This window comes from Amblyomma maculatum, chromosome 4, assembly GCF_055883805.1.
Source record: "Amblyomma maculatum isolate TAMU_Amacu chromosome 4, ASM5588380v1, whole genome shotgun sequence".
In the NCBI taxonomy this organism is placed as follows: Eukaryota; Metazoa; Arthropoda; class Arachnida; order Ixodida; family Ixodidae; genus Amblyomma; species Amblyomma maculatum.
In genome coordinates, this window is record NC_139347.1 from 60,997,587 (window position 1) to 61,058,615 (window position 61,029).

At 44.4% G+C, this 61,029-nt stretch overlaps 1 protein-coding gene across 1 annotated transcript; it reads left to right on the top strand.

The window, feature by feature from the left end:
* The first annotated feature begins 42,618 nt into the window (after positions 1-42,618).
* LOC146191203 (uncharacterized) lies at positions 42,619-44,960 on the top strand. Its single transcript, XM_084599893.1, has 4 exons — positions 42,619-43,565; positions 43,640-43,775; positions 43,838-44,080; positions 44,280-44,960. Exons 1-4 carry the CDS (start codon positions 42,619-42,621, stop codon positions 44,688-44,690), a joined length of 1,737 nt encoding a protein of 578 aa, XP_084456019.1. The 3' UTR covers positions 44,691-44,960.
* The last annotated feature ends 16,069 nt before the right edge of the window (positions 44,961-61,029 follow it).

Consider the following 61,029-nt stretch of genomic DNA (forward strand, 5'->3'; position numbering starts at 1 on the left):
TGGGCTCGTGTACTGTGTCCGCGTGGGATACGAAGCGTATACAGCTTTCTTTTCTTTTTTCAGTTATTCTTGCCCTCGGTGTGCTGGATCCTCTGGGTGCTGAAGTAGGCTTTAATTCTGTCTAAGATTAGGCGATTTACGAGCAACCGCGTAACTGCTTCCGGTTACACGAGCTGAGGAAGGATTTCAGCCTCCCTTGCAATGAGCTTGCGTGTAGTGTACTTGCGTAAGGCCGCATCAAGATTGGGAGCCGTAAAAGGAAACGTAGTACTAGCGTTGCAGTTCCAGTGGCAATAATGTACGGTTCTTCTTAAGACACTAACAACTTCCTCCCAAATGAAACGGTTGGAATTTACAGAGGAAAAATAAAATGCTTCACGACTCTTTTTTACACTGTTGCAATGTTTTTTACAAGCCTTGCTTACGAAAGACCTAATTGTGATAATGAATGCTTATACTACTACTGGAGCATTGCAAAATATGTAACCAATCCCGCTAGAATGTCGCTAGAAAGCGTCTGCTTCGTACTCGAGACGCTCTCAAGTTCTCTTTATGTCTTCCAGGAACACCAATTAAGCCTTTCTAGCAGAAAGGCGGGAGTAGAGTCCGACTACATCTAAATTCGCGTCATCCAGAAGCAAGTTCTCGCCGCTGTTAAGAAAAAACTAGCAACTAATAATATAACAGCAATCAATGCAATTATTTCGCCAAAACGTGTTTTAGGAGCCAGAGAAGGAATGCATATTAAAAGTTAGCGCTTGCTCCCATCATTGATGTTTCCACCAGCCGCGTTCATCATTTCAATAAAGACGAAAGTTGTCAGCCATGGTGGCTTGGCGGCTTAGGCGTTGTGTCACACAGCACAAGGCCGTGTAGATCGAAGCTCTTTCACGGTAGTCGCTTCGCGGTGACAGCAAAATGGAAAAAAAAATCTATTATCTTGTGCGATGTCTGTGCTCATAAGTTACTTCGGAGCCGTCAGCTACGAATATTTTTATATAGACCACGTGCAACGCTTTAAACTTGGAACTCCACATAACGTCAACAAACATAAGTAGAGATGTACGATAGAATCTTTGTCGCCGAGAGAAATGAAAGAAGACTAAAGCGGCATCACCCGATGAACAACGAAGAGCCTCACTGCCTTAACATTTTAAGGTCGCGTCGGTAGGTCGGTCGGGTCGAGTCGAGTAGGGTTGGGTCAAGTCGGGTTGGTCGATGGGTTGCTTTCTATCGCTGTCCCTTGTCTGTTACACTCTAGTCTGTTACATGATGCGGTCACTTAATCCAGCCTGGATTTCCGTGCCCTGTGGGCTGCTGCGGGTCATCGGCAAGTTGAGTGGTGCCAGTTCAAGGAGGACCGCAAGGCGAAGACTCCTAAGTTGCTCCAGTTCTAGCTGCACTGAGCATCTGGAGTGCCTGGAATCGTCACCCAGCATCTCCACCACAATTTCATGCCCGTAACGTGACCATGGAGAAGTTCTGGCAGGTTTAGTGACACAGACATCGCAAGACAAGGTCCATTGCCGGCAGAACCCGAAAGGCTTATTCCACCTGTAGTCAGCGACCTCAACCTCAAGATCCAACAGAGCACGCACACTTTGAACTCCTTTTCCTAGTTATGTTTTCCTGGCACTATTTGTCAATTCGTCCCCTTCGTAACGTATATAACGCCTTCGTCGGAATGTCTGGACATTCTGACAAAGGCTGTTCCAACGCCATAAATTGTTTCAAACTTTCGTCTTCCTTTATATATGTATATATATATATATATATATATATATATATATATATATATATATATATATATATATATATATATATATATATATATACAATACAATCCCCAATGCTTTCCTTGGCCTCGCCGACTGTCGGCTTCTTTCCTTCATATATATATATATATATATATATATATATATATATATATATACAGATAAATGAAGGGGAAATGAGGGTGCTCGTTATAATACATGAAGGAAAGAAGCCAACAGTCAGCGAGGCCACCTTGGCCTCGCCGACTGTTGGCTTCTTTCCTTCACATATATATATATATATATATATATATATATATATATATATATGAAGGAAAGAAGCCGACAGTCGGCGAGGCCAAGGAAAGCATTGGGGATTGTACTTTGTCTTTTTTTTTAATTTTTACTTTATAATCACGTAAATTAGTAATGTAATGTCTTTAGGGCAAAGATAAATAAACACAAAGTAGAAAGAAAAACAACGTGCCGACGGTGGGAACCGAATCCACGACCTCCGAATAACGCGTCCGGTGCTCTTCCAACTGAGCTACATCGGCCGCTGTCTCCCCTGCTACTTTCTTGGGTATTAATGTTGTCTGTATAGGAACCTTGAGAGTGTTCACCGGCGCCACCCTCAACTATAGCGGTGGACGTGGAACGTCCTGTGTTACCGCCAGCGTCACGTAGAACGTGATCAAGAGTGAGGGCTAAAGCTGTGCTAGAACCCTCTTACGCTACCTATGGCTTCAAGACTGCCAGAACCGAGACCCCCGTAAGCTACAAGCAGATAAATGAAGGGGAAATGAGGGTACTCGTTATAATACATGAAGGAAAGAAGCCGACAGTCGGCGAGGCCAAGAAAAACATTGGGGATTGTACTTTGTCTTTTTTTTTTAATTTTTACTTCATAATCACGTAAATTAGTAATGTATTGTGTTTAGGGGAAAGATAAATAAACACAAAGTAGAAAGAAAAACAACGTGCCAATGGTGGGAACCGAACCCACGACCTCCGAATAACGCGTCCGGTGCTCTTCCAACTGAGTTACATCGGCCGCTGTCCCCCCTGCTACTTTCCTGGGTATTAATGTTGTCTGTATACGAACCTTGAGAGTGTTCACCAGCGCCACCCTCAACTATAGCGGTGGACGTGGAACGTCCTGTGTTACCGCCAGCGTCACGTAGAACGTGATCAAGAGTGAGGGCTAAAGCTGTGCTAGAACCCTCTTACGCTACCTATGGCTTCAAGACTGCCAGAACCGAGACCCCCGTAACCTACAAGCAGATAAATGAAGGGGAAATGAGGGTACTCGTTATAATACATGAAGGAAAGAAGCCGACAGTCGGCGAGGCCAAGGAAAGCATTGAGGATTGTACTTTGTCTTTTTTTTTAATTTTTACTTCATAATCACGTAAATTAGTTATGTAATGTGTTTAGGGAAAAGATAAATAAACACAAAGTACAAAGAAAAACAACGTTCCGATGGTGGGAACCGAACCCACGACACGGGAACCGAACCCACCAGCGCCACCACGAGGGTGGCGCTGGTGAACACTCTCAAGGTTCGTATACAGACAACATTAATGCCCAAGAAAGTAGCAGGGGGGACAGCGGCCGATGTAGCTCAGTTGGAAGAGCACCGGACGCGTTATTCGGAGGTCGTGGGTTCGGTTCCCACCATCGGCACGTTGTTTTTCTTTCCACTTTGTGTTTATTTATCTTTCCCCTAAACACATTACATTACTAATTTACGTGATTATGAAGTAAAAATTAAAAAAAAAGACAAAGTACAATCCCCAATGCTTTCCTTGGCCTCGCCGACTGTAGGCTTCTTTCCTTCATGTATTATAACGAGTACCCTCATTTCCCCTTCATTTATATATATATATATATATATATATATATATATATATATATATATATATATATATATGTTGGTTCAGCTTAATATTCCTCACATATACTAACCGCTGTTACCTTTATAACTGCATGCGATGCTCAGGGGCCACATAGAGCGCTGTATTTGAGGTGAAGGAGGACAAACAAATTTCAAGCCATCCTGGTGTCTCCACGGTGTCATTCCGTTTGTTCACTGATGCCTATTCTGGAAATCTCCCAAGGCGCCTCTCCGTCTGGTTTTATCCGTAAACCACGAAATTGTTCAGTTGAATTGATCACACGGCTTTCCGGCGAAGCATGCACTGGTCGAGGTAGACTGAAGATAAACAGTCTTTCCAGTCTGTGTTTGCTTCACATTTGTGAATAACGGAGCGGCGGGTGACCCTACGAGGTGTCCATCGACGAGAAACGCGTCCATAAAACCCATTTTGGAGACGTGCTTCCAGCATATATTGTTTTCGGCTGGGCAGGCGGCACAGACTTGACGAAAGCCGAATACTTTGTCTCCAGGGTGCAAATGGGTTTCGATTTCCATCGTGTCGCGAATGGAGGCGTCCGAAGTTTATGCCTCGTCCGAGGGCAGTATAGGCGTCAACGTCCATCTGTATCGGTCCCGTGGCCGCCGTCAAGTGTCGGAGGTCCTGCATTCTTGATGTATAACTGTGACGAAAACCCGCGGGTGGCTACGTGGGGCTTGGCGTTATGGTTCAGTTCCATTGCTTTTCCTTCTGAAATCCAAGAAAAAAAAAGTAAACGTTTCAAAGTCATCATCTAAGTAGTTCTGAGTTGACACTTAAATCTGTTCATAAAGTCTGTTCATAATTATTCGCTGCAAGACAGTTTGGTGTTTAAACGTAACAAGAAGGCCAGGGACAAAATTTTTAAAGCAAAAATGAGGGTGAGAGTGGCGCCTGTCAGGCCTTGCTCTGTATCTCTCCAAGTCTCATTGAAAACCTCCCACGCCAGATTTTTTTCAAGATGGGCGTAGATAACTAGAAAATGGAATGAACTACGCATGACTGGCTCTATGAACAAAATGAGAAATGCGGAAAAGCTGCCAAATTGTTTGTTTCTTTTTTTTTATATCAGGTCGTCAGGAGGTTGCACCAGAATAGAACTTCCAGGAAAGTGGCAGATATCCGCGCCATGTGACGTTAACAAATAATTAACAAACAATATCAATAACCGTCTGAATAACATTGCGAAGAACAAAATTTACGTTATACAAAGACCAACAAAATAATACACGCTCAATAAGCAGCTGAATGAAAATGAGTTGATAATTGTTATTGTAAATATGTTTCACAACAGCACACTTCGAGCATTATTCTTACTGTAAATACCACATTTTTAATTTTATTTTTAAACTTTTGATTGATAATTCAGTCCTGTGCAAATAGAAGCAAGATGCCTGATACGGAAGCGATAATTTACTTCGTTATTATCATTATCGTCGGCTGTACTACTTTTCCTACAGGATAAATGAATTTCTTATCTTTTTCTAGCGAAAGTAAATTTCCGCTGTCACAGATCTCAGCCTCCGGACACCTTTTTCACATTCTTCCTTGGATTGGGAGCTTAGACGCAAGCAGTAAAAGGCATGTATAGGTGCAAAGCTTAAAGTTTGAACTTGTTCTGGAAATGCTCAATTTCAATACAGAGCAAGCTTGCTATTGGCGCTTACGTTCATCTTGTTCCCACAAATTTAGGTGCAGTCGAAACACTGACGGTATCCATGCGGGCTCCACAGATTCATCACAAAAATTTTCGAAAGTCAGCTGTGTCAGAATAAACACCCGGCAAGACAATCCGCGGGTGTGAAATATCAACCTTGTTCTACTATCATTTTTCAATAATCTGCATGTGTGAAATTTTTGTTTTTTTATCTGGCATCTTTGTGCTTGAAAACATGGCCTGCTCATTCCTTTATACGGATCGCTAAGGCACTCTGCCTGTAACATCTGGACTTCCACAGAGCTTTATGCTCGGCCCACTTTTGTTCCTAATATATAACTATAACTTGGCGCTGCAAGTACCAGGTAAAACTAGCATTTTCGCCGTTGAATGTGAAATTTATCGTACTATTACTAACACTGCTGATGAAATGGCCCTTCAGAACGACCTTAACCGTCCCAATGAACGCTGCAACATCTGCCTAATGATGCTAAACGCTAACAAATGCAAACTCGTCTCATTCCAGCGTCATTAAAACTTCCTTATTTTTTCCTATGCAGTTCGTAACTCACGCATAGGAAGCGTGCAATCGTTTAAGTACCTCGGTATAACCCTGTGCAACGATCTTTCTTGGCGAATACAGATTACCACAACCATATCATCTGCTAACAGATCTCTAGGTTTCTTAAAACGTCATCTTTCAAGAGCACCAAGGAAATAATATGCATAAAATGTTCCTGGTGTGTAGTGATCGAATCATAATACGGCAAGGAAGAAGATGCAAGTGAAGTGTACTTTGCGATGCCAGTTTAGATAAAAAACCTCAAATGGTCGGAATTTGCGGAGCCCCTATTAAAGCGTCCCTCCTATGCCGAGTAATTTTCTGACGTTAAGGCCTATGAGCCGAGCCAAACAAACAACCTAATGCCAGGCCATGAGTAAAGGGCTGAACTCACGACAAATGTGTCCCACACGTCTATAAACTTACTCTTGCTATGATGTTCTCGAAGATGCAATGCTGGACGCTTTGTCAATTCTGGAAGAGGTAAATAAGCAGGCTCTGGCCTAGCCGCACAGCAGCTGAGATTTACCTCGAGGGATACTTTACTCTTCGAACTTTCTGGCGTACTAGAGTGCAAAGTGCAAAGTTACTAAATAAAGTCGCTTCTCGGTTTACTTTTGGCAGCCCTAGAGATGTACTGCGCGGGAGGGAAGGTGTCGCATGTTTTACGACACTCGCATTGCTCTTTATGATCAGTTGGTAACTGTGGCGAGAATATATCAAGGAAGTGCTGATGAAATGCGTGCGAAACATGTCGAATCATCTAAGCGAAGGCAAAGGCTACAGCTACCTGTTTAAAGCCTTGTTAAGATAATCAGGACAGCAGCTATAGTGTCATTAGTGTTGCCGACTAGTGAACGACAACACGATAGATGTGTAGTGTCAACCACATGAGGAAGCAATTTTACATGCACAGTATCCTTGATTGTCCATGGCATTCTGAAAAGCATATAAGTGCTAGTTTAATTTTAAGCGATTCTGATTTTTTTAAAGCACAGGGGAAGATAAGCTACTATAGGTATAACAGGCTTAATCCTACGCTTGGCTTCGATGTCAGCGTTTTAAAAAGTATCGCACAGCGCTTGTGGTACAACCAACATAAAACAATCATCATCCCTTTTGTGACGAGAGGCAATATTTTGGAAACAATTCAAACGCTTGACAATCCAGCCGAATTATCAGTAGTAGAGACACAAGTCTATTTTGCGGCAAATATGGGGAAAATGGGTCAGAAACAGGAAGAAAGCAGTAATCTAAATGCTGAAAACGCTGAAAAAGCAATGCCGGTAAAACGTTTCATAAAGTCCAGCGGCTCATGATCCTCCGATTTTGGATTAGTGCCAATATCGAAGACAAGCCCAAGCGCAGCCAGCCGCTATTTCGAAGCTCCAGGGACTTAACGAGCTCCCGGAAGTGACATACTTTGCGCAGCTTGAAAACAAACTCTCTTTATCCGTCCACCACGTGTGCGTCTCATCTCAAGTGCTATGTTTACGCCGGTTTCGTCTCTTATTGCTCTTTTTTTTATTGTTTGCAATCTGGCCAAGCGAAAGCTCATTGAGTGAAGGTCCTACTATAAAAAGAAAAAGAGTGCGGTACATTTTTAAACTGATGCTTTTCCAGAGCTTAAAAGCAAAACATATCCTCCGTTCGCAGAGAACGAACTGTGGATTCAGATGCAATTTATTTCAAATGGGGACGCAGGGGTATAATTGCAGCATTATTGTGTGAAGAACAGCATGAATCGCTAAAGTATAATTTTTGCTTGTATAGCTAGGGTGATGTGTACGACACAAGAACTCAGTAAAAAGCAAAGCGACGCTAGGCTCGTTCCCCGTGATTAAAAACTGCTTCTCGTTCCATAAAAAAGACAATAAAAAAAACCATAGTAAGCCTTCAGCTCAGATTTCCAGGGCGCAGGTGAGAAGAATACAAAATAATGTTCTCTGTCGTGAATACAATTTCTTCTGGAGATTCCAGGCGGAGATAATGCATTATAACACTGAAGTGTTCCTCATGCACGTCGTTGTAAAGAGTGTAAATACTTTCGCACCTAGCCCCCTCCCCCCCCCCCCCCCTTTCCGGAAAAAAAATACATTGTCTATAATATTGGATACCGTCGCCAATATCGGAGGCTCTTGCGAAACCGAATCGTTACAGAAACAGAACTATCGCCAGAATAATAAGTAGGGCTTTATTGTTTGTTTCTTGCATATTTTGGGTAGTACCTGCGGTTACTGATGTTAACAAGAAAGCAACGTAGCGAATTTCTTATTTGAGTTCATTATCAGTGTTTTGAGACCTCGATTAACATAACCGAAAAAGAAAACGGGACCATCAATACGTAAAAGTAAAGGAAATGCATTTAAACAGAATTTCTGCTTAAGCACAGCAAACATGATGCTAGTTCCAGGCTTTTCATCGCTTTTAGGCGCACTCTTTTGAGCTCCACATTGATTGTTTGCATATTCCTTGTTTGCATCGAAATAAGCTTAGACTCACGAAAATAAGCCAGAGATGGCAAAATATTCTAGTGCTTTCAAAGCTACTACATCTTGCAAGCAAAACCGAATGGAATCGCTGTTGAATACTCTTCGGGGCCAGGAAAGCCCAGGCGAGCGAAGCAGTGTCGAATGCGAAAGAATCGGTTCGGTGCGCGATTTGCATTTTAAAAGTGCGGAGCTGAGCTGAAAGAAAGCCAGCAAACAGCCCTGTGTCTGTACTCGATCGCGCTTTTATATTTCTCGCGGAACGGGACACTTCAAAAGGCAGCGGGAACCATCGTTGCCTTTTCGCCGGCCATCAAACGGTATCGCGAAGCTGTTGCAAAAGGTAACGGCCCTCATTTCTTGAACATTTGGAAAACCACCAGTGCCGTACACGCAAATTTTACGCAGGAGGTATCTCACTTTGGCTTCTAGTACGAGCACAACAAGGTTTTCAATACTTTTGTGTGTAATGTTTTTCTCTGCGACCAGGTGATGTATGTATGTATGTATGTATGTATGTATGTATGTATGTATGTATGTATGTATGTATGTATGTATGTATGTATGTATGTATGTATGTATGTATGTATGTATGTATGTATGTATGTATGTATGTATGTATGTATGTATGTATGTATGTATGTATGTATGTATGTATGTATGTATGTATGTATGTATGTATGTATGTATGTATGTATGTATGTATGTATGTATGTATGTATGTATGTATGTATGTATGTATGTATGTATGTATGTATGTATGTATGTATGTATGTATGTATGTATGTATGTATGTATGTATGTATGTATGTATGTATGTATGTATGTATGTATGTATGTATGTATGTATGTATGTATGTATGTATGTATGTATGTATGTATTGTGAGCCTTCTGTGGACCTTCTTTCATTTGTACATGCCATCATCATCTTCTTTCATTTGCACATACCATCATCATCGTCCCGCGGCGCCGGCTCTGGCGCGTGCTTGGGTTGGTGACCGGATTAAAAACGCTGGACAAGGCTTCGCTGTCCTTGCCGCCACGACCTCGCCGTCTTGACCTAGCCTTCTTCCACAAGTGGTGGAGGTGAGAATTGATCCCCTTGCTGTTTTGTGTCCTGCCTCTCGCTGGAGCTACGTTCCGGTCGCTGTTTACCGCCTGCCACCATCGTTATGTCTACCGAGAGCACCCACGAATCGGCAGGACCCTCTACCTCGGCTGCACCACCCCCTCCGACTATGCCAGCACGACAACGCGACCCGCCGCTGTTCGCTGGTCGTCGCGACGAAGACGTCGATGACTGGCTGAACACCTATGAACGCTGCAGTAACTACAACCGGTGGGACGACGCTCTAAAATTTCTGAACGTTTCTTTCTACCTCATTGAGGTCGCCAGAACATGGTTTATTAACCGCGAACCCCACACCACTAACTGGACAACATTCAAGCAGCAGTTCCGCCAATATTTCGCCGACCCAGCAGTTCGCACTGAGGTCGCGAAGAATAAGCTCGCCTCTCGCCTCCAAGGTCCCGATGAGTCGTACGCGTCTTACATAGAGGCCATACTTGCACTCTGCCGGCGGGTTAGTCCCACCATGCCGGAACCTGAACGCGTACACCACATCTTAAAAGGAATTAATTCTGTGGCTTATAATACCCTGATTGCCCAGAATCCTTCTACCGTGGACGCCATTATTGCGACCTGCCAGCGCATCGACCAGCTGCAGTCCTCCCGATTGCAGCCCAGCATTGCTACTGGCCCGACCTATGCTGACCTGGATCTACGGGCACTGATTCGAGCCATCATCCGGGAGGAGCTCCAAGCCCTCAAGCCTGTCTGTCGACACGGGTGCGATCATTCTTCCGTACCTTCTAATGACGCCGGTCTACGCAACATCATTAAAGATGAGCTGGCAACAATCACGCGACCTATGCCGTCCGACCCTCCTGCACCCCGCCAAGCATCGACTTACGCGCACGTCGCAGCATCACCCCCTCCTTTTGTTCCGCCGCCCCAACTGGCATCGCCCTACAACCACATCAACGCCGTGACGACGGCTCAGCCTACGCCACCCTATTACGCACCCTGGCGCCCCTCTCGCCCAGTGTGCTACTACTGTGGAATACGAGGACATATATCCCGCTTCTGCCGTCGCCGTATTCAGAACGAGCGGCGTGGTTATGACGCATTCGAAAGTGACGTACCCTCATATTATCAGCGACGACCTCCTATTTCCAGCCCACCTCGAAGATCATCCCCACCTCCAGAATCCTCGTCTGAGCCTCGTGGAACCCATGCGTCCCGACGTCGGTCTCTATCCCCATACCGCCGCTCAGTTTCCCCTCTCCGACCCGCAACAACTCTCCCTGTCCGCCATCCGGAAAACTAAGCGTTGCAGTTTCCGGAGGTCAAACTGCAGTCTGCGAACTTACCAAAAGTCCTCCAGATCGCCCGTATAATGTGATTTCTGTTTTCGCTGAAGGATTACCGGTCGAAGCATTGATTGATACAGGGGCTGCAATTTCTCTCATTCACGCTGATTTGTGCTACCGTTTGCGAAAAGTTACGACACCATATGATGGGCCTGAACTCCGTGGAGCCAATGACGTCCCTTTGCGCCCTTTAGCAAAGTGCACCGTACGAGTTGTTATAGACGGCGTCCGCCATAATGTGCAGTTTGCTGTGCTCTCTCCATGTGCGCATCTGATGATTTTTGGATGGGATTTTTTGTCAACCGCTTCGGCGTTAATTTCTTGTGGCGACCGTGTTATCCATATGACAGACAGCGATTTTTCATCTGAAGTTTCTGAACGACATCATCCCCTCGTTGCCGCCGCTGATACTGTTCTGCCTCCTCAGTGCGAAAAACTGCTTACCGTTGTTTCTGACCACATCGCTGACGGGGACGTACTCATCGCACCATCTTATCGTCATCTTGAACGCGGTATCGCCTTCCCGTCTAGTCTTGTGAGGTTCTGCAACGGCTCAGCGACAGTAGCGGCCACTAACACTTCACGTGAATCCCTCGTGCTCCGAAAAGGAACTTCTCTCCCCTGCAAGGTAGATGTTCAACCTTTGTCCTTGATGGTGCTCACCGCCCCTCAGCCTCAGCACCGTGTTTCGACAGACGTCTCTCTTTCTGTTCTCACAAATACTATTAATCCTAACCTCACGCCGAACCAACGCCAAGAACTGCTGACATTGCTTCGACAACACCAAGCCATTTTTGATGCCACTTCCCCACCACTGGGACGGACTAGTGTTGCGCACCATCGCATCATTACTGAAGGTAACTCTATCGTTCGCCGACGGCCTTATCGGGTTTCCCTCTCTGAACGAAAGGTAATTGAAGAAAATGTAAATGACATGCTCCATCGCAATATTATTCGTCCCTCGACAAGTCCATGGTCCTCCCCAGTAGTGTTAGTTAAAAAAAAGGACGGCTCGGTACGCTTTTGTGTTGATTACCGCGCACTCAACAAAATTACCCGCAAAGATGTATACCCAATGCCAAGAATTGATGACGCCCTTGACTCTCTCCAAGGCGCCGAATATTTCTCGACTTTGGACCTCCGCTCAGGTTATTGGCAAATACCTATGCACGAGGACGATAAAGCAAAAACCGCTTTCGCAACTCCCGATGGCCTTTACGAATTTAATGTTATGCCTTTCGGACTTTGTAACGCACCAGCGACATTTGAAAGGATGATCGATACTGTGCTTCGTGGCCTAAAATGAAGAACCTGTTTATGTTACTTGGATGACATTGTCATCTTTTCGTCAACTTTTAACGACCATCTCACGCGCCTGAATGAGGTCCTCACGTGTCTCGCTTCAGCGGGCCTTCAGCTCAACACCAAGAAGTGCCACTTTGCACAGAAGGAAATTAAAATATTGGGACATCTAGTCAGCCATGACGGCATTCGTCCAGACCCTGAAAAAATCATCGCGGTCTTGAAATTTGCTCGTCCACAACGGACTACAGAATTGCGCAGTTTTCTCGGCCTGGCGTCTTATTTCCGGCGTTTTATAAAGCATTTTGCAAGTATTGCTGCTCCACTTCATCAACTACTTAAAGCACGCAGCCCTTTCGTGTGGAGTGAACAGTGCGAAGCAGCTTTTAATAACCTGAAGCACGCCCTCACATCAGACCCTGTTCTTGGCCACTTCAGTGACAGCGCTCCAACCATCCTGCACACTGATGCCAGTGGTATCGGTCTTGGCGCTGTACTTCTGCAGCGCGATGCAACTTCGCGTGAGAAAGTGATTGCCTTCGCCAGTCGGACTATGACTCCAGCTGAGAAAAACTACACTATTACAGAACAGGAGTGCCTTGCCGTCGTCTGGGCTGTCCAAAAGTTTCGCCCTTACCTATACGGTCGGCACTTCACAGTTGTGACCGATCACCATGCTCTTTGCTGGTTGTCTTCGCTCAAAAATTTGACAGGCCGACTTGGCCGTTGGATTCTACGCCTGCAAGAATACAATTTTGACGTCATTTATAAATCGGGTCGCCAACACCAAGACGCCGACGCTCTTTCTCGCTGTCCACTTTCGGAATCGGCTTGCTGCTTTTCTTCCCAATGCATTTCCACCTATGACCACAGCCGACCATCTCTTTCCCCGACGTATATCACAACAGTTTCATTTGACGACTCAGAGAACAAACACACTCTCCGCTCACAGCAATTAGCCGATGCCTACTGCCGTCCCATCATCGACCGCCTTATTGGCGCTTCGGACCCACCCAATGCTCGGCTTCGCCGACAACTTCGCAATTTCAAGCTCGACGATGGCATCCTACTCCGCTTCGTGTATTGCCCTGATGGAACTTGCTGGATACCAGTCGTGCCGCGTGTGCTTCGTCAACGAATACTGGCGGCTCTCCACGATGACGCTACTGCAGGTCACCTTGGTGTTGACAAAACCTACGACCACGTGAAAAAACGATTCTTTTGGCCTGGCCTATCTTCCAGCGTTGCCAAATACGTCGCATCCTGCCCTCTATGCCAACGTCGCAAACGGCCGACTTCTTCACCCGCTGGCCTTCTACAACCTGTTCCCTGTCCCGCCACGCCATTCGACGTAGTCGGCACGATTTATATGGTCCCCTACCTCTCTCCGATAGGGGTAACCATTGGATTATAACAGCTGTCGACCACCTTACACGCTATGCTGAGACAGCACCTGTACCGACCGGTTCCGCTCAAGTAGCAAATTTCTTTTTGCAATCAATTGTATTGCGTCATGGCGCTCCTCGGGTGCTCCTAAGTGACCGCGGGACGGCCTTCTTATCGACAGTCATTGCCGAAGTTCTTTACGCGTCATCCACCCTTCATAAGACAACCTCGAGCTACCATCCCCAGACTAACGGGCTGACTGAGCAATTTCACCGCACCTTATCGGATATGATCTCCATGTATATCGCACCGGATCATCGAAATTGGGACACTATTCTACCATTCGTCACTTTCGCCTATAACACAGCAGTACAACGGACTACCGGTTATTCTCCATTTTTCCTCGTTTATGGCCGTCCTCCCACTACAATTCTCGACGCTTCCTTCTTCTCAACGCCCGACTACTCCACATCGGTACCTACCCAGTTCTTATCTCGTGTGGCCAGATGCCGTCATCTTGCCCGCCTCAACACAGCAGCGTGCCAAGAAGACCGCAAGAGCCGCTACGTTTCTACGCATCGCATGGTCTCCTATCGTCCCGGTGACGAAGTACTGCTTTATACTCCACTGCGCACCCCTGGCCTTAGTGACAAATTCCACCACCGCTACCTTGGTCCCTACAAGATCATCAGCCAAACTTCTCCAGTTAACTACAAAGTCACGCCTGTTGATCCCCCAGCCGATCGACGCCACCGTGGAACTGAAATTGTTCATGTCTCTCGCTTGAAACCGTTTGTGCGCCGCGGTACATCGGTTAGTTAGGAGCGGCCAGGCAGGCCGCTTCTGGCCCCCCGGGCAGATTGTGTGAGCCTTCTGTGGACCTTCTTTCATTTGTACATGCCATCATCATCTTCTTTCATTTGCACATACCATCATCATCGTCCCGCGGCGCCGGCTCTGGCGCGTGCTTGGGTTGGTGACCGGATTAAAAACGCTGGACAAGGCTTCGCTGTCCTTGCCGCCACGACCTCGCCGTCTTGACCTAGCCTTCTTCCACAGTATGTATGTATGTATGTATGTATGTATGTATGTATGTATGTATGTATGTATGTATGTATGTATGTATGTATGTATGTATGTATGTATGTATGTATGTATGTATGTATGTATGTATGTATGTATGTATGTATGTATGTATGTATGTATGTATGTATGTATGTATGTATGTATGTATGTATGTATGTATGTATGTATGTATGTATGTATGTATGTATGTATGTATGTATGTATGTATGTATGTATGTATGTATGTATGTATGTATGTATGTATGTATGTATGTATGTATGTATGTATGTATGTATGTATGTATGTATGTATGTATGTATGTATGTATGTATGTATGTATGTATGTATGTATGTATGTATGTATGTATGTATGTATGTATGTATGTATGTATGTATGTATGTATGTATGTATGTATGTATGTATGTATGTATGTATGTATGTATGTATGTATGTATGTATGTATGTATGTATGTATGTATGTATGTATGTATGTATGTATGTGCATGTTTGTGGCTTTATGGCGGAATTGTCTACCCTAGAAGGTATTTTTATATATTTTAGGAACGTAGCGTAAAGAAGACAAGGACAAAATATAAGGGTAACAGACACGAGCGCTCGTGTCTGTTTCCCTTATATTTTGTCCTTGTCTTCTTTGCGCTACGTTCCTAAAATGCAAACACACCAACTCACCCAATTCAGCATTCTTGTGCAGTTACTTTTCATATATTACTGAGTCTTCGCTCAAGTACATGTTACATATACCAGAGAAAAGTCTCCCTTCGTTCGCTCTGCTGTTCTAATTGATTGCCTCTCTAGACGCCAGTATTCACACACAAGAGTATCTGAATCAAAAACCGGGTACAATATCGCAGTCATCACGAACAACTATTTCATTCCGCATGCGTGGTGATCTCCAGATGTTCGAAACCTCGGTTTCATTTAATGAGCAACTACAGGTCACACCAAAGGACGTTTCCAGGCCAGTAACTGAAAAAGCACAGGGAGAGGCTGATCGAAATTCCGTATTCACGCCAACTTTCTTTTTTCAGCAGCAAACGAAGCGCACTGTTGAAAATAGGAAGACCGCAAAAAATTCGCCCAGAGATAAGAATGCTATCAAATGGGCAAGTTGTGCTGGTTACCGAGGGGAATATGCAAACTTGGTTTTATTTATTTCTCTTGGAATTGTTTTTTTCATGAGACGACAAAATTATTTTCCTAGAGGAGAGTTCATTTACGTATCCTACTTCTACAGGGCAGTGTGGAAGTCCAGAACGCTCCCTAAACATCTAAATAAAATCTTGAGTACGGGCTTTTAATTTGGTTAATGACCAGGTTGGGTATATTTATCTCTTATCAAAAAAGTGTACGAGTGCCAGCGTGTTACAATTTTGACTATTCTTTTTTTCCTACTCATTTTCTATTTGAAAGAAAGTAGGAATATGCTTCTTATAAAAATATATGTCTCAGTAAAAAAAAAAAAGAAGGAAAAACTATGATAATGTTTCCAAGACGTTCCGTTCGTTGTACATTTAATATCGGTATTTTTGTTTTTATTGGCTCGGTAGACTCTTTTATCCCAGAAGCTCGAAGAATGCACACGAGAAACAGAGCAAATAATAAAAAAAAAAGCTCAGGTTTAGGTAAAGCTTCGCCAATTTCCATTGTATATGAGTGGATGTCTTCTTCAGTACTATTTTCACAAGAAAAACCGCATTTAGCTTTAGCTCTACAAGAAATAAAAGGCGAGCATCTCCTCGTTTCATACTTGAAATCTGGGAATAAATTTAAAACAATCAAGCGTACAAGTGCGGCTGAAGTAAATGAGCGGGCTAGGATAATCAAATGTCTTTTTTAGTTGCTTTCAGCACAAATGCTAGGATAAAGGTTAAGAGACTCTCATTTCAGTCCGCGTTTGTTTGAGGTCAGTATTTCTTTTCTTACTATCAGACTTAGAAACATGAACTTCGGGCAGTAGTTCTGCGTAATTAGCATTGCTCGTACTCAACCCACAAAGCGCAAATTGTTTTTATAACGCTAGTGTTTACCAGAGTGCATTTGTATCGAAATAAGCTGTTGCTATGACTAATATTTCTTGGTCATTACAACGCATCCCACAGATTAATACAATCTACAGTGTTGAGACTACAATTAACGAAATTGCTCATAGAATCATTCAAAGTGAACAAGAAATATGGTAAAAGGTTTGGTTCAAAATGTTCTCAAGTTTTCCCCAGAGAGTAGTTCTGGGTGGCAGAGGTGCTATTTTAGCGGTCTACGTATCTTTATCTTACTTCTGTGTAGGAAGAAGGACGGTACTTACGAAACCATGTATTCTTAGCGCGCTTTCGCAATAATGAGCGGATAAGCTTTCCTTCCAGCATCTAACTCTGTCCTTAGTTAGGGAAAAGAAAGCTTGCAATTTGGGACGTATCTCTCCAGCTCTCGACGCTGTAACTACTCCCACTCTCGCGAGACCGCCTTTCTTTGCGCAAACTGTCTAGCGACGCAAGGCTGGTCACGGATGGTATCTGGACACTGAAGAATGAAACAATACCCAGGAAACGTGGTGCAGGAGAGTAGTACAGCGCTTTACTGCGCGCAATGTATGGCCTTCTTTCGGGAATCCAACATGCTGTGCAGTTGCTGTGCTCCGGAGAAAGTTACTGCGGCGTCTCCCGGACTTAATAGCTGCCAGACGACGCTCAAAAAACAAGTCCTTAAGAGGCGAAGATGTAAGAACCTGAGTGGCCCAGCAGGCGCTTTCTTGGATGCGTTGTGCTTTGCAGTCAACAGCGCTGGGACTTCTGGAAAAATGTCAAAGTATATAGGAGCAAAGAGGCCTTCCTCGAAACGCTCAAATCCCGACATGCACGCAGTAAACGAAATAGTTATACAAAAGTCACTTTTTAACAGAAGCAGGATGACGGTCCTTTTATAAACAACAGGTTCGCGAAGCTTATCTTATTTGCTCGCAAGCGAGAGACGCATAGGCAGGAACATGAATCTCGTGAATAAAGAGAGAAGCTCTTGCACTTATTGTATCAAACGTATGTGGGCTGCAGGATGGCGAGCTCGTAGACTGCCCCCCTTTGTATGCGTTGTTATGACCTGCTCGCGCCTCATTTTCCGCTTTCCATATTTAACTTGAAACTGTAGCCATCTGTTGTTATAGGTGACTTATTCCTAGCATTAAGCCAGAAAATACTACTCTTTTGTCGACGATCGATTTATTACAGAATAATACGCGCATATATTGCTGAGGTGTTAAAATATTTTTGTTACCTTAAACGCTAGGCTGCAGATAGTGTAATCGACTTAGACGACTCGTACCGAATCTCAAAAGCATAGGCAAAAGCTCGTTTCGAGTTGACCGAAGGTGACGGACCAATGATTACTCCTGCAGCGGGGAGCAGAATTTGAGCGCCCTAATCTAGAACTATGCTCAACCTAAATACTTGATACTTACTCTATACATCTCATCAGTAGATAGTGCAGTAAATCTTGTTACTTACTGTCTGGCGTCAAAGCGTCTGCCTTCATTGGTCTGGACTGACAGAGACAAGCTTAAAGATTTTACGTCACGTGCTTGTTTAGTTTGGATTAACCTTAACTTTATTACGGATACGGCAGAACTAACCGTTTCGCCGGTGTTGTGGAAGAGAGAATGGCAGTTTCCCATCTTTTATCAGCTATGCGCGTCTTTCCTTCCCTTTCTTTCTTTCTTTCTTTCTTTCTTTCTTTCTTTCTTTCTTTCTTTCTTTCTTTCTTTCTTTCTTTCTTTCTTTCTTTCTTTCTTTCTTTCTTTCTTTCTTTCTTTCTTTCTTTCTTTCTTTCTTTCTTTCTTTCTTTCTTTCTTTCTTTCTTTCTTTCTTTCTTTCTTTCTTTCTTTCTCAAATGACACGTCGCTCTGGTGTTAGTGGCTTTGTTTTGCATAAATGCTGCATTTATTGCTGAAGATATATTTTTATGAGTCGTTGATTTTTGTTTGGTCACTGGTTTGTACAGTCGAGCGCGATTTGAAGGTTATCGCGCGAGCGTCGACCAGTCTAGCATCCCAGGCACCTGGCGACCAGTTTTGGAACAGGAAAAATCATGATTTCGCACTCTTCTCTCCCTCGTTCGCTGTTCCACACAACAACCATCACCCCCGAGACAAACTCAACGCCCTTTCTCTCTATTCTAAGCTATCCATTTGTTGCGGTAAAGTGTCCAATTTCAGATAATACCTATAATACGTCATGCGCACTACGATAACTGCCTGTTGGCAGAATAAAAAAAGAAAAAAGAAACAAATAGCTCAGCAGGGAGTGACGGCTGCTGAAGGAACAGCAAAAAGAGTGAGGGAAGCTGGCCTGATGCCTTCCTCGCCTCGGCAGAGAATTCTGGGCCATGGCGCTGTTCATGTTCTTGGTCGACGCTCGCGCGATAACCTTCAAATCGCGCTCGACTGTACGGGTGGGTCCGCATTGTCACAGCATTCAGTCATTCTATGACGTTGACGTTTTGAGTCTCCGCTGCTTAACTACTGCGCTATGGATGAATGCATGGACTGTATGAACAAAGAAGGCGTGAACGAATTGCTTATATGACGGCTAAGAAAGCTTGACCCATGCCTTTTCCAAGTGTTTCCCCTCATTCGGTTCTTCGCACGTTATAAGGAACTAAAACGGGATAAAACATGCGCCGATACATTAGTGAAAAGAGGGATTTTAATTCTGGAAACTTCGGCTCACCAGAACCGGCGGTACGCATTGGAAATAAATTGATCATAATGCATGTGGAGTGCGTGGAGACGTGTCGAAGGGCAAAACACGAATTTGTTCTGTGGCAGTGAAAATGTCCATAGCGATGGCGATGCGCACGTTAAAAATGATGATAGTAATACTGGTAAAAATAAAACGCAAGTGTACTGGCACAATTACTAGTCCGTGCTGTAGTTTCCCTCCAGTTTTGGCTTCGAACTAATTCTGGACATAAAGGGAGCTATTCTGGGAATCGAGCTAAACGCACTTCTGACAGTCTCCTTACTGAATGAACAGCGATTTAAATTACTGCAATGTTTTAGGCGTCGTTACGTTCGTAGCTGTGAGGGCTGGATTTTATTTGTGTCCCTGTATTAAGAAATAGTTGTTCTTTTCTTACGCTTGTGCAGATATGAGTAATTGTGGTGTCCGTTACAGTGCTTCTTTTTCTAAGAAATGACCTGCAGAGCGAGAAATCCGAAAAGTAGGAAAAACACACAAGCTATAATACACACAAAAACCAACCACAGTGGGCAAGCAACAAGGCAAAAAAAAAGTCAAATATATTCTAGAAATAATCGGCCTTCCCGACGCCACCCACCCTTACCACCGTGATTTCGGCTGCGAGGTTTCATAAGCCGTCCTGTAAATCAGTCTTCTCCGCTGCATGTATGAGATGCTGAGGCAAAGCAGCCTTTCAAAGCTCTGGCCTCATTACTTGCGAACTGATCTGGTGAGTGACTCCATGGGATTCAAGGGAGGGTCATTTCCGGCTTTTCTCACAACTTTTACTTCTATGAAAATTTCAAAATACTTCGTTCTTGTTATATATGTTTTCCTTAGGAAGCATCTATTTTCCGCGCATCCTTGCGTTTACCTGACACTTCCGGTGAACGCGCAGCAATGCTGAAAAATACGGTTAAGAGAACTGCGAAGAGACAAGGTTTAAAAAGTGCAGCTTAGAAGGTGGAGTGACGCTGCTGGTGTTACTTTCGGCCACTATTTTTGTTATCAAGCAGAAAGATGAGATACTGTAACTTGATGGCGTTTTTAGGAGCAGTGACGGTGACACGAGAAAAATGTAGACGGTAGCATTGCTCCGCCGCAATGGCTCAGATTACCCAAGGACGCGAGTTTAATTTTGGTCGCGGCAGCCATTTTTTGAAAGAGGCGAAAAGTGAAGCGCCTTTCTAGCCTTCGTTCTCAGTGCGCGTTAAAGAACCTCGGGTGGTCGAAATTTCCGAAGCCCTCCACTATACGGCCTTCACAGCCTGAGTCGCATTGAGACAATATTCCTCTAATTAAAATCATACTGTAGACGACAGCAAAGCTTGAGAACTTCTCAGCGTCTTTGAAACGAAGTGAATTTGATATAATACGCTCAAACTGCTTAATTTGGTTCAGAAAGTCAACTTCGAATTACGTTTCATTCATTAAGAAGCAAATATGCGTTGATGCTTTAGGACTGAATACTGAAAATTTCCCTAGCATTCCTTGTCAGGTTGGAATGAAATTTAAAAAAAGGAAGCAGAATTGTCTGTAATCAAAATTTTGGAAAATAGAAAAGCGAACATTTCGGACCCGGCTCTTGAGAGGTTTGAGCGGACAGTCACCCCTTGATTTTAAGGGGAGGAATGCTCCGCTTTCTTCTGCGGATCAGTTCTGGTCATTCGCTTGTTCACCTCCCGTTGTTCCAACCCGAGAAACAATGCCTACAAAGGGTCAGAATGAACAAAATGGGAGGCCTTAATTTTTTTTTTTTTTTTTGTAACCACCAACTATAATTACAGCTTCGCAATTTCTTCTTCCTTTGACATTGAGAGTCCCCCGGAACCAACGGCTGCTGCACTAGTTTCCTCTGTTTCGGTTTGCTTAATTAGTGTCTCATGCTTCTGTGAGCAAAAAAAAAAATGGAAGATATATGTGAGCTAGGTAATGGCGATAATAAAAGTACTCTGCCTTCTGCGCCATTTTTCCTGCCCATAGAGAAAGCCAGGAACGCTCGGCAACAGTTCTAGACGCTTCTTCCGTAGCGGTCGCTGTAATGGAGTGATGGTACCTCCTTAAAATACCGGGAAACACACAACGAGCTATAACTTGCGCGTTGCTAATATTCTTTGCCACTCACTCGCACAGTAATTCTGAGAGCGGTGCACTTGCGTTACCCTTCAGCTTTCGTTACCTGTTCAGCTTGGTTATAGCGTTCGCTGGCTACTTCAAAATGCAAAACGTCGAGAAAAAGGCGAAACGACAACGAAAAGAGTGCACAGCTCCTCTGCAACGTGTGCTGCGAGCGTGAGTTTAGTATACTTAGACGCCATAAGCTAGAGAACGTGGTAGATGGACGCATCTAACCGTGCCTCAGGTTTTTTTTTTCCTTTGAGTGATGTGGTTCTGTCTTTCTTTTTTTTTTCTTCACTTACTTAACCGCGCTACTCAAAGCCGGCAGTAATGTCCACTTTGAGCGAGTGCTAATATCTTTCTCCAAAATGACCTACATAGACGATTTACTCTCCGTTTTAGTGCTTCATCTTATATTCATGATTAGCTTCTTTGCTTTTACGATTTTCTGCTAGCAGAGCTGTAATTAGCGGGCAGATTAGTGGCTGTAGAATTATCTCATCAAGCTCGAAACCATGAGGGGTAGAATAAGTTGGAAATAATTTAATATAATGCTCTTCTCGTAAATATAGTTCATTTTGGCGCAATTTAAAGTATACTGTGCAAAACTATTGCGTTGTGTTTCTACGCATAACAATAAGCTCAAAAAGTTCCTTATTTTCTATTAGTATTGTTTCTTTTGTTGCTTTTTTATAATACTTAGTAGTTGATTCGCGACAGCAGCGCCTAGATCGTAGCTACCGTTCAAATATATATTTATGAACCCTGACGTTCAGTCTTCTCTCAATTTATTTTTGGCACCGATTCCGCAGTTTCGACATCAACGTTGGTCGATTTGGTTGATGTAAAGCACGGAAGTCGATGAAAGCTTCGTAAGGAAACATGGACCCTGTGTGAACGAAAATCGTCACCTTCGACTCCTTCCTTCAAATGAAGCTCGAACATTGCAGAAACGCAGGAAATTGGGGCAACTTCAGCAATGTCGCGAAAAATTGGTTTCTCAAACCATCCTTTTTAGAGAGACTGCACAGTTTGCTCACCGGTCGCAATTTTTCTCTCATGGACCTGGTAATCACGTGTAGATTCCTCAAATTACTTCAGTTGCGAGGTGACGCATTGTTTCTTCTAGTTAAAGCTACTTGCCATGTGTGTTTGAAAAAACGAAACTAGCAGCATATTCAAGCGATGAGGTGCCGGTAGTTGACCATTGTTTGCACTGCATTGCAGTTTTTTTTTTTTTTTTTTTACACAGGCGGTTGATGCTGGTGTCTGGACGCGGCTATGGCCGTGTACCTTACGACAACATTGCACTGTATGCTCCATCACAGCCGGAGGGGGGCTGCACCGTGTGCTATTATTTTTAACTTGGTTAAAATACCTCAGTTTTGAAATAAGCGGAAGATCACACCACAACTTTTAGCTCGTCTTCATCGATATTCATCAGCCATATACCTTTGCGGCCTTCGTTTTTTTCTAGCGATGATATATTGAACGATGTCCAGGGGCTGCAATATTTTATTCTACTGTCTCCTTTTTGCAATAACCTATGAGCGACTATCCCTTTCGACTTCCACAGCTCAAGGTGCACATTCTTTATTGCAAACTGGCATCAGAAATTTCTCGCGCACCGCGCGTCATCTCCAACCATTATACAAGAGTGCACGTGCCAATGATTTTCCGGGTTTCTCGAAACAAGCCATGATCATTCTTTGTTAAAATGAGATAGCCTGCACTCTACATTCAATGGATTGGTAATAGTCTAGCTTGGAGGGAGAGAAAAAATGACATCAACTTGGGCAAGACACGTAGTATGACTGCGAGCGACGTTATGACAGTTGTAGATTCGATATAGGGCACATATCAGGTAACAGTAACGCAACAGAATGCAGCAGAGCCCCTGGCGAAGTGACGCAGTTGGTAAGTTTTTAGCACTAGGCGGTAATGAGTGGCGTAAACGGAAGCTCAGCGGACGGTAACCTGTGGGTTTCTGTACTTAGCGGACAAAGGCGATGGCGAAATCGTACCACTTGGAAAGGTAGTCTGCCTGTGTACAACCTAAGGAAGACAAGGTGCATCAGAATGGGTTGCTGATGCATACGGGAAGGCAAGTGTAGGAATAATATTGATCGTATGTGTCTCAACGGGAGAATCACTTACTTCGGAATAACGTCCCCACCTTGTGATCAGTGAGAAACGCGTTCTCCAGTTTTCAAACTTAGCTATAGGAAGGTGTCACTGCTACTCAATAGAACGACTTTTGTGGTCTTGACACTACGCTTTGAGAACATAGTGCTGACACTTCAGCCGAAGGGAGGCGAAAACCTCCATACATTGCGGCAGTATCCTTACCCGCTTTAATATTTTAATACCTTGTTTAATTTCCAGAAAAACAATTCGCATTAAACCTTAGAGGACGGAAAGAAAACAAAGCAACTTCCAATTTCCTACTGGTGGGACAGTGATAGCGACAGCTATCCCCTTCCCACACTCAACGCCCAGTTATAATGCGATCCTGAGCCAGAAAAGAGCTTTTCGGTTACGAGAGACACATTAATATAAGACTGCGATAATGGCGAGCAAAAACCACGCAGCAAGCCTATGGAGACTGTTTAAACGCAAAAATATCCGAAAATTATTAATTTCGCAAATAAATTTTGGCCACAATTTGTTTACGAATAGATGACTTTATTTAGTGCGGTGCATAACCACTGTCTTTATGCTTCAAGCAATAGATGCTATTAATTACAAGAAATGCGAGCAATATAGTTGATTACAGTGCCGATATACTAATTAACGGCCTCTTCGAGCGCAGGAATGAACTGACGCATGCTAAGCTTTTTGCAGTGCTCTACATAGAGAGCTCTTCCCGGAACAATGGCAGACAAATGTTAATTTTGAGGCGCCCATCTCAGTTAAAGCGATTTAAACGCGCTTATTAACCAGCAGCGGTATTCATAATCGAGTGCACTTATAAAGTCCAGCTTGTTTTCCCTAACAGATGCCTTGCACGGGCCTGCAATTTTTTTTCTTATTAAAAGTCCGAAAAAAGGAAGTTATACTTTTCATTGCAATATGTCGTTAAGCATGCTCAAGTTCTCAACAAAGTAAAAGAATAAGCTGGCGATACGGAGATTACAAAAGCCACGAAGAAAATCTAACGACTAAAGTTTTGGAACGTACCAAGAAGGTGAGGCTATCAGTTTTCAGCGGTTTTGTTTTGGTGACGCAAATTAAAAAAAAAATTGTTTACGCTGTGCAACCTTTATCCGCCCGAAAGCACGGAAGGGGCACTTCTTACTGCACCCCTCGCAAAGCAGCGTGTATGAGCTCATTTTTATATTTCAGTTAGCATCGCATTGTTTTTTTTTTTTTTTTAATGGAGCTTCCAGGCGATCCGCCATTCGCATTCCACCCACCTGAGCGCATCTATGGACTGCTCCTAAATTCGCTGTTAGCCCCTGCTATCATTCAAAGCATATTCGAAGCGTAGAATAGAGTAAGGAATTATTCGCGGTGTTATTCCGGAGTGAACGTGGCTCCTTTATTATCTTAATAATACCTCAACTTTTACGCACCGTCCAAATTCTTAAGCTAGTGCATAACACATTTTCACAAATCATCAGACGTGATTGTGATATAATAAATATTACCTAGGTTAATACAGCGGCATAGCTTGCATCGACACGTACCGCAGCAAATTTTCCCCAACGCGTAGATGACGAGCTTCGTCATCAGTTAAAAATGGCTTGCCAAGTTGCAGTATAGTTGAACTACTCAGGTTACTTCTTTGCCTTTCTTGACATTCTCTGACTGGCATTTTTTAAGCAATTACACCTGAGTATACATTACAAAGGTCGAACTCTGCGTTTATGTCAGCAGTCCTTTTCGTTTTTGGATGTGTAATCTCTCTCTTTCTGCGAGTATGTGTGTGTGTGTGTGTGTGTGTGTGTGTGTGTGTGTGTGTGTGTGTGTGTGTGTGTGTGTGTGTGTGTGTGTGTGTGTGTGTGTGTGTGTGTGTGTGTGTGTGTGTGTGTGTGTGTGTGTGTGTGTGTGTGTGTGTGTGTGTGTGTGTGTGTGTGTGTGTGTGTGTGTGTGTGTGTGTGTGTGTGTGTGTGTGTGTGTGTGTGTGTGTGTGTGTGTGTGTGTGTGTGTGTGTGTGTGTGTGTGTGTGTGTGTGTGTGTGTGTGTGTGTGTGTGTGTGTGTGTGTGTGTGTGTGTGTGTGTGTGTGTGTGTGTGTGTGTGTGTGTGTGTGTGTGTGTGTGTGTGTGTGTGTGTGTGTGTGTGTGTGTGTGTGTGTGTGTGTGTGTGTGTGTGTGTGTGTGTGTGTGTGTGTGTGTGTGTGTGTGTGTGTGTGTGTGTGTGTGTGTGTGTGTGTGTGTGTGTGTGTGTGTGTGTGTGTGTGTGTGTGTGTGTGTGTGTGTGTGTGTGTGTGTGTGTGTGTGTGTGTGTGTGTGTGTGTGTGTGTGTGTGTGTGTGTGTGTGTGTGTGTGTGTGTGTGTGTGTGTGTGTGTGTGTGTGTGTGTGTGTGTGTGTGTGTGTGTGTGTGTGTGTGTGTGTGTGTGTGTGTGTGTGTGTGTGTGTGTGTGTGTGTGTGTGTGTGTGTGTGTGTGTGTGTGTGTGTGTGTGTGTGTGTGTGTGTGTGTGTGTGTGTGTGTGTGTGTGTGTGTGTGTGTGTGTGTGTGTGTGTGCGTGCGTGCGTGCGTGCGTGCGTGTTTTCAATGACAGGCCAACCGGCCTAAATAACTCATACGGATTGTCTTGCTTCAACAACAATTTTATTGCGGACATCAAAAGCGTCATTTTATAGTAATTAGATACATATCATTTTGAGCACTGGTAAACTAACCTTGCGAAGACGATACGCCGTTACAATTCTGTTCAATTATGGATATATCGCTCAAGTGCGCAGCTTATAAATGTCCGTTCATTAAAATTCACGAACGTATCACACATACATGTGCACGGTAGCTTATTCATATGCAAAGTGTTATCTTGGTGAACCAAGACTGCAAAAACAAAATATTTACGCACCACGAAACAGCTTTGACACATCCATATTTGAACAGAATTATAACGGCATATCGCCTTCGTAACGAGAAAATACCACAGGGTCCGGTGATAATGAAAACACTCCACTCCCATATATCTTTCCTGTGTGTGATGTTGTTATGCATTATATGTGGAAAAGTGAGCTCAGTCAAGCTCACTTCATTAAAATCTGTTTGACTGCTATAGAAGTTTTATAAACAGTACTGGCAAACGTACAAACCGCTGCGCGAAGTTATCAGGAGGAGCTCGTGTTGCGTTCATATTTGAAATTTTTGTGTTTATGTATTCTTGCTTGTGTAAACTTGAGCTTTAAACAGAAATAAGCTGTAATTTTTTGCGACTATTGAAAACTGCAACAAGATTTTTTTTTGTACACTGAGAAAAATGTAGGATTAAAAAATAATATCACTGCGCAAAATGAGCTTTTCTGTCTTGCGCTGAGGCGATCTGAGGTGACTAAGCGCAGGCAAATATTTTGCACGTAAACTTCAGGAGGATTGACAGACTTGGCGTTACGAGCAGTGTCTCAATTTTTTCAGTCTTCCAGTTTCAAAGCGACAGTAAAAAGGAGCGTTCGCGCATCTTTCTCTACAAGGTCTTGTCACGAACTCAACACGATGCTGGATGCTATTTTGTACGTAAATTTTCCCTCTCAACACCTCAAATGCCGAGTACTTGCATTTGTAGCATTCCGAAACCTGGCGCAATGCTGTTTAACAGAGACGACAAACCAGTAAATGCAGAAAAGAAAGAGCGTGGTACTAACTTATATTTTTATAATAATCTCAGGGTACAAATGTACGTTACAAAGGGATATGTTCGCGCTGCATGCTTCCTTGGATAATGAATTTCACCACCTTCGTCTTCTCATAATTCTCGAAAAGGCGCATAAAATACTGGTTATCTCTTTAAGCCAGGTTTGCAACTTTACGCCAGAGATCATGCCGAATCAAAGATATACTTTTATTTATTACCAGTAGCAATTAAGGGCTTTCGTACAATAGCTTCTCAGAACTCCTTCTTTTAGGCCCAGGCGGAGAGACTTCGTGTGCTGTCGTGAGATCAAGTTTCTTCAGTAAAGAACCTTAACAACCTGCAAAGCATCCGGAGTTTCTTCCTAAGAGGAGGAAAATAAAGAAAGAAGGTGACGAGTGGTGAAATGCGTAGCATCTTTCTAAGCAGCATTGCAAGAACTCAAAGTTGTGTGGCTGCCTGCAAAGTTCAGCTCTTTAATTTTTTTTTTCTCACGAGTTTCACTTTTGCGAGATGGCGCGCTGCTAGGATCTTTCCTTTCGCTGGCTTAAGGAAAAAATGCTTCCAGGCCAAATTTTTACCTTTTATATTTAACTTTTCGTTTTCACGTCACAAGAAAAACAAAAAAGACTGTAGCTAGTAGGTAAGTATCCCACACTCACTTTAGTTGTTGATCTTTCTGAAAATTCCCAAGAGCCTTGCTATATAGTCAACCGCATGCGTCGAGGCGTGGGACATAGTAAACACTACAGAATGTAAGGCAGTACATAGCGTGCGAACTTTCAAGTAAGCTCACCGTTGGTGGTGGGCTTCATTCTCACCGAGTTCTTGAGGCAGTACAGCATGCGAGGTCGGTCGCTGCTAAATTTGTCCAAGACCGACAAAATTACTTCTCGTATGCCATCAAAATGAAGCGTGGCTGTTATTTTTACAAAAAAAAAAACTGTTTCTTTGGAGAAAAATATGCTAACAACACAGGGTTCTTACTTTCCCTCGATGCTTGTAGAAAGAAAACGGAAAAAAAAAATTTGCTAGTGTTTCGTCTCCAGTGAACTATATATTCCTGCATAGTCGGATGTTGTAAAAAACGATACTGTGCGTGCATTTCTGGAACACGATGTTATGAGTACTCTACTTTTTTTTTTTTCGGTCATGAAAGGGACGTGGCCAGAATGAAATACTGGCATGACGATAGACAAACACAACCCCAATTTTCATGAGCTTGGTTACAGCGACAGTAGTCAAAGGTGCTCGGAACTTTCCACCAGACTTCAAATTTATGTTAGTATTAATTCGTACAGCACTCGCTAAAATTTTGCGCTTATATCTGAGTACGGTTAAATTAAAGTCAACCAAGGTCAAATCATCAGCCTGTCGTGCGACGTGTGCAGGGGCGTTACCTGTTGTACTCGGAGCCGTGTAACTGCTTTTTATTTCGGAACCAGAAATTATCCACGCACTTTGAACTAGAGGAATAGAGGGGGAAGGAGATAAATAAAGGGCAGGGAGAATAAGGTAGCGTCTTATCAGCGTAGTCTGGAAGAAAGCGAATATGTAATATCTATATCTTCCTAAGTGTGCAGCAGTATAAGGCCTACTGGTCACATTACTGTATGTTGAACCATAACGGCGGAACGAAGTAATATAAATGCGTTTGACGACGTTATCTCAGTTAGTAACAAATATTATAATACGTACAAGTAACAATAAAGAGACTGTTTTTCACCATGTGAGTGATATTATAATGGTTTGACTCCTTCCTTGGCATTTTACCGTGACAGGAGAAGCGACACCACTAGTGCGGGTTGTTATAGATAAGCAGGTGCCGTTCCAAAAATAAGGACTCCACTGTTCTCAGGTAGGCATCGTTGATGTGAAACTGGAGACGTGATCGTTTCCAGCAAATTATAGCCATACAGTAAACCAGTATAAGCATTCGAAGAAATGATGCTTTCGTGACTCAAATAAAAAATGAAAGTTCCTTCATTACGGTCGGAGTATAAGTAACAACTATTGGGTAATTGTTTTCCTCGTGTAATATTTCTATATCCATTCCACTTTATGAAGCAAGTATTTGATATTACGGCTAGTAAGAACCTGCTAAAAAGAACACGGAACTTTGCGGGCTCATATGGCATTCTGCCGGCAGAAATTGACACTCTAAAAGAATGCATTCCAGCATGCTTTTTTTTTTTTTTAATTTTAGTTATCCTCAATTTGCGATGTGGATATGTTTCATGTTTCGAAGTGAATAATACCTGGTGCATGATCTGCAAATAGATATTACGTCACGTACTCGAGTAACAATACATGAAAAAGATATTTTTTCTCAACTAGACAGATTAAATTAGATGGATACTATAAGTAGAACAAATAGTGATGACTGACCAGTGGTACAGATTCATAAAGGTGATATCCTACACCTATTCGGAATACATGTTTCCTAAAATAGTAGGCAAATTTATACTAAACTTGCAGTAAGGTATCTTTACATAGGAGCGTAAACCTGTATAGTTTATGCGTCTGATAGTTTTGCTGCAAGGAATGAAGATGTAAATGAATGGTAGTCGCTTACTACAGTGCATGAAGCACAGTGTAAAAAAAAATACAAGCAGCATTGTGTTGTAGTTGGAAGCAGAAAACTGGAGAGCGGTCCAACGGATGGAATAATACGCAGCACCTCTACTTTTAAAGGATTGGACTGCACAAACCACAAGGTACCATCACATGAACAATAGAATTTCACACAACCAAATGAGCTTCCCTCTCTTTATTTATCCCACCTTAACCCACTCCCTATGTGTAGGTTAGCCAATCGAAGATTGTCCGGAAACTTTATCCAGATTTTTTTTTCCCTCGGAACTGTATTGAACATAGACATATAATATTTTAAAGCTCTATTTACAAAATAAACAAAAAATAACCAGCAGATTGCGAGGACTGCCTTGAAATATTCAAATATATGTGGTAAAAATTCCTCTCGTGAGCGCAGCGTGACAAAATAACTAATTTTTATCAAAAGTTATTATTTTTGGGACACTGCTAACGCCGTGTCCCAACACATGCTTCGTCTAAGAAACCATGTTTTGATGAACCTTTTTTTGTGTGGAAAATACTTGAAGTGTGTCGGCAACACGTTCCACTATGTAGCAGCAACATGATAAAAGATCGCTGGCGTCTCTTCGTGCTTTGTTGGTGTGCAACCACAATGGCGTCCTTTTTTCTTCACCAAAAAGAAAAAAAAAAGGGGGGGGGGGGAGATTTTAAAGATTGCTTTTTCAATAGTAGTAATGAATTCCAGTGCAAAATGGAATGATGGCACCGCAGGGAATACATTCCTATCCGCTATTCAAGTAGAAAGGTGTATTTTTCTACCTGTGCCTTTGTGTCTCGTGAAGCTGTTATACGCACCCCAGGTTCATAACAACTTTCCCAAGGGCCCGAGTAGCTCGAGGCAGCAGAGTGAAAACCCCAGTTTCATTCGCTTTCCGAATCCTTTCATGAAAACCGAGTCTGCGGGGCTGTTCAAAACAGGAGTATCTATCTCCTTGCGTAAACAATTTGAAAAGCTCTATGCAAATTTCGTCCGGTGCTTCGACAATAGGCTGCAGGGTGAAAACTTTGGCCTAAATATCGAAGTTGATCTTTTTTGTAGAGTTCGAAATAAATGGCACAAAAAGAGTGAAACTCGCCGGCTGCATGGCTACAGCTCCGGAGAGGTTATCGATGGATTTTAGAAGAGAAGTTTTCAACCCGGCGCCGCCCTCCAAAGAAAAATAAGGAATGGTAAAAAATAACGACAATTGATTTGGAATGCGGAAAATGTGGAGAGGCGCGTGCCGTTACACACAAAAGTAAATTTCGGAGACACAGCAGGCACGGTATCGTGTTCGACGTGTATTTGAAACCACTCTTAAATAGACTACTATTTTCTAGTTTACTTAGTTCTATAACCTAGAACTACTAAGCTCTTAGACGCACGAAATTGTACTTTGTCGCATTTCGCAATATGCCGCTGCGCTGTAACAGTATATGTATCTTTCCATTGCTTTGAAATCTACGTATTCTATGAGTCGGATTTATAAGCAAGCAATATTAAAGCAAAGCCTCCAAACTCGTCTTTGTCACTTCCGTAACTGGGAAATTAAGGCACACCGTCCGAACCTATATTTGAAATTTTCCCGCTATTTGCTGACATTGAACTCTGTTTAATATTTTTTTGTTTGTCGGAGGGGGGGGGGGGGGGGGGTCAATTTGCCGCGCTTCGGGTTATTCAAAGAGGCGCCGGAGCTCACATGTGCACTGTATTATGTCATCTACAGCACCCTGTGCCCATGCGAGCTCCGGCGTTAACGCTCCATTGCTTCAACATTGTTTTACACGAACGTTGCATTTCTTAGCGGCCATTTCCCATCGCACACATTTGTTTTGTATTGTAAACCTATTTATTTCTTCAATTCTTTTTGGTTAGTGCTTAACGGAAGCAGAAAGCAGTAACAGCGCGAGGAGTTCTATCCTCAGCTTTCGGAGCTGATGACCATGCGTTGGAAGTGCAGAGATAGGACGACGCAAGGGAACTATTGGTCCCTGTGTAGGCGGTGCTAAGTATCAAGCCCTTAAGATATGTTCGGGCTGGCGAACGGAGCAAGAACAAAATAACTCTGTGCTTATTTATCCTCTCATTTACTCTACAGGACTTTCCCAGCATTTTTGTGCCAAATGAGGTCAATCAGAGTGACTGCTTTCAGGATCGCAGTCCGGAAGACATTGACTTGAGCCAGATAGCACTAAGTGCGTCGTTGTACGCGAGAAGCCGATCCGCATTCTGGAGCCGTGGCGTTTTTCTTTTCGCCATCAGCTTGCGCGTGTCCTTCGGCGGAGCTCTGAGAGATTACTGTCCTGGGTTTTGATTCTCCATTCGTGAGACGTTCGGGAGTTGCGCTTTTACGACGTCTATTCTTGTGTCTACTGAAGGAAGCAGCGGGACTCAGTAGCGCTGTATTTTCTTTTTTTGTCGTTGATCTTTGATAAGAGAGGAGAGTGTGTCGGTGTAGGATATTGGATAATAGTCCGCTTTTCTTTCCTTCGATTTCAATCCATGTTCATCAGCAGCTACACAAGCACATCCAAGGATGTACCACCCAAGACTATAGGCTCAGGAACAATGACGCCAGAATGTGGAATAGTGTAGTGATACCAATATACGGTTTTCAATGGCTTTGCGGTTTGATTTCTGATCCTAAGGTCGCTAGTTCGAGCCCCGCCGAATTTCGAAGGGGGCGAAATGCGAAAATATCCTTACGCGCAGCGATGTCAGCTCACACTACATAATTTAAGCTAGTCTAAATGAATGTGAAGCCCGCCCCCCCCCCCCCCCCCACCACAGCATATCTCTCATTGACTGAACCATGTTACCACACCATACTATACTATACCATACCACAGCACAACAAAGCACAGAACAACACAACACAACAAAACAAAACACAACAAACCATAGCACAGCACACCACCTCTGACGGTATTTCGGGTGCAAAGAAGGCCTTCCTGTCAACACTTTCAGAATCCAACTGACGCCGACAGCTAGATGAGTCGACTCCGCATTTTCACTACGTATATTACCGTACCATACCATACCATACCATACCATACCATACCATACCATACCATACCATACCATACCATACCATACCATACCATACCATACCATACCATACCATACCATACCATACCATACCATACCATACCATACCATACCATACCATACCATACCATACCATACCATACCATACCATACCATACCATACCATACCATACCATACCATACCATTTAAACCTTATCCTACCATACCATACCATTTAAACCTTATCCCACCATACCGTACCATATTGTTCTTATCACACCGCACCATAGTACCATACAAGTACACACTCCACTACACCGCACCACACCCGTTTTGCGGTTGCTTGTTGGTTCGCACTTCTTAAACTCCAGCAATAAAAAAATGAGGTCAAGTTGTCGAGGAAAAAGTTATCATTCATGCTCTAAACGGCTTTGTTGGCGTGAACATGCAGACAAAAGGAACGACAATGTGCTAAGACACTAAAGTTTATTAAGAATAAGAAAAAAAAAAAGGCCTTTTTCTAATGACTCAGAAACTCAGAAAAATAAAATACAGCGTCGGAGGCAGCTGTCCTGCAACAGTTATCAGGTCAGCACTTTACTGATTTTTTTTATCCGCCATTTCTCGTAGAAAACTGGATATAATTGACCGATCTTTCTTTAGTAGTTTATAAAAAATAATTAGGTAAGTTTGACCTTGGAGTATGACTAGTTATGCAAAATGTAAGAGTAGAAACTATGATTTTGAGTTACCGTGGTGGGCTTATATAAAACTTATAAAAATGAGAAGCTCGAATTGAAAGAAAAGACATATTAAAGTTTTGCTTAAGCAGCAAGCGCAGCTGTCAATAGGCCAGTGAACCACTACACAAAGAAGCTACTTATGGAACACATCCAAAATGTTCAACAAATCAACGAATCAAAATGTTCAACGAATCAACTTCAACGAATCAAGAATTTGGTCAGCTGTGTTAGATTGATTGCAACACGTCTTCTGTTTATACAAGAAACGCTAGAATTTTTCTCGGTTTAGAAACGGCTGCAGGTTTTTAAAGTAAACGATAAATATACAGTACTTTCCAAATTGAGCACTTTTATTTTTTTTAATTACAACGCTGCGTCCAACGTTTCAAATGTGCTTCGCTAAGCGATCACTGTCATGTCGCCCGACAGTTTAGTCGAATACTTTCCATTTAATGACGTCACGAGAGCTTTCTAATATGCTATATTCGTTCCGAGCACCTCAACGCATAATCACGGCTGCTTGAAATATCCTTTATTTTTATTAGAAGATAGTGCTCAAGACACGTCAGAAAATGTTAGTTCGAGCAACGAAAGAGCATGAAAAGGCGTAACATTGGCAGCGTACGAGCAATCACCTCTTGTGTGCTTTATTCTCACGTAGGCTTTAGTTAGCCGTCGAATGCAACCAATTTAATGCTTATAATAAATCATAAAGCAATAGGCATGCCATTGAAATGTTGTATCATAAATATACACCACGGGTCTTACCCTGTATTAGCCACTCTTTTACGCTCCCGTGGTTAACAAAAGAGACAAAAAGATGTAGACATAAAATCTTAAATTTACAAACTACCTTATGATTCACTAATGCGCTGAATGGAAAGAAAAAAACATAAATCGAAAAATGCGCGTCAAAGTGTGAAAATTTATGCGTTTGTCGACCTGCAATTGAAAGAAAGAGCAGATTTTGAAGCAACTCCTGTCAAGTGAAGTGTCGGTCTTAAAACCATGAGGCGCGTCTACGACGCTTAATAAAACACCTTATGCTGAGTTCCAATTTCAGTAATCGAAGGAGAGCCATCAGCACTTACAAAAACAGAGTTTTAATTACTTCAATAACTGAAAATTAGGGAGCGGGTACTGTAGCTTTTAGACAGAGTGCGCTCTATTTGCTATCTCGTATCGTGTTGTTTGTTTTCATGGACCGTTGAAGCGAGAAGCGTTGAGAGCTGCCCCAGTGGCCTTAAGGCGGACATGCCGAGAACACAATATCACTCCCTATACCGCTTTCCTGCAAAGCCGTTCTTTACTTTTGATAGGCGTGTTTTCAAAGCCAGCTCAGTCCAACCTTTTTTTGCTTTTGTAACGTTAACGAAACCGCCTACAAAGCTGCGCTTCCGAGCATTACGCACAGCAGCATCGGGATAGAGAAACCGGCAGAGCTTCCTCTTTCAAGAAGAGACACATTTGTCTTCGAAAGCGATTCATCCGTAGACCGGATCTGCCGTCAAGGACAAAATGCCTGAAAGCAATATAAGCAATATACGTACTACTCGAAAAACTGCGGGACTGAAAGTGGTGTCTACGTCATTCCCTTTATTCGCAAGATGGTTTTATGCGATTTTTTTTACCACCTTTACTGGCCGGATAAACATACTCTAAAGAGAAGAAAAATCAGTCCGTCGTCTAGATTCGTTAATTCTCAGTGCGCAAAGGAGTTTGACAGGAGCGTTATACGGAGAAACCGACATGAAGACAAACGATCGAGCTAAAACCTCTCAAGACAAAGGTCGAGACATAAATGCGCCGCTCGTTCCGAACAGTTAGGCGTTCGTTAGATGAGTGGCGGCATTAAGATACGTTTGCCATTTCCCCTGAAAGGAAGGCGAGCCGCGGCTTGCCTGCGATAGGACTACAGATTTTGCCGGAACTCTTAAGATGCTCACTGCATCCTCTGGGATCATTCGATGGCTTTTGTTTTAGGTCATCTTCCTTCCTGTTTCTGTTGAGTAACTCTTCCTCGAATGTTTTGTTGCGCTTGCCGCCTTGAAAGAGCATGTTTGCAGTAATTCCCCGGATATAAAAGTTCACCGCGTGCCCTCCCTTCCTCCTTCTCATTCCCGTCATAAAAAAAGAAAAAGAAAACGAAGGTCGTACTTCAGGCAATCCAAGGATTTCTTTAGAGGGCACTCTGAAGCTATCTATCAGTGATAGGTAAATTTTAAAGCTCACTCACTGCACATAATTATGTTGGCTATACTGCAAAAAGGTGCTCATGTAATGTTTTGTGTATCTTCCAGCAAGAAATCGAGGGTCTGATAGAGTCGACCGTTAAGGCGGGAGAGGACATGAGGATGCGGGTGAAGTACCGAAGCTGTAGCCGTGTAATTTGAGCACCCGCTATGCATGCGAGAGGTGCGGAGTTCGATCAGCAATGGTTGCTGGTGCGCACCGATTATACAATGGGTGCAAGATTTCCCCTGGCCTGGTGCCCGGATTAAATCGAGTAAAGTGCTTGGCAAATGAATCCTTGGTGCCACCTTGCGAGTATAAGAATGTCTGGTTCTATGGCGTGCTTTCGGCAAAGCTGCCCTTCCGTCTTAACGTTTCAGCACAGTCATGAAGATGTACTTTAAACAACCACCACTGAAAAAAGGTTTGACGTTTTAGTTACCCCATGGTAGCTCTGTCCTGATCGCAAAAGATGACATCACTACATGAGAGGAAATTTCAAGCACTTCTCCATTGGTGGGCGTCTTATGGTGAAGGTCTCAGTTGAAGCTTCATGTTATTACATTTATACGTGTGAATAAAAGCCACGTCGGGTTCAGCGTGCTATAAAACGTGTCTGTTTCTGGGTTATACGTATTTGGGGACGACTCCTTGCTCATAGTGAAGTGATAAATATCTGTATCGTGTGACGTAAGTTTATGTAATGTACGAAGAGTGCATATGTTGGCTTAATTTACTTTGGGCATAGCAAATCAGCAGAATTTTTCAGTACACTTGTAATTGTTTCCTTCATTTTTCAAGTTAAAGTAGAACCCTGAAAGAAAAAAAAACAGAATAAAATGTATTTTGATCCCTTCAAACGTTTGCTTTATTACTAATATACACATGCCCATTGCCACCATCTCATGCAACTTTCCAAAGGCTCGACGAGTATGGTTAATTAGTAATAATATCTTCTTAATTATCATAATTATGGAATTGAAGTATTTATATTGAAGTGCATGAAAATTATAATTCACTGCTTCCGACAGGCTTTTAGAATCTCTGTATGTAGTGTATTGCAGGGAAGCGCATATATTGCTTGCACTCTATCCCACGCTGCCAGTTTCTTGCCCAACCATACCTTTAGCCCAGTGTGAACAAACGCGCACGCCTATTAAAGAGGAAGGAATGTTTTTTTCGTTTATACACAGGCGTTGATTAACTCCTGCAAAAAGAAAAAGAATGGACTGAAAATCCCAACTTTAAATGATCATGGACAAATCAACTCCCCCCCCCCCCCCCTCCCCTTTCATTTCTATACACTCACACCGAAAAAATAAAAATAAATGAAACGAAAGGGGATGCTGGTGGCAAAAAAAAAAAAAAAAAAAAGCCAAAGCTCCTCTTCAACTGACAACTACCGCGCGAACGTCGCTTGGCAATGACAGTTTGGCCCAGTATAATGAAGCCAGAGAATGTAAGCATACTAAACTAAACGAAATCAAATTCAGAAATGACACTCACGTCACGAGGCGCGCGGCTTGGGACAGGAAAAAAAAAACTAAATATGGACAGAACAAATAAGAGCTTCCAATGTGGGTGGTATTTTACACGACAAAAGATTTTAGTCAAGAGTATATAAGGAAAGGACGGAAAATGAAGAGAAATTAAGTCGAACCTAAGGAGCAAACGAAATAAAAAGGGAAAAATTGAAGTTATGTGCTTAGCCGAGCCGACCTAATGATCTTGTTAGGCACTACTCGCTTCGACAGATTGCGACCATCGCCGGGCGTTTCTGCTTTGATCTGAGCACTAAGCCAATGTTTGAAAAGATTTTGACACTAAAGCTAGGCAGGTACAGCTAACGCGTCCTTGCTTGCTTGAAACTCTTCCCGGCATTAGAAAAAAAAAAAAAAGAAGAAACCACAGGGTGATCATTCTTTCATCTGTGAACACGTTCCCGCCCAAATTCGCCGGAACGCAGACTTGTTTCTTGTTCCCTTAAGCACTTTCTTTTTATCCCGAACCCCAACTTTTAAGTTTTACGTAGCAGAAAAATCTGGATCTTATGGTCAGGATTTAACACGCCACTCACTTGAATAGCAGGAAGCCTGTGGTTCCTCATCCGATTTGTGCTTCGAAATATGACGTAGGGGCTACTCCTCTTGTGCAAAAGGGAACACGCCATCGGTCTCCCATCAGGAAGATTCTTTTGCAGCCGTAGTTGTTTCAATAAATGAACTAACGTGGTGCATCTTAGAGCACTTATCGAGGGGACCTCGATAACGTGAACCAGAGGTTAAGTATCGGAAACGCTTGGGATGAAACGAAGAGAGCAGTATCAGAAACGGGACCTAGTCGCAGAATACCGAAACGAAATCAAAATCTCTGAGATGTCATGAAACACGTATTCCGAATAGCACAATGCAAAAAGAGAGGAAATGCCAAATCACGTTCAGGATAGATATGCTAAAAACACCAGGAGCCGTATTCAAGGATGCGGCAGAATACGAATATAACATGACCGCTTTAGCGGTAGATAATGAATAGAATTGAAAAGGTTTTTCGCCTGTATTGTTGGAACTTTAAAAAATTTCTTTATTTTATTATAAACGTCACAATCTGTTATTATGCACCCTACTGCTACCAACGTTTTGCAAAACGAGTTTTTTTTTTTTTTTTTCAAAAATAAACGTGTTTAAAGAGCAGCTGCATCACTTTTCGAGAATTTCGCGATATTCAAGGATTCAAATCTACATAGGCTGTAGGTAATGCATGAAAAGTGTTTTTGCGCTGGCATTCAAACTGATAATGTAATCGACGATTAAACCTCGAGCTTCTCCTCAGAGCACTAAAGTTCTGCGGAGAAGTTCCGTGATGACGTCACGGACGGTACTATTTCTGATGTTCGTTGCCTTCGCCCATGTCCTGCTGCACATTTTCTGACGGTACTAATCAACATTTCTAGGGCTTTGTTTTCAGCAGCCTTGTTTTCGTTTCTTTAAACCAAGTGTGTCTACGCAGAAAACGTACCGTTGTTGTTGTTGTTATGAACTTTATTTTTCCACCGATGTAGGAGGCCCCCTACTCCCCGCCCCTGGCACGCAGGCCTATGGGACGGAGGCCGGGGCCTCCGCGACTAAAGACAGGCGAAGTGACAGTGTTTCTTCGCGGCTTCAGCCGCCAGGCGGACAGCTTGCTGCTGGTTGGCGGGGGACTCTCTCCGCAGTAGCAGTTCCCAGGCTTCTCTACTGTTTATGTTTCCCTTGGCGCCAGGGGAATCAAGGCATTGCCAGATTATGTGATCAAGAGTACCCCTTTCTCCGCAGGTTTCGCATTTATCGTCCGCCTTTTCCTCCACTTGCGTGTGGAAAAGCCAGACAGGACTTGGAAAATTCCCAGCTTGCAGGCGCCGCCATGCGACGGCCTCCTTGGTACCGGTACCGTCAATGACGTCATCATGCATCGCTGTGCAGTGCGGTGAAGCCTGATAGCTGTGGCGATTTTAAACGCTAATGGCGCCATTGTTTCGAATGCTAACGCCAAGATATTTCGCATGCTTTAGGTACAAGCTATAGTCATTCAACCGCTAGAAACTCATGAAAATCTAAAGATGATGCACCTTCCCTTTAAGGCCTTTGTCAAGAAAAAATATTTGCCGACGATTACGTTACTTCCTAATGCGAAATTTGAACGCAGTTCATCAGCTGTTTCACCTTTTTCGATAGATTGAGGCAAACATTTCGAGCAAGACATGTATGTACAATTACAGACAACTATTTTATTTTTCACAGATATTCCTTTAAGAAACACTCCACTAACAGTTATTGACTGTCCTGAAGGAAGCTTTGTGGTCGGAGAAATGAAGAGAGCACTTAAGTCATCGGGAGGTTGCGGGAGCCAGCGCGTGGGCCCATAGGAACGTTGCGCGGTAAAGAGACATGCCACATGCTGCAGACGAGAAGAAAGAACTTTCGAAATATCTTCAACTGACTTGAAAACGCTGTAGCCAAAGTTAGCTAGCGTCTCATTGAATTTCTAGCAGTATGTCTTAAAGGAAAATGAGGGCGGGCTAGATGCGGTCCAGCCCTTCCTCGGAAGCCAAGGGACGATTGGCTAGAGATCCGGACTATCAAACTAGCTGCATATACGCAAAACACATCAAAATATGATGCTTTTCTCTATGAGTGTGTGACTTCTCGGTTTCTGCAGATGTTACCTTGCAGTTCGGTGTGGTCACTTGCATTATTCATGAATTAGTATCTTTGCAGTGTGTACCATGTGTGGCCACATCTTCCAATTGAGTTCTGAAGCGTGCCTTTCATAATTGGTTCACAGGAATGGAGCAGTATCTGTCATACTTCTGGAGTAGCAATAATTATGCTGTAAGCATACCAATTGATTTATTATGTAATTAATTACGAATCAATTGAGTGAAAAGGGACACAAGGAAAAGAAAATGCAGTGCCTAAGCTCAAAAGCTCAAAACACACACACACACACACACACGCACACACACACACACACACACACACACACACACACACACACACACACACACACACACACACACACACACACACACACACACACACACACACACACACACACACACACACACACACACACACACACACACACACACACACACACACACACACACACACACACACACACACACACACACACACACACACACACACACACACACACACACACACACACACACACACACACACACACACACACACACACACACACACACACACACACACACACACACACACACACACACACACACACACACACACACACACACACACACACACACACACACACACACACACACACACACACACACACACACACACACGTACACACACACGCGCGCACACACAGACACACACACGCGCACACAGAGAAACACACACACACACGCGCACACACAGAAACACACACACACGCACGCACACACACACACACACACACACACACACACACTGCGCACACACACATGCACGCGCGCGCGTGCGCGCACACACAGACACAGACACACACACATGCACGCGCGCGCGTGCGCGCACACACAGACACAGACACACACACACACGCACTCGCGCGCACGCACACACACACACACACACACACACGCACTCACGTACGCACAAACACACACACACACACACACACACACACACACACACACACACACACACACACACACACACACACACACACACACACACACACACACACACACACACACACACACACACACACACACACACACACACACACACACACACACACACACACACACACACACACACACACACACACACACATACACACACACACACACACACACACACACACACACACACACGCCCTGCAGTGTAAACTACAGAGCCAGATGTATATAAGACACCAGTGGAAGTCAACGTTATAAACTACAGGCACGGCCGCTCAATGGAGGCGCACTTGGTGCGGCCCGTCGCGTCGCGCCGCAATGGCTGGGGAAGCGCGTATTGGGAGAAGTTACAGTTTCCGCCGTCATTCTCCGCGGGGGCGCCACCACTCCGGGACGAGGCGCCGCCGGCTACCGCCGGCACGGACGGCCAGACGACGCGGAAAGGACTTCGCTCGCTGTTTTGGCGCGTGTTTTAGTTGTTGCTGCTCAGCATGCCTGCGTGGTTCTGCTAGTTCTGCGTGCATGTCATCGGTGTCTGTGTCAACAGCGTCCTAAACGCATGCGTCACTATGCCACGCAACTGCTGTGTGCCGCTATGCACCACGAACTCAAGGAAAGATCCGAAGATCGGTTACCACGAGTTCCCGTGCGATTTACAACGTCGAGCAGCATAGCTGAAAAACATATCTCGGGAGGGCTCGGCCGGAAAAGGAAGCCAGTGGGAGCCGAATGACAGGTCACTGGTATGCTCACTGCACTTCACAGACGACGACTACAGGAAGAACACAAAACTGAAGATCCTGCTTCCATCAGCCGTCCCCTCCGTATTCGCGAACTACCCACATTACATGCAACCAACAAGTTCGCAAAGAACAAAGAGACCTCGAGTTGACCGGTCTGCTGATGGCACAGTTCGGAGAACTCCAGCTGAGCGTGATGGTTCCAGAGAGGATCCAAATGTGAGTGGGTCTTGTCTTTCTGATTGCTACCATGATGTTGCTCCTGAAGTAAGCACGCAAGTGAACATCAAAAGTAACGTGTTGGTGGAGGATGCATGCCAGTCTGCGTTGGAAATCTGTAGCAAAAATGCTCTGCTGGTTGATGAGGCTTGTCAGACTGCATTCGATCTCGCGAGCGTGTTGGACGATGCAAAGAAGGCCAAGAACAGGCTGAAATAAAAAATCGCTCGCCAAGCAAAAGCGCTGCAAAAACTGCAAGCCGAGCACGACAAATTGAAAGAGCGCTTGCAAGGTTATGAAGAAAACAAGGCGGTTCAGGACTTCATGAAGTTACTAAAATCAGCCGAAGCAGGTGAAAAAACAGCTCTCTTCATCAGAAATCAAGTGACCAACTGTCGCATGAAAAAAACTGTGTACAGTGAGCATGTTCTGAGAGAGTGCATACTTTGGAAAGCATGCTCAAGCAAAGGCTACGAGCACGTCCGATCAAGAGGTCTTTTTAAGCTGCCGTGCCGTACCACTCTGCAGAAATATGTTGGTCAGTCAACAGGGGAAGTTGGTGTGACATCTCTCGTCAAAGAACGCCTTCGTGTGGAATACGAAAACTTGAGTGTGCCGCAAGAGGCCTACTGTTCATTAATTGTTGATGAGATGTCTATAGCTCAAAAGGTCATATATGACCGGCAAGTCGACAAAGTGTTCGGCCTCGTAGACATCGGCTCTGCAGAGCTCTCAACAACAATCCCTCAGGTGGCAAACCGTCTGTTGTGTTTTGTTTTGAGAGGCTTATCAACATCTTACATCATACCAGTGGGTTATTTTTTCACCCGCTGCCTTAAGAATGATAAGCTTCATTCAATGACCATGGAAGTCATGCAGTCAGTCGAAGAGGTTGGCTTTCGCATCGCAAGAATTGTTGCGGACAACCATCAAAATAACGTTGCCTTTTTCAAGAGCCTTTCAGAGGAAAGTGCACTTGTACATGCGGTGCCTCACCCTTTCAGAAGTGACCCCCTTTTTTTGGCGTTTGACCCAAACCACTTGATAAAAAATCTCCGCACGAACTTTCTGGAAAGAGAAATGATGGATGAGGGGCAGGCCATTCGAGGTGGATATTACTTGAAGAAGATTTTTGACATACAATCCCAACTTCTAGTTAAACCTGTAAAGTTCCTCACGCGGGCTCATGTTGAGCCAAGCAACCTTGAAAAAATGAAGGTGCGCAGGGCAGTAGATTTATTTTCCCCACCTGTGATAGCCACACTTCAGTTCCTCCAGAGCAACCCTCAGTGCGACCCTGAAGCGTGTGAGTTTCAAGATAGTTCCGCCACAATCACGTTTATGCAAATGATATCGAAATGGTATGCCTTGCACAACATTGCATCAGTGAAGGCATGGAAGCACCAAGAGGAGCCATTCTATCTGTCAGATGACGAGCGGCTCTCTTGGTTAGAGTTGGACTTTGTTTGCTATATCGAAGACATTCAGGTCCAAGGAGGCACGTCGAAGCAAAGACTAACCAAGGAAACGTACGAAGCAACAATCATGACAACTAGATCAACAGTGGCGCTAATTGAGTACCTTCTTGATCACGTCAAGTAAGTATCTTTACAATAATGTCTTCTGTGCGCCTTACTAGTGCATTGCATCTGACCGAATCTCCTATTTTCAGCTTCCGATACGTCCTAACGCAGGCCCTGAACAGCGATCCTGTAGAATCGCTTTTTAGCAGCCTAAGGCAATTCAATGGCGGGAACGACAGAGTTGACGCAAGGGCTGCAGTTTTCACTTCAGAGAAAATACTGAAGGTACCATTAGCGACAAACGAAAATCAACGGAGATAATACAAATTTTGCCATGCTTTGTGCAGGTTGGCATCTTGCAAGCATCAAAGTCCGCAAATGCACCTATTAACTCTGAGGCGAAGGCAGCTATAAAATTTGGCATTAAAGATTACGAAAGTTGTACCTTGCCCGCTGCCATCACCTCTGCTGCGAGAGAGTTTTCGAGAGAGCTTGGATACATTCATGTGTGGTGTGAACCAGCAGCAGACATAGAGTCAGCACCGATCGCATACTTGGCTGGTTACCTTGCACGTGCATGTGAAGAGGAGGTATGAACATTTTTACAAAATTGCATAAAACATTCTTTTTTTTTTAATTTGGTTGTTGTTTTTAGTGCTTGCCCTGGGGGGAGGGGGGTCTTTATTATTTATATTTAACAAAAGTTTAAAAGTATTCGAGTGCTTACTTTAGTGTCATTATTTTTTTATTTGTCCCAATTCTTTGATAAAGGTTTGTGCTCGTTTTCAGGTGCCTTGTGATTCCTGCAAAACCCTGCTGCAGGTAGCAAAGCCAACTGAAGCAATTTATGGAATTATCAAGAATCTTGACGATGGACACCTAAGGTATCCAAAAATGGAGGTAGTTGCCTTGTGCAAGCTCACATGCACCTTTGTTAGCAAAGTGATGAAGTGCCCAGAGGTAAGAAGAAGCAGCAAGTTATGCAACATGTTGGTTTTATCCCTTCTCCCCTATTTTGTGCAATGTCCGGAGTTGATTTGCGAGAGAGGAGACCGCAGTCACACCAAGGACCTCTGCAAAACGTTTTTAACGAAACTAATGCGACCCCTGCTGACCAACTGGGCAGGAAATATAAACCTGACAGTGGAAAAAATAATACTTGCACATAAACCTCTTTCTAGGAAAGTTCTTCGTTTGTAATAGGCTTGGGTGTCCTCTGTGCGTCATGTGGCTTCAAAATAAAAAGAAAAAAATTGCCTAACCTTCGGGCGTCTGGTTGAACTGGTTGTCTCGTGTTGTTTCTTTTGTAAGTTTGTGTTAGCTAGTATATTCAGGTGGTGCTTCTCACTTCAATATTATTTCCAGCGAAAATGGAGGAACACGCTGAACAATAATGCTGAACGCTACGTCCTGAATTGTGAGTTTCCACAAAGTGCACGCTGAATAAATGGCCCCAAACTTTGTCATGAGTTCAAGATTGTAATATGTTATATTTTATTACAGTGGTTTAAACGCCCGTAACTAAATGGGTGCCCACTCGGCGAGGCGCACTGCTTCTTCGATTCTCGTTGTAAACGGGTCAACGTCTAACTTGGAAAAGCGCTTTCATGGTGACATGCCGCTATCACCTTATCAATAACAAATTTGCACGTGACATCACCATAATGTGTGAAACGCAGCTCATAAATCCTAAAATGATCCAGCGCCGCTCGCGCGGACGCCTAAACGAAAGCACAGGCACGGCCGCTGCGCGCAGCTCTCCGCCTGGACTTGTCCCGGAGCGGTGGCGCCGCGGCGGTGGCGATGAGAACTAGGCGCAATACGGCTCTTTCGGGAGACGCGACGGGCCGCACCCAAGTGCGCCTCCCCATTGAGCGGCCGTGCTACAGGGTTTGCAGGTCACGAAGGCTGCAGCCCTTTGCCGGGGTATCCTAGCTCCTTTACGTGCGGTCGGTGAACCGCACGTGGGGTCAGCATTCGCACAGCGCATCTTTCATGGCCCACGAACAGTGACTTCGCCGGAACAGGAGGCTGTGTCTGTGCGACAGCCGGGCGATATTGGCATTTCAGTCGGTGTAGCAGCCAATATGCGCGGGTATCTACGACGGCGCTCCCGCAGTTGCGTCGCATCCGGCTCTGTGCGCTCAGCGAGCGTCGCTGCCTTCACCATATGAGGATCCGTGCTTCAATCTACCGAAGACGTATTCTAGCTGTTCGCTTCGTTCTTGGCTAGTGGCTTCACTGCAGGTCGCTGCTACAGCCCCTTTTGTCTTAGAACAGCAAAGCATGAAGAATGGCGAACGACCTGGCTGACGTCTAGTTTGCCTTTACTATCAACGTGTCTGGCATCCGGCAGCCGATGAGTTCCAGCATTGAGTTGCTGAGAAATATCCCCAGAACAGCGGCTGCAGTATGAGAAGAGAATTAAAATCAATATAAACTAACGATACGACATCCGAGCTTTCGCTTTCGCAGTACTCAAGCAGTCTTAAGGGCTTTTCCCATTTTTTTTTTTATTGTTTTAAACGTTGCCGTAGATTTCAATGACATAGTCCGTGCCTCGTCGTTACCTGCCTTCTAAGCAATGTAAAACGAAGTGAAGTAACAAGACCATCTAAAATAAAATAAAAAAACAGCCTATCATGAGCTCAAGTTAAGGCAGTTTTGTTTTTTGCCCCCTTCTTTTTCCTACGTGGTTTTAGTCGCTGCGCGTGCAATGAAAATGACAATATGAAACTGCGTAAACCATTTTGAGGCATCTAAAAAACTGCAAAAGGGTCCCATTTCAACCTACGAGTGCGTTGCCACGTAATAGTATCTCACGCAATGCAGCTATGAACAAGTCGTTGGCGGAGACACTTCACGAGAGCTCAACCAGACCGCTCACATGCCTCGCGCCTTGCCATTATTTTATCGTCGTCCAACATGAAAGCTGACTTGGCCGTCGAGCTGGTTCCGGTGGGTACTATCAACGTGTCTGGCATCCGGCAGCCGATGAGTTCCAGCATTGAGTTGCTGAGAAATATCCCCAGAACAGCGGCTGCAGTATGAGAAGAGAATTAAAATCAATGTGCAAAATTCGCACGCTTGTAAAAGCGATGCAAGTCAGGGAGGTAATAAAAAGGAACTAGAAATACTTGCCAAAGTTTGCAACCCTGCTATATGGTGTAGAAACAGCGATGCTATGCTCAACTGACTAATGGCGCAACAACTCCCTGATTTGATCCTGAAGGGCAACCGCAGGCTGTTTACACTCACACCGTTTCAGTCATATCTGAATGTTCAGTGCAAATGGAATACAGCGCTGTGCAGTGTGTATTTGATGACGTAAACTGTGCTCTAAAGTGAGCCGAAGTGCATGCTCAACACAAAAAGCTAAAGGCAGGGGTATTGCAGGACTCTGCTAAGGGTCACGGACCGTTCACGGGGTGTTCACAAAAAGTTCACTCAGGTTTAGAGAGGAAATTCAACATCAGAGTTCTATAAGTTTATTTAATGCCGATTAATACATTGTACAAGGGTGAATTACAAGAGAGAGAAATAGAAAGTTGCATAGGACTATTGTACAGTGATAAACTCTATACCAATGTGGGAATTATAAAATCATTTTCTCCTTTCTGCTCCAGCTGAATTTTTTCACGCACTTTTTGCAGTTTTTAGATGCCTCAAAATGGTTTACGCAGTTTCATATTGTCATTTTCATTGCACGCGCAGCGACTAAAACCACGTAGGAAAAAGAAGGGGGCAAAAAACAAAACTGCCTTAACTTGAGCTCATGATAGGCTGTTTTTTTATTTTATTTTAGATGGTCTTGTTACTTCACTTCGTTTTACATTGCTTAGAAGGCAGGTAACGACGAGGCACGGACTATGTCATTGAAATCTACGGCAACGTTTAAACAATAAAAAAAAAAAATGGGAAAAGCCCTTAAGACTGCTTGAGTACTGTGAAAGCGAAAGCTCGGATGTCGTATCGTTAGTTTATGCGTCATCGGGAGGAACGGGCCGTCCGACCCCAATGAGTGCTGTGGAGAGTTTCGAAACTCAATTATATCTATAAACGTTTGATTCGAACAAAGTTTATAGGTATACTTAAGTATATATTGTGGGGATTGCGCTCTCTTATAGACGCGGTACAAGCGGCTGCTGCTTTCTTTATTTTTCTCCTTATAGACCTCCTGTGGGGTCACCTCGGTAAGGTGGGGGCGGCTGTCTCGCTGCTGAGCCCCTCCGAAGGGAGCTATTTCGAGAATGCTGCCACTCACCGCTCCCTAATGTTCTGCTCGGGGGGTCAGTCTCTCGTTCCCATTGGGCCACCTCCCAGTGACGTATTGGGTGGTTGTTTTGACTCGAGGTCGCTCGCGGCAAATGAACGGGGAGACTGACCGCTGACTCGAGCAGCAGCAGGTGCTTACATTTTCCCCTCCAGGTTCCTCGGCTTTGGCCAGAAATCGCAGGATGTGAACGCACGCATTTTGTATGCTTGCTCTAGTCGAGGCCCGGAAGAAGTCCGGCGCCTGCCGTTTCGACGCTTCTGAGTCGGGAGAACATATTGTCATGGTTCTCCGTCACTGTCGGGCAGTGCCGGTGGCGACGCGCGCTGATCCATCTGTCTGTATAGTCAATATGTAGCCGTCCGTGGTAGGCGGAGTCCTGAGTCTAGGACGGCGATGGCTTACGCACATCAGCAAGTCCGCGACTCCATGATCAGCATCATAAGTGCGTGGTGAGGAAGAGCTAGGGGCGGGTTAAGCGCTCACAGATAAGGAGCATGAGGGCGAAACGTCACGGAGCGTGGCACCCCTTTCAAAAGTCAATCGTATCCCATTCAAGCTGAGCGTCTACATTTCAGGACGCAACCTGAACTCCGTTATATCTAGTCTATGCACAATGCAGTTCACACACATCTGGATGCAAATTATGTACGCTAGCATCTGAACCGTATAGTGTAGAAATATATCGAGCCAGGGTTAGGAAATGAGCATAGTTACCCGCTTTTTTTTTTTTTTTGTAAGAATGGGTCCGTGTTTCATGGTGGCAGTAGTATAGTTCAATTGAGATTCCAAATTTTCTTCGCGTTTTTAAACAAAACCTTCATGGCTCTAATTCATAAGTGTCAGTATAGGGCATACATCGACGGAGTAAGTGTCACATGATACGTAAACAGGAGCGAAAAGGTGCCTTCCAGAGAGTGAAATAATAATAATAATAATAATAATAATAATAATAATAATAATAATAATAATAATAATAATAATAATAATAATAATAATAATAATAATAATAATAATAATAATAATAATAATAATAATAATAATAATAATTTTTTTTTTAGTTTTCATTTTTGTCGGTTCGTTTAAGTTCGCCTTCGTGTACACGGCGCATTGGAGTTGTCTAGTGAGCAGTGAGACAGGTTTGTCCCTTTTAAGATTTGCGCAGCGAAACCCATGCGGAGTGAAATCACTTGTGAACGCAAGCGCTGTTCCAACGCTAGAACAGCATCTAGTCACATCCACCGCGACCGCGATGGCTCAGTGATTAAGACGCTATCGGCTATCGAACCGGAGTACCCAGACTCAAACCCGACGGTGGCCGCATCGTTTAAATATAGGCGAAACGCAATGGCGTTGATGTGCTGCGAGATACAGTGCACGTTAAAGATCCCCAGTGGTCGAAATTATTCTGCGACCCTCCACTCCGGCGCCTAATTCCCCTTTAACTCCCACCTTTCTGCCTTCCCTTACGGTGCGGTTCATGTTTCCACGGAGCTGTGTGACAGATACAACGCAGAATTCGGACACTTGAGACTCAACGCTGGCGGACTTTTTGCGCAACACTGGATCCACGGAAGTCCTTGTCACAAGTTTTGAAGGTGATTCAAGGCCTCCGAACATCCCCTCAACAGCGCTACCCGTTCAAATCCTTCGCACTGCATCAGCGACACAGCGAGGTTGATGTAGCCGAAGAATTCTGTGCAAAGATGACTGACCTCCCAAACCCACTCGCAGCGGAGTATTGCTGTGATGTTCCACCATCGAGGGATTCCCGTATGGATCTGTTATTTTCCTTAGAAGAACTCGACGCCGCGCTAGCGTGTTGCAGACGGTCGTCATCGCCGGGGCCCGACGGTGTGACGTACGCCGCGCTTACCAACCTTGACCAGGAGGTTCGTCGGGCTTCTTTGGACCTTTACAACAAGTCATGGTGCGATGGCACAGTTCCCAATGACTGGAAGCCCAGCCAGCTCATTCCACTACTGAAACCCGAAAATTACCCCTCGAGCTTTCATCATATCGTCCGATAGCACTTGCCAGCTGTGTCTGCAAAGTTATAGAACGAATACTGCTCACGCGCATTGAGTGGTATTTGGAGAGATACAAAGTGTATCCAGGCTTTATGTCCGGTTTTCGACGCGGCCGTTCGTCTGTCGACAATGTTTTTGACCTGGTCGCATCCATTCAGGTGCAAAAAATTTTGAAAAGATTAACTGCGGCATTGTTTTTGGACGCTAAGGGTGCCTACGACGACATTACACATCAAGCTATTATGGAAGCACTGCAAACCGCTGAGATAGGAGGTCGTATGTTCAGCTGGATAAGCAGCTATTTATCAGAGAGGTCGCTTTTTATCCAGACTCAGGACGGACCAACCTCTTTACACCGGTGTTAATGCGGCGTCCCACAGGGCGGGGTGTTGAGCCCAACCCTGTTCAACCTTGCTCTCATCGGCCTGGTCGATTTGCTGCCACAATCTGCTCAGATGCTCATCTATGCCGATGATATCTGCATTTGGGCGTCAAGTGTGACTCGTCCCCAAGTCCGCGCAGACTTCAAAGGGCAGCATCAATCATGACGTCTTACCTACATTTGCAGGGCCTTAGTATTTCGAGTGAGAAATGCTCTCTTGTGGCCTTCACACGAAACCCAATGTCACACTATACCATATCTATAAACGAGAAAGCCATTCCCTATGAAAAACGCCATCGCTTTCTGGGAGTTGTCATTGACAGGAATCTCTCCTGGAGCCCACCTCTGAACGACAGGAAACGCAGACTACTTGCCATTGTCCATGTTCTCTCCTTCCTCGGGGGACAGTCATGGGGCGCATCAGTGCACTCGATGCTACAACTTTATCTATAATTATCTGTGGGGTACATGCGGTACAGCCTTCTGATATTCAATAACATCACGAAGACGAACATCCGGACTCTCCAAAGTGTGCATGCGCAAACTCTCATCATCTGCCTCGGTTTGCCTAAATGCACCTCAATGGCAGCAACTGTTCTAGCCGGGGAACATCCTGTCACTACATATGTTGTTGTCGAGACACTGAGAACACACATTAGACACCTCGCACGAGTTCCCAATCACCACCTGGCAAATCTCCCAGCAACTGGACCATGTACTGCCTTTTCCAAAATCACTGAAGCTCACCGCACTTATCTTCCCTCGCAGTTCACCTCTGCTCCAAGACCGTGCGCACGATATGGAGCCTACATGAACCTCAGATTCACCTATCAATTCCTGGTATAAAGAAGAAAGCTGGGGTACCAATGCTTGCCTTGCAACAAATAACGCTGGATCACCTTCACTCTAAGCACAATCACCAAACACATGTGTACACGGATGGCTCAGTTAAGACAGCCAGCTCCGCGGGGTCAGTGGCAGTACCGGCAAGGTCCGTCTTGATAAAGCTAAAGACTACACATATCACCGACTGGCGCGGAACTAACTGCCCTGCGGGCTGCAGTCGAATACATCAGCCAGGAACTCCCCCAAGAATGGTCAGTTTTCACTGACTCCAAAGCAGCGCTTCAAGGCATGCAAGCGGCACTACGACACGGTTCAAATGAACAACTCATTGCAGAGATCCGCACGCTGCACCACGCCTCAATATCCAAAGGTCACGACGTCATCTACCAGTGGTTGCCAGGACACTGTGGCATTGCAGGAAATAACCAGGCGTACGACGCTGCCCGTTCTGCCAACGGGCAGCGACGGACCTCCAGTCCAAATTCCGTTAAAGAGAACCGACGCAGCGAGCGGGCTTCGCTGTTTGGCTGTGGAGCTGACACATTCAGCGTGGAACACCGGAAAGTTCTCCAACCGTCACTTCAAGGCATTGGACCCCAGACTGCGCCTGCATATTCCCTACCACACAACACGTCGTGAAACAACGTTACTGTGCCGCCTATGGCTTGGCGTAGCTTTCGCAAACAAATACGCCTTCCTGATCGGGATGGCTGACAGCCCTGCTTGTGAACGATGTGGCGTTGATGAAACGATTGAGCACCTCTTTTGTGATTTCCCTGTTTTTGAAACTGAACGACTTACGCTGCGTACTGTATTGGATCGTCTGGACGCTCACCCCTTAACGGAAGGGAAGATCTTGGGACCATGGCCAGAAACGCCATCTGCGCTCAAAGCCTACAAGGCACTTCTTCGCTTTTTAAGAGAGACTAGCCTGATTGACGGACTGTGACTTTCTCACCTCCTCTCCTCTTCTACCCTCTTCCTTTAATCCCCCATTCCCCTTCCCCAGTGCATGGTAGCCAACCGGAATTCATTCTTTCTGGTTAACATCCCTGCCTTCAATCCTCCTTTTCTCCTCCTCCTCCTCCTTTCTTTCCGATAAACCAATTTATATTTACATTTTATCCATGGAACTCCCAAGTTCGAGGTGAGTTTTGCACCTTTTCAGTTTTGATCAACAAAACCAGCTCGGAGTCAGGGAAGACGTTTGCTCACGCGAGCGCTGCTCCTGTCGCGGCGCAATAAGTAGTCACCAGGGCTGACCCATCAAAGTTTGTTTATGTTCGTCTTTGTTTCGCTCCTTGCTCTCCTCAGGTTCGGCGCCGTATTGTTGCCGGCGGCGCGCCGACAGCGGACGGCAAAAAATGGATTGGTTATAGTGTTTTTGCTTGTGCTACAACCCTTGTTGCTTGCACCCGTCAGACTCAAGCTCCTGGGAACGCGATCGAATCGAAGACCGGCTGGGCCGAGTATGCATCTATAGCATAAAGGTTTCATCAGCGGTGAAAGCTGTAGCTTTTTTTTTTTTTTTTGGTATGTGTGTGTAAGCCTGACACGCTATTTACGAAAACCGGAGTACGATATCAGACAGTGCGCTGGAGCGGCGCGTGCAGAGCTTTGAGCGTGTGGAGCCGCACTTGCCATTCATGCTCTGCTTCCCAGAGATAATTATATTTTCCAACAATGAATTTATACGGTGCTATAATAGTACTAAATGGCGTGTTGCAAAAGAAGTAGTTAGTGGCTCCGTCAGCCTGCGGTAGGGTTACCACACGTCTCGCTAGCATCACGTAGGCTGGGTTAGGAAAATACCGAGGCGGGTTCTGATAGATATAAGCGGGGACAACTATTGCAACCTGCGCCAGATGATGCTGTGAGGCAGAGCTGACTGGCGTGAAATGACAAGATGACCTCGTTGCATCTATGAAACGGTCTCCTGCCTGGATTTGTCATTTGGCCAAAGACACGCACGTGTGCAGACAAGCTCATAACAGACACACGCAACAGCTGGTGCAAACAAGAGACACAACGCTGAGCAGGGATATAAAATTTGACATTGTTTAGAATGCCATTCACAAAAAAAGATAATAATGAATTGGTCTCTTTTTTTGAAGTATCGTCGTTCTAAGTTCCAGCCTTTTTACGCTGCTTCGAGAAAAGACAAAGAGCTCTTGAGCTCCTTTGTATCAGCGCCGAAATTGGGTACTGTACGACAAAGCCTGGGATAAAAGAACAGAAGCAAGCACTGAAAAACGTGTACGCGATACGCTAAAACTATGACGCAGAAAAAAACGCCAGACAATGAGCCTAACAGGAAAAACAGGCAGAACGGCGAAGTGAGAGTGTGCGCGTTAGCCTCGTTGGTTTTTCCTCCGCTGTTTTATGCCTCACCCTTGCTACAGGCAACGCCCAATGGCAAGGCAGTCTGCTGCACGTTATAGGCAAGCAATACATCTCGGCAGCTGTCGTTTCTTAGAGCGAATCTATTGCCACGCAGCTATGAGGGCTAAAAAATAGAAAACAAAGTGGTTTTAGGGACTTCTCGGCACGCTAGTTAATTAAGGCTGCGAATTGGGCCAGTTGGTACTGATTCATAGTGAAAACAGCGCGGGGAAACGAGACGAGACAACACCTACGCTTGTGTTGTGTCTTTCTTCGTTCGTCTCGTTTTCCCGCGCTGTTTTCACTGCGGTAGTTAACTTCCCTCGATAGTCCCCACTTATTCACAATAAAGCTTTATCAGCCTCAGCCTCTGGCCCAGTTTGCAGTTCCCTTCAGCTCCCATATGGTCGAAATTTCCGGAGTCCTCCACTACGGCGTCTCTCATAGCCTGAGTCGCTTTGGGACGTTAAACCCCACAAACCAACCAACCAACCTTTAGCTCTGAAGCATTTTTTCCTACTGTGGGAGTTAAGGTTAAAGTATATACAGTGATGCTCGCCACATGGCCACCTTAAGCTCAGATTTTTTTTCTCGATTATTATTTTGTGAAAGCAGGAAATGCCTGGATATTTATTGGTAGATGTTTTTTTTTTTTTTTTTTTTTGAATGAATGTGGTTCAGATAGTACCGATAGCGGTGCACTTATGGCCACACATCAAAAGGTTCTGCGCATAACACTGCGCGACACATTGCTTCAGGAATCTGATATCTGCCCGCCGAAGAGCAGGGCAGACGTACTACAGGTAGTAGATGTTTTAACCGTTCTAAACCTCACCGATAATCCAAATATCTTTAATACATCTTTTACGTGAGGCTCGTTGTAAGGTTAGAACAGGAACCTATACCAAGCTTTTATATTCCGAATAGATTTGGCGCTGTTTCAGCGAAAACTGGTAAGACCATTTCCCCCCGTTTAGCCTCCCCCCATAAGGCGGAAACAGAAGCGAAGCGCCACTCCCATTGGTCAGGACATCATGATGTCATAAGGAACGTCGCGAGAACGTCACGCAGTCTCGTAGGGTGCCGTGCCACCCTCCATTTATTCCTTATTTTTTTCTACCCCGCGTTCGCTTCACTTGCGATGCCTGTTACGTCTACGCTACATTACACGGATGCATGAGCGATCGCTTGTGTTTAATCATTTAGAATTATTCATTTAAAATTACTCAATTACATTACAATTATTCATTTGTTGTAATAAAAGTTTACTTCATGCAGAGAGGGTACGCTGTCGAGGGTCCTGACACATTCCTTGACTAGCAGCATTACCCGGCTACTGCAACGAGCTCAGCATATGGGCTTTCTCGCAAAGCTAATGCGTTCAGCTTGAGACACAAACTTGATTGAGAAACTGTGACTGTGCTCCTCGCCGCCTTACCTTTCCTATCATTCTCTTCTATCTTTCTCCTTTAAACTCCTCATTCCCCTTCCCCAGTGCAGGGTAGCAAACCGGAAGCTTTCCTGGTTAACCTCTCTGCCTTCTCTCTCTCTCTCTCTCTCTCTCTCTCTCTCTCTCTCTAATGCTGGTTGGTTGGTTGGTTGGTTTGTGGGGTTTAACGTCCCAAAGCAACTCAGGCTATGAGAGACGCCGTAGTGGAGGACTCCGGAAATTTCGACCACCTGGGGTTCTTTAACGTGCACTGACACCGTACAGCACACGGACGCCTTGCTTTTCACCTCCATCGAAAAGCTGCCGCCGAGGCCGGGATTCGATCCCGCGTCCTTGGGAACAGTAGTCGAGCGTCGTAACCACTGCGCCACCCCGGCGGGGTCTCTCTCTAATGCGTTCAGCAGCATAAATGCGTCATTTTCCACTGATACCCCGAGCTAGATTCCAACTCGACTTACAGTCCGATTGCCAACAGTATAGTTCGAAACTCTGCTCTCTCTCTAATGCACGTTATGTGAAAGAATACTTGCGCGCAAGCGACGCGAACTCGTTGTCCTTTTTTGTATTTTGTAAATAATGCACAAAGCTCCCGCTGTACTTTCATGCTATCGCTCCACTGTGTACCTCCCATCACTATCCTTTTCCAATCCCCTTTTCTTTCCCGCCGGGCGCAGCTCGGGTGCTTCAGATTTTAGATAGTAGTTGCTGCGACCGGCAGCACTGTTTTCCTTCCTTTTCGTTTGATTATTCAATAAACCACTACCACCACCACCTGAAGGGTGCACGTTTAGTAAATGTTTTACTCCGACTGCACCGAGGCACTGACGCTATAGCGCTTAACTTAGCTTGGAAGTGCTAATAATAAAACGAGTACTTGTAGAGTCAGCGTTCAGCGCTGGAGGAGTTGCGGAAGTTCTTTTCAATATGGGGTGGTGATCGCCAAATTTGAAAATTGCGAACGCGATGCTCATTCCAGGTTGATGCGAAGGCTGCATGCAACGGAAGCACTCTGTAAAGCATTAATAATTTTTGCGTTATTAACATGTTGCACGCAGTGAATTTTTGCTTAGCTGTCGTGAGCAGTGTGTTCATGCCCTTTCCTTCAAGGAGTAGGGCGCATTTGGAAGCGGTAGTCTTAAATGGCGTATTTACCACATTAAGGTTATTTCTCTTCCAAGTAAACAAACCGCCTCTCTGCCTCAGAGCACCTGCCCAAGCGTGTTTATTTATTCATATACTAAGCTCGTTTAGAGCTCCTCGACGATAGCATGGGGAGAAATTGCTGAAAGACATCTCGGCGCAGAAAGTCGGGAGAGAGACAGATAGAAAGAGGGGCGCAGAAGAATGTGGAAGAAGGAAAGAACCATTTCTGGCGCCAGGCCAAATGCACCCGTGGGGCGCATACAGGCGGTCAACAATGGCCGTGGCTTTTTGTACAGCGGGAACACAATAGACTTTCCTGACATAATGACCTATTCGTGGATGGACAAGACGGGCGGTTGTATAACGCGGTGGAACAACGTCTTCCTGCCGGTCAACGTGAGTAATATTGCACGCGCGCGCAGACAAACAAGCAAACAAGTTGGTGACTCTCAAGGACACCGCGAATGCCAAGGTCAACTAGCGATGCTTCTTTAGTGAGCTCTGTAGCGAATATTAAATTCAGATTAAAAAAAAAAAAGACTCTTGATATGGCATTTTATTGAATAATTGACTGATTCATTAGTTGGACGACAGACTGACTCAGCCATTGATTGATTGGTTGATCGATCGATCGATATTTGTTGAACGGCTATTCTTATGATCAACCAGTTAATTACGGATCTTAAGGACAAGAACAAATTGTTATTTTTTTATACTGATTTAACGGCTACTCTCATAACCTATAAGTTAACCAAGAAGCTTCACGGGGAGAACAAATTAAGTATTGATAAATAAGGCATCAGATCATTTAGTTAAAGAAGAACTTTAACTAGCAGCTTAGTGACAACTGCAAATCGATAAACATCCTTGTGCCCGTAATTTACGTGATAATTTTTTATCTCCATGGTTCGTGTGGCTGTGACGTCTGAGAACCGGTCTTCGTCTATAGACATGCTCCGCGCTGACTGGAAGCAGCCCACCAATTTTCAGATTAAGGCTGCTATATTTACCCTTTATCTGAGGAACCAGTTACGGATCAGTAAGTTGTGCAAGTTGCCAAACTTCCAAGCCATGTTCGAGATCTTGAATAAACTTCTATGAATGATTTGTCGGCCGAAATACGTACTAGATCTAATCATCTTTTCATAATCAGTAAAATAAGCCTATCCATCTGTCTCTGTACCGCATGACGCGTTTTCCAAGAAAACGGGGCGTACTCTACCACGAAGTTTGTCTTATGAACACCCCGAAAGTAAATCTTCGCAAATTGATGGGCGGTTTTGTCCCGACAGTCTGTGGATGGACACAAGCGCGCTTTGGATGAGACCATGCCCCATCGTATAGTCCAGGTCGTTGACTTCGAGAGGGCAGCGTGAAAAATATGTTAAAATTACGGCAGCCAGATATCTCTTAGATGTGCAGAGAGATCAGTTACTGTTAAGGGCAATAAGATACGTGGACATCGCCGGTCAGCGTTATGAGCTAGCACATTTTGGAATATAAATTCTCAAACGTTTCCTTGTACATAATGTGCGAATTAAGAAATATCAGGAGGACGCTTAAGCTTTATTTTTGGAGTAGACGCGATATAGCCTTTAACGCCGCCTTTATTTCTGCGAATTAGAAAAAAATCTGTAAATTGTTTATATTTTATATGATTATTACTGCAACATCTCGGGTTAGCTTATGCTTAGTGTGCCAGCATTCACCTACAGATGTGCGAGTTGGAATTATATAAGTGAAAGAGGAGAAGAAAAGGAAAAATATAAAGCATTGACGGAAAGCACAGCTCAGCTTTCCAAGTTAAAGACGTCTGAGTTTTTTATGATATGTTGCACATGGTCTATTGAACCTTATTTGCCAAGGCCGGCTTGACTTTCCTAAAGACGGAAAAGATCAAGCCAGCGAGATAAAACGAGAGCACACCGATCAATGTCAAGGCAAATACAGTTAGAAGTACCAGTTGGACTAACTAAATAAACCACAGGCAGTGTGCTCAGCGTGGGTTAATTTGCACAATATGTTGTCTAGTAAACGAGGGGAAAAAAGCAATGCAAATACTCGGCCTCTATTTCTTTCGGCTCAGAACCTTTTAAGAAGCGATTCACGAAACTGACCCAACAGATTACCCCCCCCCCCCACCCCCGCCGAAAAAAAGGGACCGTCAAAACAAATACTTCTCCTTCTTTCTAGTGAACTTCTCTCTCTCTCTCTCTCTCTCTCTCTCTCTCTCTCTCTCTCTCTCTCTCTCTCTCTCTCTCTCTCTCTCTCTCTCTCTCTCTCTCTCTCTCTCTCTCTCTCTCTCTCTCTCTCTCCCCCTCCTTTCCTTTCACTCTCCGGACATCGTCAATTATGCTGTGGTGCTCGAGTCACTTCGCTAGCACAGTTTGCTCTTCCGCCTATGGACGCATGCCTGTACGGTTCGCGTACTTACGACGTGTGGCTTATTTCCAAGGGTTAATATAGCCAATTGTTATTCAGAGCTCTTATTAGCGGTTATTCTTTCTTTCTAAGTTATTCTATTGACAGCGCTGAAACACATTGCGATGGGAGTTCAAGCTTCCTTTTGATCCTGTCCATCCCCTAATGAGGACCATTAGCAGGGCAAAAAGAGAATTAGCTGCTTACGCATATTTAGATACAGCTTAAACCAGTGCAGACACTCAGCAAGAATGCATTCACGAAACCATGCATCAAGAGAAAGTTCGGACTGATTTTTTTTTTTTTTTAATTTCCGCTCACTCCATCTATCATTCTTTTTCCTTTTTTTTTTTTCGCTTTTCTTCGTAGCGTCTCTCCTTTCAATGTCGTGGCTGCTGACCCTGTCCTAGAGAAGTCTTTGCTTAAGACTCCTTCCCGTGCTGCTTTTTTTATTCTGCTGTAATTTTGCATTTCGTTTCACACTTTTGCTTCATTTTTGCGCATTCCGAAGTAGGCTGAATGCATCACTGTTTTGCTCCCACCCGTCTGGTCAGGCTTCATGTGCGCCGCCGGTTCGTGTTTGCGAACATATCATCCCTTTCATGTTCGTCTTTGATTCTTCAGCGGTGCGATAGAGCGTGTACAAAGCACTCCAATGTGGTGCGACGCAGATATCGTCGGTGCATTGCCAATATTAGGCTAAATGCAAGTCTGCAGCTCTATTTGAGAAATTGCCTCGTTCTTGTGAAGGTCCTTCGGTCGCTGTGGCCCCGGCCTCACACTCGATCGCTGAAGTCACCCTTTCGCGAAGAAACTTGCCCTTCCGGGCTTGATCTCTTTTTAAACCGTCGCTATCTCGCACAGATGCGCCCTCTTGTGAGCGATGCCTTTTAGACGAAGAGCCATCCTTCTTTTTCCGTCTGATCGATTTGGGATAGGGCACAAAGGCTGCTGTCCTTTTCCTGCGTTGATTTTTTAATTTGTTTCTTTTGTGTGTGATGGTTGTGGAAGACATGAACGGCATAAGTCATATGCTCTGCAGAAATAGAGTAACACCGTAAGAGCGAAAGGCAAGCGTTGGCGTTTCCTGCCACTTGGATTAGTTAGGTTAATTCTTCGCCGCCAAATGGTGCCAAATTTCTCGATAACATCCTGCTCCTCCTGCACGAACGAAGGGACGCCGCGTAAACAGATTTATAAGCTTCAAAGCAAAATATGGACTATAGAAGACCAGAGAAAAAAAAATAAAGAAGAGGAAATGAAACGCAAGCGCGCATTGTGGGCCCCTGCTTTATTCCTAATCAATAAATCTATACGCAGCAAGATGCTTGACCCTCATGTGAGCATAACTAACCATGTCAAAGCTTGATTTAAGTGCGTCCTTTTACGCGTAGGAGCATACAAAGAGGGCACCCAATTTCATCCTGACACTCATAAACCTCTCGTGATTCTTTCTTTTGTAGAATAAATTTCGCATAAGAGCTCACTACCACGGCCTCACGGCACTTTATCGATAACTTTACTACTATTGTCATAAGCACAACTGAACACATGTTCACTTTATCTGCTGCAGTTGTGTACTGTAGAAAAAGGAGTGAGTGAAATGCAGTCATCCCCAATGTAGAGCGCACAGCACGTCTCATGTTAACTTTCTTAAGCATAATACTCTTTTTAATAACTTGGCAGCGCATACCCTCACATACTACTGTCGCAGCCTGTGCCAAAAATTCGTCTCTCAAAGTCCATCTGGATTGAAGCCGTCGCTGGTCCGACACCTCTTCCTTGTTCAACGTGAAAAAAATGGCCGACTGTTGCCAATAGATGGTTAGGCATCCACTGTTTGCTGAGTAAGTTTACCAGACATATTCGAGGTGTGCTCCCAGTGCGCAGCACATAGCCGCAGGTCCTCGGCTAAGCGCATCTCATGATTGAAAGTTGGGAGGGTTGGTTGCACATAGCGGTCAAACATAGCAACGGCAAGCAGCGTCGTGTTACGTTCTTTGTTATTTACACCTGTGTGCCATCGTGCTGTTTGTAACCACTGTACCAGTCTATACCTTCCTCCAGAGCACGTGAGAGCAGACAGCTACAACAGCGACAGTTAATCGAGCGAGCGTCGTATGCGTTACCAGGTGTCACAGACCATTGGCACAATATTGATACTATGTTGGCAATACACTGGCCCTATGTTGAGCCGGACATCGCAAACACAGTACCAATATTGGACCGATTGATTTTTATGCCTTGGTTAATATATCGAAGTAGTCAAGAATATCACTTCGTGCTTACTAGCAGCATGCATAACTTTTGGCAATTCGTTCAATGCTCCGGCCGTGCTGAACGTGTAGACACAGCAGCCCATCCGCGCTCCGTTCTCATACTGTCTGACTCAGTGGGGACAAACGAGCTTCCTTCCTTTTTTTTTTCTCGACACGTACTAGCGGCTCGGCGTATATGGTATTACCCAAATAAATAAAGAAAGAAGTTACGAGAGACTTTAGCGACTAAAGTATTGAAAGGCGAAAGCCTTAGAAGCCTCATCTTGCCTAGCGTTCCTGCCATCTGCAATCCACACTTGAACGCGCGCCAAGGAACGCCACGCGACAGTCGCC

Excerpts from the sequence above, each read along its gene's own strand:
- LOC146191203 (XM_084599893.1), top strand. The coding sequence starts at position 42,619 with ATGTCTATAGCTCAAAAGGTCATATATGACCGGCAAGTCGACAAAGTG. Across the intron at positions 43,776-43,837 it reads CTTCAGAGAAAATACTGAAG|GTTGGCATCTTGCAAGCATC; the intron begins GTACCATTAGCG and ends TGCTTTGTGCAG. Across the intron at positions 44,081-44,279 it reads CACGTGCATGTGAAGAGGAG|GTGCCTTGTGATTCCTGCAA; the intron begins GTATGAACATTT and ends GCTCGTTTTCAG.